The following is a 65,817-nucleotide window of genomic DNA, read 5'->3' as shown; positions in this document are numbered from 1 at the left end:
GAGGCTCAATTTCAGGCGTAACAGCCGGATCAGCAGGAGCAACAGGACAAGATAAAGGTACAGCCGCTTCTATGGAAGCTGTGACAGATGCTCTGCTCAAGATAAACCAAACTCTGGAGTCTTTGACAAAACAGACTTCAGAGAACACACAAAAATTAACAGAAATATCAGTAAGATTAAACCAGAATACAGAATCTATAAATAAATTGGTGGAGGAAAACGCCACCACGCGCCAAATTGCTGAAGAAGCCAAAGTTACTGCTGGAGAGACACAGGAGAAATTAGAGCCGATTGCCAAGAAGGTTTATGAACACGATGCAACTTTGGCCTTGTGGGAGTTACAGAGAAAAGAGAGGAATTTAAAATTAAGACTGATCCCGGAGGATGAAAGAGACAACCTTGTGGAATATCTGACACGGGAGTTTGTGGACTGTTGGGAACTTGAGGAAGACGAAGTTAAAATTACGACAGCTTTTAGACTGGGTAAAAAGCAAGACAGAAAGACTCCGAGAGACTGCTTGATCACACTCAGATCCAAGGAGGAAAGAGACAAAATACTAGGACTACACTTTGAAAAGGCCCTGCAGATCGGAAACTCAGCTGTACAGATCTTTAAAGACATCCCAAAATATATTCTGGATTTAAGAAATTTCTACAAGGATTTGGTTCTTTTGCTAAAGAAAAATTCTATCCGCTTCAGGTGGGAGTTTCCACAAGGACTGTCATTTGACTACAAGGCAAAGAAGGTGAAAATAAAGACAATTCAAGACAAGGACAAATTTTTGGCAAGAAATCAGGAGGACCTCCAGAAGGGGACTGTGGACCCACTTGCAGAACAGAGGAGAGCACTAGAGATTCTGAATCTCTCGACTGGACAAAAACTACCACCATCAGAGGAAGAGCAACAACTCGGAGCTGTGGGAGGAGTTTAGAAAAATAACAAGATGGCTTTGCAATTCCTTAGTTGGAATTGTAATGGGCTCAATGGGCCTTTGAAGAGAAGACAGGTATTTCATATATTGAACAGACAACAATTAGATCTGATATGTCTGCAAGAAACTCATATAACCAGAGCCCACAGGAGACTACTTATAAATAAAAGGTTAGGACAAGAATTTATTTCATCAGATAAAGTCAAGAAAAGAGGAGTTGTAATATACGTGAAAGAGAAATGGGCCCCAAAAATGATATTTAAGGACGAACAAGGGAGATACTTGGCAGTGGAGATACAAATACAAGGAGAAAAATTCTTAGTGGTCGGAATTTATGCACCAAATGAAGGCAAATCTGACTTCTTTAAGAGACTCCATGAAACCCTCACCGACTATTTGGATTACAATATGATAATCATGGGAGACATGAATGGCGTGGTCTCCACTAATATGGACAAGGCACAAAGATTAACAGTTAGCAAGGAAGGGAGACTCCCTAAGACTTTTTTCGAAATGACAGAAAATATGGACTTGATAGACATATGGAGAACAAGGAACCCTCTGGAGAGAGAGGGAACTTTCTTCTCCCAAGCAATGATGACCTGGACCCGAATCGATCAAATTTGGATTACTAGTGGAATGGCCCCAAAGATCAAGAAAGTGGAAATCTGCCCAAAAACTTGCTCCGACCATAACGCCGTGAAGATGGAGACGAAACTCACAAAAACTGGTCAATTTAGATGGAGAATGAATGACACCCTCTTCCGAGATAAGGAGATTCTCACGAAGGCCCAAAAGACCCTAAAAGACTATTTTGAAATAAACTTGAGGACCAACGTGGAGAAAAGAGTGATCTGGGATGCAAGTAAGGCGGTGATGAGAGGATTTTTGATTCAACAAAATTCAATAAAGAGGAAAAAACAAAATGAGAAAAAAGAAAAGATTCTGGAAAAGATAAAGGAAGGAGAGAGAAAATTAAGAACAAAACCAAAGTCTCAGGACATTTTAAGAGAGATTAAGTTATACCAAACACAATATATGGAATTGATGAACCAAGAGATTGAATGGAAGATAAAGCAAATGAAGCAAAAGACTTTTGAATCAGCAAATAAATGTGGCAAACTTTTGGCTTGGCAATTGAAGAAAAGGCAGAAATTAAATACAGTCACAAGCCTAGAAGTCGACGGAAAGAATATATCTAAACCCAATGAAATTAGAAACTGCTTTTTAAGTTATTTCAAAAAACTCTACACTCAAGGCCCGCAAAATGAAGAGGATATAGACAAATTCCTTGGAAAATATGGATTACAAAACATCTCTCATCAAAGTAAGATGGATTTGAACCAGAGAATCTCAGAACAAGAGATAGAGGCTGCCATTCAGAATATGCAACTGGGCAAATCTCCGGGACCAGATGGACTGACTTCCAGATACTACAAATCGCTGAAGGAATGGTTGACTCAACCATTAAGAGAAGTTTGTAATGAGATACTTGAGGGAAAAAGGGCACCCGAATCGTGGAAAGAGGCATATATTTCACTCATACCAAAGTCAGAGGCTGAAAAGACCCAACTTAAGAACTACCGCCCAATATCATTGCTCAATGTGGATTACAAAATTTTTGCAGACATTTTGGCAAAAAGATTTAAAAGAGTGTTGATGGAGAAGATTCATAGGGACCAAGCAGGCTTTCTCCCTAAAAGACACCTGGCAGATAATGTAAGGAATGTAATAGACATTCTAGAAAAGCTAGAGGTGAATATAAACACTAAAGCAGTATTGATCTTTGTGGACGCGGAGAAAGCCTTTGATAATATTTCTTGGAGTTTTATGAGGAAGAATCTTCATGGGATGGGGGTAGGCCAGGGTTTTGAGAATGGTATGGCTGCAATATATTCTGAACAAAAAGCTAAACTGATTGTAAACAATGTTGTGACTGAGGAACTTAAGATAGAAAAAGGAACACGACAGGGGTGCCCGATCTCCCCATTACTTTTTATCTCAGTTCTGGAGGTGTTGCTGAACATGATAAGAAATGACCAGCAGGTCCAAGGTGTGCAGGTCGGAGCTAAACATTATAAGTTAAGAGCGTTTGCAGATGACTTAGTATTGACTTTGCAAGAGCCAAACACTAGTACGAAAAAGGTTTTAGAAATAATACAACAGTTTGGCCAGGTAGCTGGATTTAAGTTGAACAAGCAAAAAACTAAAGTTTTAGGGAAGAACTTAACAGATATGGAAAAGGAGAAATTTCAAGAGGAGACAGGTTTGACTGTGGTCAAGAAGGTGAAATACCTAGGGGTTTACTTAACATCTAAGAATGTGAATTTGTACAAGGATAATTATGAAAAATGTTGGTCAGAAATCAAAAAAGATCTAGAAATATGGTCAAAGTTGAAATTGTCAATGTTAGGCCGAATTGCAGTGATTAAAATGAATGTATTGCCTAGAATGTTATTTCTGTTTCAGACCTTGCAGATTCTTGACAAGATGGAATGTTTTAAGAGGTGGCACAAAGACATCTCGAAATTTGTCTGGCAGGGCAAAAAGCCCAGAATTAAATTTAAGATACTGACAGATGCTAAACAAAGAGGGGGTTTTGCCCTGCCGGACTTAAAATTGTACTATGAGGCAGCAGCTTTTTGCTGGCTGAAAGAATGGATGCTCCTCGAGAACACGGACATCTTGGATCTGGAAGGTTTCAATAACGCTTTTGGTTGGCATGCATATCTTTGGTATGATAAAGTCAATAGTGCCTTTAAAAATCACATTGTCAGAAAAGCATTGATTAATGTTTGGATAAGATACAAAGATCTATTGGAAAATAAAACCCCTAGATGGGTGTCACCAGTGGAGGCCAAAGCAGTGAAGAAACTCAATATGGAGGTCGGATGGCCGAAGTATTGGGAAATTTTAGAACAGGATGGAGATAAGTTTAAACTACAAAGTCAGGAGAAATTGAAATACAAAGTAGAAAATTGGTTTCAATATCGCCAAATAATGGAATTTTTTAAACAGGACAGGAAAATCGGTTTCCAAGTGGAAAAATCAAAATTAGAAACCGAACTGCTAGAACCCAATACTAAGAATTTATCTAGAATGTATAACTTGTTGTTGAGGTGGAATACACAGGATGAAACAGTTAAATCGGCTATGATTAAGTGGGCACAGGATGTTGGACATAACATTATGCCAGCTGACTGGGAATGGTTATGGAACACCGGTATTAAATTTACGGCATGTAATGCCTTAAAGGAAAACATCATGAAAATGGTTTATAGGTGGTACATGACCCCAGTCAAGCTGGCAAAAATCTATCATTTGCCCGACAACAAATGTTGGAAGTGTAAGGAGACTGAAGGTACCTTCTACCACCTTTGGTGGACATGCCCGAAGATTAAGGCCTTCTGGGAAATGATCTATAATGAAATGAAAAAGGTACTTAAATGTACCTTCTCTAAAAAGCCAGAGGCCTTTCTTTTGGGCATTGTCGGCCAATTGGTGACAAAGAAGGATAGAACTTTTTTCATGTACGCTACAACAGCAGCAAGAATACTAATCGCAAAGTATTGGAAGACACAAGACTTACCCACTCTGGAAGAATGGCAGATGAAAGTGATGGACTATATGACATTGGCCGAGATGACAGGCAGAATCCGTGACCAACGAAAAGAGACGGTGGAAGAAGAATGGAGAAAATTTAAAAGTTATCTTAAGGACTACTACAAACTTAAGGAATGTTAAAATGTTGTGGTTTACAGAAACAAAGGGGTACAGGGATATAAGGTTAGAATATAAAAGAGGTTTAAGAGGACAGAGATTTGAAAGCAATAATTGGGAGTTGCTAGTTGAAGTATGGACATTGGGATGCAGAGAGGGGGGGTATGGGGAAGTCCGAGAAAAGAGGTTTATGAAAATATGTTTGAAACTATACGTGTATGTTTGTCATTTTTAGTGTTTGTTTGTCTTTTTAAAAATTTTTGTAAAACTAATAAAAATTTTACAAATAATTACCGCCCAGTCAGTCTGACATCAATACCAGGGAAGATTCTGGAGCAGATCATTAAGCAAACAGTCTGTGCGCACCCTGAAAGGAATGCTGTGATCACCAATAGTCAGCATGGATTTCTGAAAAATAAGTCATGTCAGACTAACCTGATCTCGTTTTTTGACAGAATTACAAGCCTGGTAGATGAAGGGAACGCAGTGGATGTAGCCTACCTTGATTTCAGCAAGGCATTTGACAAGGTGCCCCATGATATTCTTGTAAAGAAGCTGGTAAAATGCTGTCTTGACTATGCTACCACTCAGTGGATTTGTAACTGGCTGACTGACCGAACCCAAAGGGTGCTCATCAATGGTTCCTCTTCAGCCTGGAGAAGAGTGACTAGTGGCGTGCCACAGGGTTCTGTCTTGGGCCCGGTCTTATTCAACATCTTTATCAACGACTTGGATGATGGACTCAAGGGCATCCTGATCAAATTTGCAGATGACACCAAACTGGGAGGGGTGGCTAACACCCCAGAGGACAGGATCACACTTCAAAACGACCTTGACAGATTAGAGAACTGGGCAAAAACAAACAAGATGAATTTTAACAGGGAGAAATGTAAAGTATTGCACTTGGGCAAAAAAAATGAGAGGCACAAATACAAGATGGGGGACACCTGGCTTGAGAGCAGTACATGTGAAAAGGATCTAGGAGTCTTGGTTGACCACAAACTTGACATGAGCCAACAGTGTGACGCGGCAGCTAAAAAAGCCAATGCAATTCTGGGCTGTATCAATAGGAGTATAGCATCTAGATCAAGGGAAGTAATAGTGCCACTGTATTCTGCTCTGGTCAGATCTCACCTGGAGTACTGTGTCCAGTTCTGGGCACCACAATTCAAGAAGGACACTGACAAACTGGAACGTGTCCAGAGGAGGGCAACCAAAATGGTCAAAGGCCTGGAAACGATGCCTTATGAGGAACGGCTAAGGGAGCTGGGCATGTTTAGCCTGGAGAAGAGGAGGTTAAGGGGTGATATGATAGCCATGTTCAAATATATAAAAGGATGTCACATAGAGGAGGGAGAAAGGTTGTTTTCTGCTGCTCCAGAGAAGCGGACACGGAGCAATGGATCCAAACTACAAGAAAGAAGATTCCACCTAAACATTAGGAAGAACTTCCTGACAGTAAGAGCTGTTCGACAGTGGAATTTGCTGCCAAGGAGTGTGGTGGAGTCTCCTACTTTGGAGGTCTTTAAGCAGAGGCTTGACAACCATATGTCAGGAGTGCTCTGATGGTGTTTCCTGCTTGGCAGGGGGTTGGACTTGATGGCCCTTGTGGTCTCTTCCAACTCTATGATTCTATGATTCTATGATGATGATGGAAAAAAATCTATCATTGTTTCCCTTCCCCTGCCCTCCCATCATTATCATCACTATTTTTTACTTCTTACTTCACCTTACTGTTATTGTTATTGCTATTGCTAGTGTTATTTTTCTTTTCTTTTTTGCTTTTTTAAAGGAAAATACACACAGAGAGAGACTCTTAATGGCCCTACTTTTTTCACCCCATCTTCCTCCTTCTTCTCTTTTTCTTTTTTCTCCTCCCCACAAAACAAAGAAATAAACATTTCATACCTACATACATAGATCACTTCATCCACTTTCAATTGTGAATACCCCCTTTTATTTTCCTTTTCTTTTGATGGTCTTTTATCTCACACTATAATTTGAATCCCCATGGGACGTGGGTGGCTCTGTGGTCTAAACCAAAGAGCCTAGGACTTGCCGATCAGAAGGTCGGCAGTTCAAATCCCCGTGACGGGGTGAGCTCCCGTTGTTCGGTCCCAGCTCCTGCCAACCTAGCAGTTCGAAAGCACGTCAAAGTGCAAGTAGATAAATAGGTACCACTCCAGCGGGAAGGTAAACGGCGTTTCCGTGCGCTGCTCTGGTTTGCCATAAGCGGCTTAATCATGCTGGCCACATGACCCGGAAGCTGTACGCCGGCTCCCTCGGCCAATAAAGCGAGATAAGCGCTGCAACCCCAGAGTCGGCCACGACTGGACCTAATAGTCAGGGGTCCCTTTACCTTTTTATAACTTGAATCACCACCATCATTATTACTACTACTTTTTTCCCTTTACAAAAAAAATCTATTTTTTAATTTCTATACTTTTTCCCCCCATCTTTTTTCTTGTTTGTTTTTTAACTATAACATCCAACCGTCACAAATACAGAGCAAGTATTTGCAAATACATCCATGCCAAAAGTAACCAAAGAGAATTTACAACTCCTTCAAGAGCAAGCAAAAGATACCATCACCAAATTTGAAAAAGGATGGATTTATGGCTCCATGTTTTAAACTCTGCAACCACAACACCACAATTATGCCACAGGGATAAACGCTCACTGCAACTGAAATGCCTCCTGGCTACGTGGTCAGACGTCAGCCTAACAGTCATTCTAAACCCAAATAACAATCCATCTATAATGCATTCTTACGAATTTCAGAATTAAATCAGAAGAGTTTTACATCTGTTCTTGCTAAAAGGTAAGATACAAGCATTCCAATATGCATACACCAAGACCAAAAAATAAAAATCCATCGACTTCAAACAGATCTTTTTAAAAATAAAAACGAAAACAGCAGATTGCCTAGAAACGAGTAAAAACAAACCAATTCAACAAGCCAGCCATTTGTCTTGCTCTGAAACTGGAGAAAGCTTTTCCCTGAGTACATTCCCTGAGTTTGCTCAGAAAGGCCATTCAAGAACTAAAACGTGGATTGGGCTTCTTTGTAAAGTCCTGAAGTCTTAAATCTATCCATCCAGTCCAGGCTGGCCCATCAAGGTACATAATACATTTTATTTTTGTAAGTGTCCGAACCCAAAGAGTACTCATTAATGGTTTCTCGCCATCCTGGAAAAAGTGAGAAGCTGCAGGGTTCTGTCCTGGGCCCGTTGTTGTTTAAACGTCTTTATAAATGACTTGGATGAAGGAATTGAGGAGATGCTCATCCAATTTGCAGATGACAACAAACTGGGAGGGGTAGCTAATGCTGCAGAAGACAGAATCAGAATTCAATATTGCCTTAACAGATTGGAGAACTGGGTGCAAGCGAACAGAATGCATTTCAACAGACAGAAATGTCAGGTTCTGCACTTAGGCAGGAAGAACCAGATGCACAAAGATAGGATGGGGGACACCTTGCTTACTAGCAGTACTTGTGAAAAGGATCCAGGGGTCTTGGTGGACTACAAGCTGAACATGAGTCCAGATCATGGGAAGAAGTCATAGTCCTGCTCTATTCTGCCTTGGTCAGACCACACCTGGAATACTGTGACTAGTTCTGGACACCACAATTTAAGAAGGATGTTGACAAGCTGGAATGGGTACAGAGGAGGCCAACCAAGACAATCACTGGTCTGGAAACCAAGCGTGATAAGGAATGGTTGAAGGAGCTGGGTTTGTTTAGTTTGAAAAAGAGGAGACTGAGAGGAGATATGATGGCCATCTTCAAATATCTTAAAGGCTGTTCACATGGAAGATGGAGGAAGCTTCTTTTCTCCTGCTCCAGGAGGAAACTTTCTCCAGAAGAACTTTCTGACAGTAAGAGCTGTTTGACAGTGGAACAGACTCCCTCTGTGGTGGACTCTCCTTTGTTTGCAATTTTTAAGCAGAGGCCGAATGGTCATCTGTCATGGATGCCTAAAGTGAGGTTCTTGCATGGATGACCCTTGCATAGATGACCCTTGGACCACGTCCAACTCTACCATTCCATGGTTCTGTGATTCTATAAGGGCTGCTTACTGGTTCCTGTTGCTGGACCAATGGCTACCAGGCACCACATTTATGCTTTGTCTCCACAGTTAGAGGCAGCAACGTTTCAGAAACCAGGGGCTGGAAAACACAGCAGGGGAGGGTATTGCTCTTCTGCCCAGATCCTGGTTGGACACTGTGAGAAGAGGACGTTGGACCAGATGACCATTGGCTAGATCCAGCAGGTGCCTCTTGTGTTATTTTTGAATGATTATCACGGGGAAATTATCTGGACCAGGAGCCAGCTGGACCCACACACTCAAATCCGCTTGGCTTCTGTCCCAGCCCAACCCAGGAGAGGCGGGGGAGAGCGGGGAGGGAGGAGGATATATGGCTGCCGATCTGAGCCTTGAGCACCATTCAGAGCTGCCTTCCAGCGTGAGGTCCACCAGGTTCTCCTTCTTCTTTGCAATGGGTCCCTCGCTCATCCTCTGGGCTCTGCTGCCATCCATACTATGTAAGTTTGGGGATTGCTTGGAGGGGCAAGGACTCAGGAAGGCATGGAGTCGGGGGGAGTCAGTTTAGGGTATTTATGCCCTGCCTTCTTCATGGACGGGATTCTAAGTAGACACGCCTGCCCTGAGCTGCTGCTGTGCAGCTGGCTCCAGCTGGTGGACCTCAGGGCTCCAGCGAAAACCAAACTAGCCCCTGCAAATCTCAACCCATCTCTGAGCAAAGGAAGGTGGAGGGTGCTGCAGTTGGTGGTGGAAGGACCTCTGAAGGAAGCTTTTAATGACTGATGTTTTAATGTATTATTAATCTCCTGTTGGAAGGCGCCCAGAGTGGCTGAGGAAACCCAGCCAGATGGGCAGGGTATAAGTAACAAATGATTGTGATTATGTTTGTGATTATGATTATGATTTGATGCTGATGGTAGTGAAGACATCAGCACCAAGCAGTTGGGCACCATCATGAGGGTGCTGGGCTAGGTGCCCATCAAAGAGGAGCTGGATGCCATCATAGAGGTGTGGAGCATATGGGCATGGCCAGGATTTCGGGGGGGCAGGACTTTTGTTAGGGGGGCAGAACTGAGCTACCTGCGACTTCTTTGGTCAGTTTGCTGAGTATTTTTATTTATTCACTTGATTTGTGGCTACGCCCCGTGGAGAAGGAAGGGAGGCGTGGGCAGGGGGCTGGAGAGCGCGACCCTCACCCTGGACTGGACTGGATTCCTCCTTGCAGGCAATGGAGCCAACGGCTTTGCAGGACGCTTGCAGCAGGGGATACGGCGGCAGATTCGACAAGCCAATGAGGAGGCGAAGGTGGAGGAAGCTGGCTCTGTAAAGGACAGGTGAGGCTAGGACACGTCCACCACATATGGAGGAAATTCCCCTCCTTCTCCTTACACTTCCAACAATTTTTATCTTGTGGGGCTGGACTATCTTTTGAAGAAAACCACCAACTCTCCCCTCCCTTCTCCACAGCACCGGACGAGCCCCGTGGCTGCTTACCTGTGCCTTGCGAGCGGCAGGGGCGGGTGGTGGTGGTGGTGGAGGGACGATGAGTGGCGCAAAAGGGCTGGCTCCAGAGAAGGGCTGCGTCAAATGGCACTCAGCCATCCACAGCTCAACAAAGCCCAGCCCCCTTCCTCCTCTAGGCAGGGCAGGGAGAAGCCAGGAGGAGGGAGGGAGGAGCCGCCGCCGTGGCAGTGTGGATGGGGGGAAATGACGAAGCCCGAATGATCAGAATCCCCACGCCGATCACCACAGCGATTCCTGGGCAGTCCGCGGGCTGGATCCATAAGGCAATTGGGCCAGATCCGGCCCCCCGGCCTTAGCTTGCCGACCCACGTTCTATGCCGATAGCCTTGACAGGACCCTCTTTGCAAGCTTCTTAGGACAGCTGGGCTCTGTCTGGGGCTCTCAAGGAGCGTGCATTAGACCTAGAGAGTTCACAAACCAGAAAGCGGGGGTCGTCTTTTGCAGTCCCTTCCTGCAATGATACAAAGCAGAACTTTGGCTTCCCCCAAGCATCCAGGCTGGGGCACCTTAGAGGAGAGGTCGGCAAGGTTTGCCTCACCTGGGTTGTTCACTCCAGCGGAGATCTCTCTGTGGGCCAGATTGTCAGCGAGTGTGAGCACGCGCATGCATGATTTCCGGTGTCTGCGCATGCATAGGCACAATTTTCGGCACCACAGGAGTGAGTCCCCACACCGTGCTGCGCTGGTTTATTACAGTGCGCGGGGACTCGCCAAACAAGCAGCTCAGTTCGGGGGTGGCTCGGGGGCCGGTTAAACGACCCTCGTAGACCACAGGTTGCTGACCCCTTCCTTAGAGCCGAGATTCCCCCTCCCATCCGCTCCCCACACATCAGCCCATCTCAGAGGCAGCCCTCCTACCCAGAGCCCCAAACAGAGGATGATCTGTTGTTGCCCCGCAAGCCGCCTCTGCTGCACTTACCTGGTTCCTCTCCATCCCCTCTCTCACCTGGGTTTCTGTTGTTGCTGCTGCTGGAGGTTTCCTTTGGAGCTGCGTTTGTCTCCATGTCTGCGCTTTATTCTTTACCTTTCAGACTGTTGCCTGAGGGGCAGACCAGAAACACTTCCAGTAAGCAAACAGGCAATTCTGGGGAGGAACTGGCCCATGAGGAACATTGCAAGGGGGAGGGTTGAAAATCCCCAAGCTTGAATGTGGAGGTCAGAAAACGCACAGCGCGCCTTGTTGGGGGAGCCAGGGCCTTGTCACAGAAACCATGTCCCCGCAGCCAGAGCTTTCTCTGAGACGGTGCAGGCCGGTGCGCCTTACCACCACCTCGCTTGCCTGACCCCTGCTCCCTCCCTCACCCCCCATCCCCGCACCTTTGCCGCTTCCTCCGCTGCCGGGCTGAAGGCACTGCTTTGGCTGCCTGTCACCGGGCAACTTCCAGGAAGGAGCTTTGTTGTTGTTGAGTCGTTAAGTTGTGTCTGCCTCTTCATGACCCCCTGGACCAGAGCACTCCTGTCTTCCACTGCCTTCCACTCCCTTCTCCTTGTGCCCTCCATCTTTCCCAACACCAGGGTCTTTTCCAGGGAGTCTTCTCTTCTCCGGAGGTGGCCAAACTCTTAGAGCCTCAGCTTCAGGATCTGTCCTTCCAGTGAGCACTCAGGGCTGATTTCCTTCAGAATGGAGAGGTTTGATCTTCTTGCAGCCCATGCGACTCTCAAGAGCCTCCTCCAGCACCAGAATTCAAAAGCATCCATTCTTCGGTGATCAGCCTTCTTGATGGTCCAGCTCTCACTTGGCGATGGTCAAAGGGTCGCGTCAAAGCACCTCCGCGAGGCTGTCCCTGCAGCCGTGGGAAGTGGCAGCGGTGGGGGCAGTTGCAAAGTGGGAGGGGTGGAAGGGACGGAGAGGGTGGGATGGCGGGCAAGCAGCTGGGGTGGACATGGTGCCTACGGGCACCAAATTTTACTTGGGAAAAACCACAGCTGCTCCCAGTGAGGTGACTTGGCTTTGATCAGGCAACAGTGATGGGTTTAAGCTGGGAGGAGCTGAGTGCTGCCCACCTCAACACTTTCCTCCCCCCACTCCGAAACAGGAATCATTATGTCTACGTGGGCCTCCAGACTGTGCCTTGGAAGGGTTCATACGTCTTACAAATACTTATTCTTGAAAGTCCTGACGGTGAGTGGCTCAGCCCTGCATCGCCTTCTTGGGAGCCGGAGGGAGGGGCGCGAAGGCAGCTCTGTGTCCCTCCCACCACCAGCCCCTCAAAGCCCAGCGGGCTCCCTGCGCACTGAACGGGGAGCCTGAGACTTGTCGCCCCCTCACTCTCAGTTGGCCCCTGAGCGCAGTGTTGCCTCCCAGCCCTGCTCCCGAGAAACTTGAACCCTGTTAAACTATGGAACTCACTCCAGCAAGAGGCAGAGGTGGCCACCAAGCAAGACAGCTTGAACATGATAAAATCAGGGAGGAAAAGAAGGCGATCAACAGCAGGCAGCTGCAATGGCTGTTCTCCGCCTGTTCTAATGGAGGCAGCCCTGCTTCTCAGTACCACTTGCTATGAACCAAAGGAGGTGGGGAGAGTTGTTTTCATGCTCGGATCAGGGCCTTGCAGGTTTCCCTTTGGAGCAGCTGGTTGGCCACTGTGGGAGCAAGAAGTTGGAGCAGAGAGGTTGATAGCTTGATCATAGCTGTCCGCTTTTCCCTTTTCTTGCGAGGAATCCTATTCGGAGTAAGGGAGTTTCCCTTAAAAAGGGGGGAACGTTGACAGCTATGAGCTTGATCCAGCAGGCTCTCCTGATGTTCAACATCCTAGGAATCCCAGCTTCCCTCTCACAGGCAGGCATGAATAATTTTATTTGTATGACACCTTTCCAAAGTTCAAACTGTGTGAGCCAGTGTGGTGTAGTGGTTAAGAGCGGTAGTCTCGTGATCTGGGGAACCGGGTTCGCGTCTCCGCTCCTCCACCTGCAGCTGCTGGGTGACCTTGGGCCAGTCACACTTCTCTGAAGTCTCTCAGCCCCACTCACCTCACAGAGTGTTTGTTGTGGGGGAGGAAGGGAGAGGAGAATGTTAGCCGATTTGAGACTCCTGAAGGGGAGTGAAAGGCGGGATATCAAATCCAAACTCTTCTTCTTCTTCTTCAAACTCTGCTCAAGGCAGCTTACAACACGGAAGAAACAACATGGCAGCAACATAACAAAATTAGCCACAAACAATCAATGAAACATCCAAAAATGCACACCCAAATGGAACAATTCCCACAATTCTGCAGGGGAGAAGGAGCGGGAGGCCAAGACTAGTTACGAGGCTGGAGAGGAAAACTCTAACTCTTGGTCTGATGTCTTGCCTGTAGAGCCCTTGCAGCCAGAAAAACGCCAGGTTGATGATGACTCCTTCGGTGATGATGACGCCCATGATGAATTATTTCTGAAACTAACCCACGATCTCCCGCCGCCAACCTTTCCCTTTCTTCTCGACGCCTCGACACGCCAGGATGAGGATGACTCCTTCAATGAGGGCTCCTCTAAGGAATTCAATCCGGAAGAGTAGCTTCGGGCAGCCATTGCCAGCAACGGAACCCGCCATCTCCTGCCTCTGCTCCCGCTGCCAACCTTTGCCTCGCCTCACCTCGACGGCCCCAAATCTGTGAAGTTTTATTTTCTTTTAAAAGTAAATAGAAGGCACAAATTGCAGAAAAATAAAAGCAGCAAAACGCATAATGGAAGCCCAGTTTCGTGATTTGCTGGGCGTTTTGAGTATCTGAAGTTGATACATAAGAAAGGAAATCTCTCCAAGCAGCATAGAAATGGGTTGAGAAATGATAGCTCTCCTAGAGAGCTGAGAGACCTTGCGCTGCCAAACCCAGTTCTGGAGACGTGGGCCCTGCAGGGTTCAAGGTGCCTCCTCTAAACCACAGCCCAGATCACTGCAAAGCGGGGCAGAAGGGAACCTCACTCCTCCAGAGCCCCGAGGGGCCAAGGGCTCCGCCCTCCGCTCTGCTGGGCTTTGCTCAGTGAATCAGGGCCTTTGTCAAGAGTGATGGTGACACAGAAGCCACAGACACCTCCCTAGTCCTCCTTGGCCCCAAAGGTGCTCCTTAGGAGGAAAGGGAGGAGCTGGAAAGGGGATTCCCCAGAGCCACCTCAGAGCAAGCAGGCGGAGGCTTCTTCCCAAAGTCAACAGCGGAGGGATTAAGATGCTGTTGGTCCTGAGCTCAAGGGGAGGGGTCCCCAGTTGCATATTCCTGCATTGCAAGGGGGGTTGGACTTGGTGACCCCCAGGGTCCCTTCCAACTCTACACTTCTGTTATTCTATGACCCTCTTTCACCTCCGTTATGCCGCTAGGCAGGAGCTCTGGGCCGTGAGGAAAGAAGGCAGCAGGGAAGGCAGCCCCCACAGGCCTCTGTCGCTGGACCCTGGGACTTTGCCCAGGCCAGGCCACGGTGGCTGCGTCCTCCCTCAATGGGCGGAGGTTGTAGGGCTCGTGTCCCACAAGGGATGGAGGAGCAATAGAGGAATCTAGAGGGGCCTTTGAAACACCTCCCCCTTGCAGCTTCTCTCCCACATAAGCCCACTTCTGGTCTTTAGGAGGGGGGCAAGGTTGGGGGTCAAGGCATGGAGCTGTACAAACATATGCTTAAGAGAGGCATTGTCCTTGCCACATCTCCAACGCTCACCTCGGGGAAAGCCACATAGCTGTAATAAACGAAAAATCTGCCCTTATTCCTTTCTGGGGGACACAAGAGCCCTTATAGAGTCCTTTGTAGGTTCTCCATCGGTCAGAGGTAAAACAGAGGCCAACCAGAGAATATTGAGAAGCAAAGCAGCTCGTAAGCCTGATCTTGATTGAACTGTTGCAACAGGGTGCTCCCCTCACATGCAGGAGAAGGAGGAGGACCCAGAACCAAGGTGTGCCCATCCTTATATAGACATTTTAAATTGCCCACCTTGGAGTCCAAGACCACCCCCAGAAACATCATACCTACATCACAGAAGGGGTGTAGCTCAAGACCACCACCCCAGATACATCATACCTACATCACAAAAAGGGTGGTCTACAACAGAAATCTGAGTGCGTTGTTTACCTCCTGTCTGGCAGGTTACCTGTTAATGGTCACTTGATTGGATGCCCTGGGGAGCCTGGCCAGTCTTTTGTAATGATAAATACATAGTTCCTGAGCCAAGTCACAGGCTCACCCTGTTCACACACGGACATACCCTTAAGACAGGATTTGTGAAGGAAAAGACAATGGGGAGGCTCCTCCATTTGACCCTGCAGAGAAAACACCTGGTCAGCCTGGGAGTCAAAATGGTTCCATGGCTGCTCTCCTGTGCAGCTTCAGACATGTGGCCTATATATCTATGTACGTGTTTGCTTGGTACATTTATGAACCTTTATTATATACATAAGACTTTAATTTATTTATTTCATAGCCAGGCAGACATTTCTCCAGATTACACAAGGACCTTCGTGAAGGGAAAGCTGGAGAGTCCTGTGCCGCCCTAAAGACGACAATAGTTGTTATGGCAGGAATGGTTGCGGTCAAAAGCCAGATGCCTAGCCTCTGGAAACAGACAAAATAGTCGGGTGGGTAGAAAAAACCTCACTGGGTAAACTGGTGTCTCCCTGATGGGTCATGGAATCATGTACTGTTGGAAGGGACCACAAGGAACATCTAGTGCAACCTCTTTGCAAGGCAGGAATCTTTTGCCCAAAGTGGGGTTCAAACTCACAACCTTGAGATTAAGAGCCTCACGCTCTACCGGCTGAGCTATTCCAGGGATCTTGAAGTTACTCAAGTGCTTTTAGCAAGCAAGTGGTGTCTTCAATGCGGGTCCCCCCTGCTCTCTGGGACAAAGGGTGCTGTTCAAAACCGCCGTTCTGGGTGCCTCCCCCAGCCCTGCAGGCTGACCTTCCCGTTGACTCCAGCGAATGCCACACAACTTGCGTCATGCAAGAGAATGTGAGGTCCATGGTTACAGCCCCAGGACCCTAGGTCCAAATTCTGTTGTTGCTGCTGAGCAATAGCTCCCAATGGCTTGTGGATGACCCACTCTTGGCCCGTGAGGCCCCCAGGGGAAAGAGCTGGCTGGTAGCAACTCTGGCGCAAGAGGAAGTTTGCTGCAAGCAGAGAGGTGGTTGGGATTCTGTCAGGTGAAGGAAACATTTGACACCAGAGGTGATTTTCCAAACAGTTCCTGGCAAGAGGAGTGGAACACGGCTCCCTGGCGAACTCTCCTTCTCGGAAGGTTTCCAAGGACAGGTTGGATGGCCATCTGCCAGGGATGCTTTAGCTGCGATTCCTGCCCTTTAGGGGGTGGACTAGATGTCCCCTGGGGGTCTCCTCCAACTCCACAACTCTAAGATTCTATGAGCGCTGAGCTAAAAGAAACAGAGGCTGTGTGTGACCCAGGAACCAGTGGTCTTTTCCATGAATTTGTCTTTCAAAGCCGTCTAGGGATGGTCCCTGTTCCCTGTAGCAGTGAGTTCCATAGTTTAACTCTGTGCTGCCTGAAGAAGCGAGCAAGGAAGGATGGAGCCTGCTCCTTATGCCCTGCTGGGGGCTGATCTTCCCCCAGACAGACAGTGGCCATGAGGTGGGGGTCAGGGAGAGAAGGCAAGGAGGACCCCTTGCTGACAGGACAGTAGCTGCCCCACCCTACCCAACCTCCAGAGAATCCGAGGAGACCTCCTGCTCAAGCGTTTTTCAAGCAGGCAGGATTCCATCGTTCCACTTCAGAGAGAAATTATACTTTTTTTAGAAACACACGTATTCGAAATCATGTTTTGACTTGCAATGTTTATTTTGAAGAGAGAGAAAATATCCATCTGGAACTTGCTCCATGTCGGAGCCCCACGTCAGCTTCCTATGAAATAGACGAACACAAACAAACAAAATTTTGCTTACTGGTTCCTGGAAATTACCGTGTCACTGGAAAAAAACGATCTGGACCAGGGGCCAGCAGCAGTGACTGGCTGTGATCCGCCCTGCTTCTGTCCCAGCCCAACCCAGGGGGGGGGGAGGGAGGAGGGAGGAGGGAAGACTATATCTGGCTGCTGATCATAGCCCTGAGCACCATTCAGAGCTGCCTCCCAGCAGGAGCACCATGAAGTCCACCAGCTTCTCCTTCTTCTCTGTGATGGGTCCCATCCTCATCCTCTGGGCTCAGCTGCCGTCGGTGCCCGCCCCATGTGAGTTTGGGTATCACTTGGAGGGGTGAAGAATTGGGGAGGTCTGGGGGTCGGGGAGCATGCTTGGTGAGCTGTGGTTCCTGCACCACAGGGGGTTGAGCCAGGTGTCCCTTGGGGCTCCTTCTATGAGGGGCATGGCCTTAACTGGTGATAGCATGCCAGGGTGGGGTGGAGCCCAACTGCCAGGGCTAAGCCTCACCTGAATCTGAGGGATTCCACCTCCCTCCCCAATCATAGCCCTTTGCCCAACACCCCCAAGAAGCCTGGACATGAAGGTGACTCTCACGATCCACAGCACCCTCACATGCTCAGAGAACCTCTCACACACCCTGTTGAGACGCACAGGCCCAGACGTTTTGCTGGGACTCTGCAGGTTGGGTGGACAAGTCCTGAATTTGAAGATCTACCTGCCTGAATGTTTCAGGTTGGTCAGTGATGGGCAGCAGCTGGTCAGTGAGCTGCCTCCTTTGGGCCAAACAAGCCAGAAGGCTTTTGATTTACACCCTAGAAATTCACCTCTGTGCATTGACCATACAAAACTGTGCGATGGGGTTTGGGATTTGGGCAGGGTAAGGTTCAAATTTGGGAGCTTTGATTGTAGTCCTCAAATGAAAAAGCCCAACCCCAAATTCTGGTCAGAGTGGAGGAGAATCTGGCTCAGGAGAGAGATGAGGCAGATATATGGCTGACTAGACAGGCAATGGCAAAAGTTTATGATGTCCTTTCTCTCTTTAAATAAGGGTGGGGACAGCAAAGGCTCTTTCGCCACCTTCACCCTCTACGCTGCTGAAAGGAAGGGCTTGTCCACACTTCCAAAAGTCGTGCCTAGAAAGCTCAGCTCTTTAGCACTGAATCAAACCAAACGGCAACTCATGAGAAACCCCATTGCCATTCATCCTGATTCGGTGCTAAACCACAGGTTTTCCTAGAGGAACAGTGGGGCAAGCAGAGGTGAGCCCCAAGAGAGGTTTGGGGGCTCATCCAGAAGTGGGGTTTTGTGTAGGAGGGCTGTAGGCAGATTCTTGGACTGTGCATTTAACAAGAATCATAGAACTGTTGGACTGGACCCTCCAGGGTCTGTTAGTCCATCTCCCTGCATTGGAGAAATTACATTGAAAGCATCTATAGCAGACGGCCACCCAACCTCTGCTTTCAAACCCTCACCAGCTCTTACCGCTAGAAAGTTCTTCCCTAAGGGTGCCACCCAGCTGCTGCTGTGCTTCTGGCTTCCATCAGTGGACCTTGAGGCTCTAGCAAAAACAAAGCAACCTGAGGTTTTCCCATGCCAGATACAGCCCATCTCTGAGCAGAGGAAGGTGGAGGCGCTGGAGATGATGGTGGGACCTCCTGGCAAGCTCTGAAGAGAGAAGCCGACTCCAGCAGCCTCTGACTTCCAAAGCAGCCTGTGCCTGAGTGTCTGCAAGTTGGGTCTTGTGGGGGAAAGGGAAGGTTCAGGAAGCCAAGCAATGAATCACACGGCCTTTGATACTCTGGGGCCTGGGCTAGGGGGTGGTTAGGTGTTGAAATCCTATGCGTCTCCCAAGGTCCCAGCCCATGTTAGGATGTAACAGATGATGTCAGCCTCCTTGGAGCAAAGGACAAATGACTCACGGGTGCCCGGAGCCTGCCCTTTCAGAAGGGTGATGATGATGCCTAGAAAAACTTCCGGCGGGCAGGGAGACTTCCACACTGGGGCAACACATTCTGGAAGAGTGTTGTGTTTCCACCACCTGAATCAGCTCTGGGTGGCGGGAGGTGTCTACTTTTGCATTCTTACAACTGGTTCGCCTGCATTCCTGTGGGCTGTGTGGAGTGTGTGGAAAATCCTTGCTTGTCTAATGGTGCCATGAGGCTGCCCTTCAGGTTGGCACAGACATGTCGAGTTTCCTATTGTTCTCACCTGTGGCCCCCTCCCATTTTTCCATGCCTCTGGGGCCAAAAAACCCAAGTTTCTCTCTCTCTCTCTCTTTCTCTCTCTCTCTCTCTCTCATTAGTCAGACAGCCTGATCATGCAACGCCCCACCTTAAAGCCTTCTCCTGCCTTCCTGCCCTAGCCCAGACCCAGTCCCAACTCTTCTCTCTTCACTTCAGAGTCCTCCTCCCTCTCTGGGTCTCTCTGCTCTTCTCCCCTGAGAGATCCAGTCAGGGGTGTAGGAAGGGGGGCGGGGGGGTGGACTGCCCTGGCTGCCCTCGCCTGAGGGGATGACATTCAGCATGCCATCCGCCCATGACTCCCACGCCTACCCCAACCCGTCAGGGTAAGGGGCAGAGCTGCACCGTTTTGCCAGTGGCATTCCCCGCTTCCCCCTTTGTTTTGACCGCTTGGAGGGGCTTGGGGGTCGTGGGCGGGTGGCGCTGAATGTCCTCCACAGGCAGCTCGCTCCAGCCCTGGCTGCAGGGCGTGAGCGCTGCTTGGGCACCCAGTTGGCTATCCCGCGCCTGGGAGGGCACCCTCCATGCCACACACCCCTCGGGAGCACGCACGCCCTGGGCAGCATGGGCATATGCTCTGCCCCTGTTGCCAGTCACCTCCAGTTCCTCCATCATTGGGTTCCTGAAGGTCTCTCCCTGGAGACATGGCATGGGAAGAACAATGGCCTTTGAGCATCTCTTAGCAACAGAGGAAGCGGAAACAGAGGAGTCAGCTACTGGTCCATCTAACTCAATATTGTCTACACTGACTGGCAGTAGCATTCCATGTTTTCAGGCAAGGGAATTATTCCTAGCCCTACCCAGAAATGCCACTGGAGGCGGGACCAGCGTTTTCTTCGCCCTAGCTAGATTTCTTGTCTTCCTTGTAAGCTGCAGTCAAGCACTGTACGAATTCTGTTGACTCAAGAGAGATCAATAATACAGTTTCAGACGTGTGCAGCACCTTTCCAAAGGACTCTGACCGGTGCGGCGACCCCAAACCGCGCTTCTTCTACAACTCCACCTCCAAGGCCTGCGAGCCCTTCACCTACAGAGGCTGCTCATGGTTCCGCAACCGCTTTTACACCATCGAAGAATGCCAGCGCCACTGCGGAGGGACTGGTGAGTGGGGGTGAGAAGGGGGGTGGGCCCAGCTGTGGGAAAGGACCCCAACCCTCTTGACTGACAGACAAGGCACCTCGAAGCACAGGGGGCCCTTGGGACCTGGGTGGGGGGAACAGGTGTCCCAAACTTCTTCACCTGCTCTGCCCCTGTGCCATGTAGATGTGGGCAGGCATAGATGTGGCTCAAAGGGTTGCCCCACTCATCCCAGCATCCCAGAGTCGAGGGGCAGGCCTGACGGGGACCCATCACTCAGCATCTTCCTAGAAGCCCTTCCTTATGGAGGGGGGTGGAAAAGAGGCGAGGGAACACACTAGGTGTGCATGAAACTCTGCAGGGTGTGAGAAAGTGGACAGAGATTGTCTTCTTCTTCTTCTCCAGAACTTCATGGAGTCAATGGTGAGAGATTCAGGGCAGACAAAGGGAAGGGTTTTTTTGCACACAGCAAATAGCTGAAATATAGAATTTGTTCCTGCAAAAGGAATTGACAGCCACTAACTTGGAGGGCTTTAAGGACTGAGCAAATTCATGGGGAGGATGAAGCTACTGGCCACAAGGTCCATGCACGACCTCCCCTGTTGATGGAGAGAGTCAGTGTTGCTTTTATGTCCTTCATGCAAGCTTCTCCATTGGGGCATGTGGTTGGCCTCTGTAAGAACAGGAGGCTGGACTAGATGGGCAACCAGGATCCTTGAGAGATCTTAGGAGGGCTTTTCTCCATCGTTGATGAAACCTCCCCACCTCCTTCCCACCTCCTTGCACCCACCATTCTGCCCCTTTTGGGAATGCTCCTTGAAGTTGAAGACTCATGATCAGGGGTTGCAGAACAGTGGCCTAAGGTCCCCTCCACACCACGCCCAACAACAACCCTTGTTTCGCTCTCTGTGTTGCAGAAAAGCCTGGCTCCTGCCTCCCCAGTCCTCAAAACATCACCCTGGAGTGCTTGGCCAGCTGCCTTCATGACGGAAACTGCCCGGGGGACCAGAAGTGCTGCTCTTATGGGTGCGCCTTGCGCTGCTCTGAGCCCATCAAAGGTGAGACCCAGAGGTTGCTGGGGGAGGTGGGGGGCTACTGGTACCCTTCAGAGAAGTGGCCTCTGTCAGGGATGATTTAGCTGCTACTCATGGGCTCTCAATAATGCTGGGCAGCTGTGAGAGCAGAGTGGTGCTTCTGCGGCTGGAGCAAGCACTAGAAGGTCTGCTTTCCATGGAGTGTGAGACTAATTCCGAGGGCTGTGGGTTCAAGTCCCACACTGGGCAAAAGATTCCTGCATTGCAGGGGGCTGGACTAGATGACCCTCGTTTCCCAGGCTAAACAGACTCAGTTCCCTCAATCTGCCCTGAATCTTCCACCAGTTTGACTGGATGACCCCATCAGGTTCTAGGATTCTGAGAGATGGAGAAACCCACCTGTTTTCTCCCCACATTCTGTCATGAGTTTCCCCAGCCACCCTGGGCGGCTCCCAATCAAGTATTAAAAACAATACAGCGTTAAATATTAAAAACTTCCCTGAACAGGGCTGCCTTCAGATATCTTTTAAAGATAGGATAGCTACTTATTTCCTTCACATCTGAAGGGAGGGCGTTCCACAGGGTGGGTGCCACTACCGAGAAGGCCCTCTGCCTGGTTCCCTGTAATTTGGCTTCTTGCAGCGAGGGAACCGCCAGAAGGCCCTCAGAGCTGGACCTCAGTGTCTGGGCTGAATTATGGGGGTGGAGACACTCCTTCAGGTATACAGGGCCGAGGCTGAATAAATTTCCATACAATCTGGATAGTCCTAGTTACAGATAGGTAGCCGTGTTGGTCTGCCATAGTCAAAATAAAAAAATTCCTTCTAGTAGCACCTTAAAGACCAACTAAGTTAGTTCTTGGTATGAGCTTTCGTGTGCATGCACACTTCTTCAGATACACTGAAACAGAAGTTGCCAGATCCTTCTATATAGTGAGGAGGTGGGGAGGGGTATTACTCAGAAGGGTGGTGGGAATGGGAGATTGGCAGATAGCTGAGATGAGCCTGTTGACGACTCTTAACGACTGCAATAGGTCTTACAGGAAAAGGCAAGGGGTGAGAAGGTGAGAAATGGCTTAGTCATGTATAATGAGATAAGAATCCAATGTCTTTGTTCAGACCAAGTCTCTCCATGGTTTTAAGTTTGGTAATGAGTTGCAATTCAGCAGCTTCTCTTTCCAGTCTATTTCTGAAATTCCTTTGTAGTAAAACAGCTACTTTGAGATCTTGTATAGAATGTCCTGGGAGACTGAAGTGTTCTCCTACTGATTGAAGTGTTCTCCTACATTGTGTATGCCATCAAATGCCAACAGTGTCCTTCAGCTCTCTATATTGGACAAACAGGCCAAACCTTACACCAAAGAATAAACGGACATAAATCTGACATCAAGAATCACAAAACAGAGAAACCAGTAGGAGAACACTTCAATCTCCCAGGACATTCTATACAAGATCTCAAAGTAGCTGTTTTACTACAAAGGAATTTCAGAAATAGACTGGAAAGAGAAGCTGCTGAATTGCAACTCATTACCAAACTTAAAACCATGGAGAGACCTGGTCTGAATAGAGACATTGGATTCTTATCTCACTATACATGACTAAACCATTTCTCACCTTCTCACCCCTTGCCTTTTCCTGTAAGACCTATTACAGTCGTTAAGAGTCGTCAACAGGCTCATCCCAGCTATCTGCCAATCTCCCATTCCCACCACCCTTCTGAGTAATACCCCTCCCCACCTTCTCACTATATAGAAGGATCTGGCAACTTCTGTTTCAGTGTATCTGAAGAAGTGTGCATGCACACGAAAGCTCATACCAAGAACTAACTTAGTTGGTCTTTAAGGTGCTACAGGAAGGAATTTTTTTATTTTGGATAGTCCTGCCGCTATAACTCCCACAAGGAATTATAGCCCCAGATGTTTCGACCTTTCTTCACAGGGGAGTTGCTCCACCCCTGTCCTCCTTCTGAATCTTCGCAGAGAACGTAGTTAAAGTCTGTTTCTCTCTCACTCTTCCTTCCTCTCCCTTTGCCATCCCAGATATTTGCAAGCTGCCTCCGGATTATGGTCCCTGCCATGGCAAGTTCCGGAGCTGGTATTACGACGAGCGTGACCAAAACTGCAAGAGGTTCATCTACAGCGGCTGCCTCGGCAACGAGAACAAATTCAAGAAGCGCAAGGAGTGCCTGGCCAGGTGCAAGCCAGCAGGTGAGCAGGCTGGAGACCCAGCGGGGAAGGGGGCTATCGATGGCTACTAGCCAGGGTGACTAGGCTTGACTAGGTTAAAAGAGGGGAAATGGCCAGCGGAAATAAGAGAACAAAATGAAGAAAAGTGTACGGAAGAATGGAAATTCTTTTCGGCCTCTTTTAAAAAGGATTATAGCAAATGAATTTGCAAGCAGGGTCTTGCAGCGTAAGCAATGGAAGGCTAGCAAGAATGAACTAAATGAAGAAATGTGTAAGTTTTGCATTTCAGGAATAAACATCAAGAATGCAAGGATGGGAAGTCGAAATGCTAAGAAATGTGGATAAATTGATTTGGCACAAAGTTTATAAAACCGATAAAAAATAAAAAAATAAGCAGAAACTACAAGCAGGAAGCTTTGAGTTAACGTACGGATGCAGGACTGATTCTGAGTATGTTACAGAATGAGTATGTTACAGAAAGTTATTGGCAGTGACTGGAAGGGAATGATCCATTTCCAGTTGACTGCAGAGAAGCCATTTCTCAAAGGCACAAAAGTGTAGAAGGAGTCCCCGCCGATGGCACAGTGTTCTGACAATGCTTTCCTCTTTTTCCAGGGTCTTCCTAAGTCTTCCTCACTCACCCACTGCCTGGCCCAAGGCCCTTGACCTGGCCAGCTTGCGATGGCCTCGTGCCAGAACAGACGGCCCCTCCACATGCATTGCACAGACAATCTGGTTGTGTGAATGAATCAATGTTTCTGTGAAGTGATGACAAACGTCTCCGCTGCTGTGAGAAACTTCCTGGTGGTTGACGTGTGCTTCTCCCAAGGGGGTGTGGCATTGCTCCCGGTGGGGTGCAAAGGACTGTCTGCATTCTCCAAGAGCTTGCACCCTTCTTTGTATGAATGTCCATGCTGGCATGTGGCAAATGAAACCAGGCAGCCAATGGCGCTTGCAGAAACTCTGGTATGAACTCTCGGAGGAGGAGGAAAGAGAGGTCTGGCTTCCTTGCTGCCACCTCACCTGAGTGCTTCCTGGGTGCTTCTTCCCACCTGCCACCACTAGCCTCTTCTTCCACAAAAGAACTCTCAACTGGAGGGCACATAGAATCATAGAATGGTAGAGTTGGAAGGAACCCAGGCGTCATCTAGCCCAACGCCATGAAATGTAGGAATCACAGCTCAAGCATCCCTGAGAGATGGGCACCCAACCTCTGCTTAAAAACATCCAGTGAAGGAGTCCACCACCTTCCAAGGGAGTCCATTCCACTCTCCAGCAGCTCTTGCCATCAGAAAGTTCTTCCTGATGTTTAGACGGACTCTCCTTTCCTGTAACTTGGATCCATTGGTTCAGGTCCTATCCTCCGGAGAAAGAGAAAACGAACCTAGTCCCTCTTCCATGGGACAGCCTTTCAGCTATTGGAAGATGGCTCTCATCTCACCTCTCCATCTTCTCTTCTCCAGGCTAAACATCCCCAACTCCCTCAACCGTTTCTCACAAGACTTTGCTTCCCCTCCCTTGACCCTCTTGGCCACCCTCCTCTGCCCACCTTCCACCTGGTTGGGGTCTTTCTGGAGTGTTTTTGCAAATGTTAATGAAGAGCAACTGCTGTGGCCAGCGTTCAAGGAGAAGGTGTAGCAGCCCATGCAGGGCTTCCCTTTCATGGAACAAAAAGCTGTAGTGTTCCCAAAGCAAGGAAGGTTTAGACTCTGATTCATAGAATACGCATGAGGCTTGACAAGAAAGACTCCGGGAGGAAGTGCCAATAAATAATAATTCCTCTCCACCCCTCGGCCCAGGTCGTTTTATTCACAAAAGAACTTTTTACACAGTGTTCGTAAGAACCAGTCAAATTTCCTCTGAGCATTTCAAACAACCCCATGTGGGGACAAAGTTAAAAGTTAAAAGTACAAAGAGCTAATTTGAGCATGCATAGTAGTCCAGGGTAAATAAAATAGGAAACAAGGAATGCATTCAGCAACCCTGGAGGTCATAAACAAGCGGTAAACAGGAGAGGAAGGATAGCAAGGAAAGATTAGGCATGTTTATCACCTCCATGTGAAACTATTTCCTGGCCCAAAGATTAACAAAACCAAGGAAAGGGACATCAAAGCCATCTACTATCTTTATGGCCCAGGATGCAACTGGTGAAGCAACTGGCCTGTGTATTTAGAAAGCTTATACGTGCCTGTCAGGCGTAGAGAAAGCAAATGGCATAGATGCAGAGGCTTCTGGGATTCGATCAGAAACGAATGTCAATGAATCAAACCCAGTCAAGCAATGCTTTCATCGCAGACACCATGGCTTGCTTCATTTTTCATAATTCCTCATAGCAATCCCACCTGACCCCCACACTCCGGATATCTGCACCCCTACAAAAAGCCACAAGGGTGAGGGGTGGAGAAGAGGGGTCCGGTTGTGCTGGCAGGCAAGCAAGGCTTGGATCAAGACCTTGGTAGGGGATGCTGAGGTAGCAAAGAGGACACGAGAAGGCAGAGAGGAACAGAGTGACAGCGTCCCCTCCAGCCCCCTTTCCCCTGCCCTGGAGCTGAGGAACCTTTTGAGGGCCACATTCCACCTGGGGTAATCTCTTGGGAGCCACATACCAGGGATGGGAGGAGAAGAGACTGAAGTTAAATATGGTCTCTCCCTTCTCCTCATTCCTTCCTTCCTTCCTTCCTTCCTTCCTTCCTTCTCTCTCTCTCTCTGCAAGGGGAGGGGGGATTTTTGCCAAGGTCCCAGTCCATGGAGAGAGGGGGGTTCACCCCAACCCTCCCCAGCTGCCTCTCCAGTGGAAATCCCCCACCCCATGCATGGGAGGGCAAGGGGGGAGGCAGAGCTGAAGGGGAGGGGCATAGACAGCACCCTAAGCTGGTGGCAAGGGGGCCCTGGTCTCTCAGCTCTGGCTGGCAGCTTCCTTCGAGGGCCTCTGGCAGAGAGCTGTCCTTTCCCATTTCCTGACATTCATTTTTATTTTTTATTTTTTAAGATATTTATATACCATTCACCAAGTGAACTTTGCAAAGCAGTTTACATAGGGATATTAAAGCAATGAGCCTCAATAAAGCACCTTTATGTTATTTAATAAAACAGCCAAGGCAAGCAACAAACAGTATTTTCATTTATTTATTCTTGGAAGCTCAGCTGTCTCCCCGCAGCCCCGGGGAGTAGCTTGCTGGGAAGGAGAAGCTGCCTCACATGGAATACTGGGAGCCGCCGGCTCTTGTGGGATCACAGAACTGCAGAGTCAGAAGGGACCCCCAGGTTCATCTAGTCCAACCCCCAGCAATGCAGGAGTCGCAACTAAACAATCTATGCTTTTAAAACATCCTGGGGGTGTTCCTGGGACTTTCTGCATGCTGAGCCTGTACTCTGTGGGTGGCAAGTAGTCCTTCTCCAAGACTTAAATGGCAGAGTGGGCTTCATACACTCACAGATCAACTGTGGTCCTATCTGAGTCCAGGGATTTCATGTTCTGGGGCAGATCAAGGGGGGCTGGGGAAGGGGGGAGGCACTTCATTCTGGGTGCTCCCTGGGTGGCTCCATCCCTCAGTCTGGAGCCCCTCACACACCTCAAGGGGTTCCTGGGGGGGGGGGCTCTGCCCCAGTTGCTCTCCTTGTCCCTCCTTCTCCTGCTTAACCTTATTGGAATCTCTGTTCAGAATTGTTTCGCTTAACAGTGTGATTTTATCATATCATTGTAACATTGTCTTTGGGGGGATTGGAGAATTGTATTTTTGAAGGGGGGTTTCTACACTCAAGCTTTATAAAAAATAAATTATGAAATAAATATGGTGCTTTTATATTGTTGGTATTGTAATGGGGTGTGTGTGTGTGAGAGAGAGAGAGAGAGAGAGAGAGAGAGAGAGAGAGAGAGAGAGAGAGCTGCCTTGGGTGATGTGTACCTATCTTAAATAAAACCAATCAGATTCTCCCACTTTTCCATGGCTGCAGGGATTAAACTCCTTATATGTAGTGGAAGAGCCAGTCGTGCTTCTCTGGAGGTCTTTTCATGGAGGAGAGGCTAATATGGAGGAGAGGGACCCACGGCTGCTGGAATGACCACGGTATGGCTGCTGGTGTGTCAGACCCAGGGATGCCACGCAGGTGTGGTTTCAGTTTTGCTCTTAATGTAAATCCTATTTGGATGAATGGCAAAACTCAGTCAGCAGGAGCCGTGAGAAGCAAAGGCCTGCTTTGGCCAATACATCATCAACTGAAGAGAAAGGCGGTTGAGGTGGCCAGACAGATTGATCAGATCCTGCAGCACCAAAGCAAAGGGTCTGGTACCTGCCAGGCAAGCTGAGAGCTGAGAGGTGTTTGAAGTGTGGGGTCCCTGCTCCACCAGGTATAGATTTAGGACACTTACTGTATTTTTCCATCTATAAGTTGCCCCCATGTATAAGACACCCCCTATTTTGGAGGACTCAGATTTAATGGGGGGAGATGGCCCAGAGTATAAGACGCCCCCTAATTTTTGACATTATTTTTAGGGGGAGACCTAGTCTTATACACAGAAAAATACGGTAACAGCAACTGATGGGTTTAGAAGAATGCAAGCAGGCTGTTTTTGAAATGGCCACTAAAGACAGTGTCAGGAAAGGCTACTTTGGTCATTGGCAAAAGGGGGAAAAAGAAAGCAAGTCGTCATCATCATCATCATCATCATCATCTAATATTATTTATACCCTGCCCATCTGGCTGGGTTTCCCCAGCCACTCAGGGCGGCTCCCCAAAGATTAAAAACAGAATAAAACATCACACATTAAAAACCTCCCTAAACAGGGCTGCCTTCAGATGTCTTCTAAAAGTCAGGCAGTTGTTTTTCTCTTTGACATCTGGCGGGAGGGCGTTCCACAGGGCAGGTGCCACCACCGAGAAGGCCCTCTGCCTGGTTCCCTGTAACTTGGCTTCTCGCAGTGAGGGAACCACCAGAAGGCCCTTGGCGCTGGACCTCAGTGTCCGGGCAGAATGATGGGGGTGGAGACGCTCCTTCAGATATACTGGACTGAGGCCATTTAGGGCTTTAAAGGTCAGCACCAACACTTTGAATTGTGCTCGGAAACGTACCGGGAGCCAGTGAGGGAACCGCCAGAAGGCCCTCGGAGATGGACCTCAGTGTCTGGGTAGAATGATGGGGGTGGAGACGCTTCTTCAGGTATACTGGACCGAGGCCGTTTAGGGCTTTAAAGGTCAGCACCAACACTTTGAATTGTGCTTGGAAATGTACTGGGAGCCAATGAAGGTCTTTCAGAAGAGTAGCTTTACAGTGCTGCCCCCTGGTGGTTACCTGCTGCACAATGCTCCAAAGGGTTGGCTGAGTCAGGATGATGATCCAGAAGATGCCTCCAGAGGGATGGAGGAATCTCTGGTGGGGTTGGGCAGGCCACTGGAGAGGAATCTGGAAGCAGGGGGTGGCGAGGGCTTCCTTAAGCTGCTTTCCCATCTCCTCTGCCCCCCACGACAGGAGCCGGGAATTCCGCCTCCCTCTCTGTCCACAGCTCCTTCTCTGGGAGATGGCTTCAGATACAGGGAGGAGCACTTGCCCCATTAACTATGTCCAGCAGGAGTCGGAAAAGAAGGGAGCAGGAGGCTCCATCTGGGACCAAGTGGGATGAGGTGCCCAAGAGCTTTTTCCACCTGCTTTTCTGCTCAACTGCAACACAACACACAGTATCTTCATATAGGCTGTTATGTACTGAGTTGAAAAGGATCCAAAATGCAGCAGTCTGATTGGTCCTAGAACAATGAAGAGGTATGATTGGTCCACAGGAGTCACCCAATCCAGCTCCAGGTGGAAGGGAATCAGCAACCTCATTGGCTTATAGGTGAATCCCAGAATTAGCCAATCACGTGGGGCCCATTGTGTAACTAATGTATATAAAGCAGATATTTTGGGGAAACTTCCATTCCTCCTCACCACTATGAGCAGAATAAAGAGCATGAAATCCACTCTTGACTCCGAGTATATTTCATAGGCCATTAATCAAAAATAATAATCTTTTATCTATACTAGATGTATTCAATTTGGCCCAGAGTCTTACTTGTGAAATTGAATCAAAGGTGGCCTTCAAATCAATGAAGGCTGCATATAAGACCCCACGGGTTTTCTTGGCGTATTTATCGATAAGATGTGCTAAGACAAAACAGTGATCTGTGGAAGATCTGTCTTGCCTAAATCCAGCTTGCTCCTCTGCCAAGATAGCCTCAGTGTCCATCCAACTGGTTAATTTGATATAGAGGTGTTTTGCATATAATTTGCTAAGTATAGGTAAAAGACTAATAGGTCTTTTATTCGCCGGGTCTGATGTGGGGCCCTTTTTATAAATTGGGATGATTATCGCCTTGGCCCACCCTTCGGGAAATAGGCCTGTTGAATCAATGTGGGAGAATATTGTCGCTAGCAGGGGGGCCCAACAACCAATGTTGTTCTTCAAAATTTCTGTGGGAATATAATCTATTCCAGGGGCCTTGTTGTTCTTCAGCTGTGTGAACAAATTCTCTACCTCCTCTGCTGTTACAGGTGGCCAGGGAGGTGAAACCTCTGGCTGAACGCTTGGCTTGTTAAACTGAGCTTCCTTATCATAAAACACCCAGCATTGCTGGCAGTGGGCCTTACCCTCCAGTATTAGCATGATCATCAATTAAATTTCTATACCACTGCAGCCCCAGAAGCAGCTGGGCATGTTTAGCCTGGAAAAGAAGAGGCTGAAAGGAGATAGAATAGCCATCTTCACATACCTGAAAGGCTGTCGCATGGAAAATGGAGCAGGCTTGCTTTCTGCTGCTCCAGAGGGCAAAACCCAAACCAATGTGTTAAAATCACAAAAAAGGAGACTGTGATTAAACATGACTACTGCAATGTGCTCTATGCGGGGCTACCTTTGAAGGTGACCCGGAAACTGCAGTTAATCCAGAACGCGGCAGCTAGACTGGTAACTGGGAGCGGCCGCCGAGACCACATAACACCAGTCTTGAAAGACCTACATTGGCTCCCAGTACGTTTCTGAGCACAATTCAAAGTGTTGGTGCTGACCTTTAAAGCCCTAAACAGTCTCGGTCCAGTATACCTGAAGGAGCGTCTCCACCCCCATCGTTCTGCCCAGACACTGAGGTCCAGCTCCGAGGGCCTTCTGGCAGTTCCCTCGCTGCAAGAAGCCAAGTTACAGGGAATCAGGCAGAGGGCCTTCTCGGTGGTGGCGCCCGCCCTGTGGAACACCCTCCCATCAGATGTCAAAGAGATAAACAACTACCAGACTTTTAGAAGACATCTGAGGGCAGCCCTGTTTAGGGAAACTTTTAATGTTTGATGCATTACTGTATTTTAATATTTTGTTGGAAGCCGCCCAGTGTGGCTGGGGAAACCCAGCCAGATGGGCAGGGTATAAATTATTATTATTATTATTATTATTATTATTATTATTATTATTATTATTAAAAACTTTATGACAGTAAGGGCCGTTTGACAGTGGAACTGTCTCCCTTGTTATTGGGTGGAAGTTTCTAAGCAGAGGTTGGATGGCCATCGGTCATGGATGCTTCAGTTGAGATTCCTACATTGGTTCCTTCCGACTGTACAATACTATGATTCTATGGTCCCAATTCAGTGCCCCAGCACTCCACCTACATCTTTGGGGTTTGCTCGGTGTGTAAATGCAGCCTGCACTCTCTCCAACTTCCTCCCTAATGTCACAAGAGGGGGGAACCAGGCAGAAGGTCCAAACAGAATGACAGCTGAGCCTTGGGGCTGCACAAGGGAGCTATTCCTAGCAAATTCACTACACTCGCTGTTCAGGTTTACTCGCAAAGAATCAGCAGGGCTGGTCAGTTTCCCAGAAGATCCTGCCTTGGAATCCCTGGTGCTGCAACTAGATCCCCTGCTGTTGGGCAGAAAACAAAGCTGCAGCTCAGCTTTCTTAAAGGCTCTTTCTGGTCTTGGATCTCACATCCTTTAAGGACCCCCTTTGCATAGGAAGAGGTTTAGTGGGAAGAAGATAAGGGGCAACTGGCGCCTGGTTCTCAAAGGGTGTGGCAGGAGAGGATGGGAAGAGCGGCAGAGAGATTCAATGACAATCAAAGAAGCATTTCAACATCACAGGGTAGTATAGTATCAAAATTATTCTTTTTATTTGTGGAATATACATAGATACCTTTTCAAAAGGTATGAGACCAAGACCATTGGCTATTCTTCTACTGTTCTCAGCGACATATTGTTGTGGAAAGAGATTTTCAACTCTCACAAATATGAAAGATCAGAAAAGAGCAAGGCTTCTTTGTGTTGATGAGGAGCCGATAGTTTGCTTGTCTCAAATTAGACCTCACCTAAATGAGATTACCCGGCAAAAGCAATCTCACACATCTCAGAGAGTTTGTAACAGCCTCGTTTGTAATTATATTTTGGGAAGGATTCCTGTCCTGATGTAGCTCTGCAGGAACATTAAACTTTCTGGCTGTCCCACGATCACATTATGAAGGAGTTGTGTTCTGTGTTACAAATCAAGCCCTGCGAGGAGCTGTTTGCTTTTGTTTTCCAATGTCTTTCATGGGCTTGTCTCCCCAGGCATCAAAGGCAGGCTTCCCATTATTGAAATCCCACCCAAACTCATGAGGCCAACTCGCCTCCTCCGCCTCCAAGCCAATGTCTGGGTCCTCAGCATCCTCGTCGCTCCACATGTCATGGTAGGCGTACGCGTTGTCGGCAGGCCTGTCTAACCCGTAATCCAGTTCCTTGTCAAAGGCATCTCCGTCACTGCCATTGTCCGCATCGCTGGCATCAGAATTGCCACCCTCATTCCCTTCATCTTCAAAAATGTTGTCTTCGTCATCGTTGTCATCCTTGTCATCAACTTTCTCTGGTTTGTCCTCAGGCTTGGGCTTACTCTCAGGTGCAGGTTTCACACTGGACCCTGGCTTTTCATGGGATGCTGGTTTGTCACCAGATGTGGGCTTGGCGTGGTCCACATGCCCAGAAGGATGCTCTCCAGATGTGGGCTTGGCGTGGTCCACATGCCCAGAAGGATGCTCTCCAGATGTGGGCTTGGCGTGGTCCACATGCCCAGAAGGATGCTCTCCAGATGTGGGCTTGGTGTGGTCCACATGCCCAGAAGGATGCTCTCCAGATGTGGGCTTGGCGTGGTCCACATGCCCAGAAGGATGCTCTCCAGATGTGGGCTTGGCATGGTCCACATGCCCAGAAGGATGCTCTCCAGATGTGGGCTTGGCGTGGTCCACATGCCCAGAAGGATGCTCTCCAGATGTGGGCTTGGCGTGGTCCACATGCCCAGAAGGATGCTCTCCAGATGTGGGCTTGGCGTGGGCCACATGCCCAGAAGGATGCTCTCCAGATGTGGGCTTGGCATGGTCCACATGCCCAGAAGGATGCTCTCCAGATGTGGGCTTGGCGTGGTCCACATGCCCAGAAGGATGCTCTCCAGATGTGGGCTTGGCGTGGTCCACATGCCCAGAAGGATGCTCTCCAGATGTGGGCTTGACATGGGCCACCTGTCCAGATGGATGCTCTCCAGATGTGGGCTTGACATGGGCCACCTGTCCAGATGGATGCTCTCCAGATGTGGGTTTAGCATGGTCCACATGCCCAGAAGGATGCTCTCCAGATGTGGGTTTAGCATGGTCCACCTGCCCAGATGGATGCTCTTCAGATGTGGGTTTAGCATGGTCCACATGCCCAGAATGATGCTCTCCAGATGTGGGTTTGGCATGGTCCACATGCCCAGATGGATGCGCTCCAGATGTGGGCTTGGTGTGGTTCACCTGCCCAGATGGATGCTCTTCAGATGTGGGCTTGGCATGGGCCACCTGCCCAGATGGATGCTCTCCAGATGTGGGCTTGACATGGGCCATGGACCCAACAGGAGGAGCTGGCTTCTTGTCCGTTACTGGCTTTTCCCTGGGGCGGGGTCTGCAGTGGGTCTTGTTCCTCGCACCCGGAGCTGGCTTTCCTATCACCACCGGCTGGCCAGCAGACGTGGGTTTGCCATGCTGAATATTAGAATCTGGCTTGGCACTGGAGGCTGGTTTCTCTCCAGAGGTAACGCCAAAGACCCCCTCCTGTCCCACTGGGGTCTTTCCAGCGGAAGGAAAGACGGCTTCTGTTCTGTTCTCAGCCTGGGGTCTCTTCTTCTTACAGAGAATGGGAGGTCCTGGCTCCTTCAGGAGATGGGTGCCGCCTTCCTTGGAGATGGGTGCCTCTGGAGAGGAGACCTTTCCTTTGCCCACAGAGGTGCCCTCCTGGCTCTCTGGCCGCTTCTTGGGCAAGCAGTTGCTGAGAGACACCTCTGCATCCTTGATCAGCAGACACAGAAGCTGATGACCAGAGGCTTTTTTCCCCTGAGAAGGGGCTCCCCCCTGGCGCCGCATGACTGCATCATCACCACCACGGGAAAGAGATGCTGCTGCTGCAGAGGTCTCTGGACCTAGAAAGGAGGATACAAGGCACAGACAGTCATGGAATCGAAGAATCATAGAACTGTAGGGACCCCCAAGGGCCATCTAGTCCAACCCCCTGCAAAACAGGAAGCACAGCTAATGAATCCCTGACAGGTGGCCACCCAAGCTCTGCATAAAAACCTCCATGACCTTCTGAGGTCGCGGTTATTATTATTATTATTATTATTATTATTATTATTCATTGATATTCCACTTTTTCCCCAGAGCAGGGCTCAAGGCGGCTTACACTAATTAAAACAAGGCAGATGAGATGCAAAGCATCTACTTATGTTATGGAAAATGTGAAGTATATAAAGGTTTCAAAAATCAGGGGGGAAATTATACCAAGTGTGGGGAAACTATAAAAACTTGCCGGAAAGGAAAACACTGTGATGGCTTTCAGCTATTGAAGCCATACCAGTGAGAAAAAGAAGCATGAGATAAGAATGGGAAACAGAGAGAGAGATCTGTTAACAGAGGTTGGTGGTGAGATTAGATTAAGGAAGTAGGAAGAAGTAACAGAAAAAGACAAGGATTTGGTTACAGTATCACCAACTTAATGAATTATTTAAGTTGGGGAGAAAGAATGATTTTGTAAATCAAATTATTCAGTTAGAAAAAGGCCTGCTGAATAGTAATCCATAATGTATAAAATGCTATTAGAATTGGAAACCTCCCATTATGTGGGCATTAGGTGTGGGTTTTGCCTCGACAGCTGCCAAGGGCCCAAGAGCCACCATATTTTCCTTTCCTGCATCTCCCCACCCCACCCCCCCGGCCTAACGCAACAACGTCCCATTGCCAGCCAGTGGTGGCAGAGTGCAGAGAGGGTTGGACTGGGACACTGGGGCTCCAATCCCCCCTCAGCCAGGAAGTCCACCGGGTGTGACCTGGCGCCAGGCACTGTCTCCTCTTGGCCAAATCTCCCTCGCAGGGTTGTGGTGGGAATTCCATCAGGAGAGGGAGAAAACCATGTGTGCCACATCCGAGCTCCTTGGTGGAAAAGGCCGGATATAGCAATGCAACGAACAAGTCCCTCACCAAGGGGGAACGTGTATAACATTTTTTTCATTTGGAAACGTGCTAAGAGGAAGGCACACTTGGCAAATCCACACCATGATCAACTCCCACCGGAAGCCTATGTCTCCACTGTGGAAGGACGTGTGGATCCAGAATTGGCCTCCACAGTCACATATGGACTCACTGTTAAGACCGCGTAAATGGAAGACAATCTTACTCGGCTATGAGGGATCGCCGAAGAAGAAGAAGAAGAAGAAGAAGAAGAAGAAGAAGAAGAAGAAGAAGAAGAAGAAGAAGAAGCATAACAATTGGCTGGAGCTTGATTGTACCCAACAAGTCAACGGATGTTTGCTGAAATGTTGGTCCTTTGGCTGATATGTAAATTTAGCAACACCAGGGAATTGTTAATGGCAGTCTTAAAGGTAAAAGGACCCCTGACCATTAGGTCCAGTCATGGCCGACTCTGGCGTTGCGGCACTCATCTCGCTTTATTGGCTGAGGGAGCCGGCGTACAGCTTCTGGGTCATGTGTCCAGGATGACTAAGCCGCTTCTGGCGAACCAGAGCAGCGCACGGAAACGCCGTTTACCTTCCCGCCAGAGCGTTACCTATTGATCTACTTGCACTTTGACGTGCTTTCGAACTGCTAGGTGGGCAGGAGCAGGGACCGAGAAACAGGAGCCCACCCCATCATGGGGATTCAAACCGCCGACCTTCTGATCGGCAAGTCTAGGCTCTGTGGTTTAACCCACAGCACCACCCGCATCCCCAATGGCAGTCTTACATCTATACATTTATAATAAAAATTCAAAAGAGGGGAGAGGAAGAATGAGCCACCTATTAATTCATGGAAATAAACTGGGGGAGTGGGAGAAGAACCAGGCATGATCCATAGCAGCTCAGCTGGCTCCGTCTTCCTGTCCAGGCAGTGCCAGGCAGCCCAACCACAGAAGCCACCAAATTGCAGGGGCTGCCGGCCAGAGCTATTTCTGATTTTACGGGGCTGCCAAGTCCAGAAAGGGAGTTTCAACAGGCAGAGTGAGAATCCGCTTCTGGTGACCAAGCAGCTGGGGCAATTATCCCAGGCGTTTCAAGAACTGGAAGTAATGATGGGTTTGTCGTGTCACAATGACCCAGTTAGCCGAAAAGGTCGTGGGTTGCTTAACATTATGAGACGGCAAAAAATAAGGCCGCCCTGGTTGCAACATGCCTCTGCCTACATATTCTGTTCCAGGAGGCCCCTGGTCTGAGCCAGGGTTCTCCCCCCAATCTCTTTCTTTTATATCAATGTGAGTTTGGTGGGTGAGCCTGGAGGATGCCTGAGTCCCTTCCGATTCTGGGTGGCCCTGTACCCACTAAGGGTATCAGCTGATGGAAGACTCCATTGCTAAACTGGGCGGTTGTTAAGATAATAGGCGAAGCTTTCCATTTAAGGATCAACGTTCGCTTTGTGCCAGAGGGCAAAGGCGTGGGGCATCCCTCTTCCTCACCTGGCAGGTAGACAAAGAACAACAGGTGTGAGGCAGCGGGATGAGAATCTGGGACCCAGTTGCTGCGGCTGGCATCCCACTCAAGTTTGATTCAGGCTGGGATCCAAGGCTGGGATTGAGGGAGAAGCAAGATCTGTTGGGGTGTTAATGCTCAGGTGGGATATAGGTAGAACACAGAGTTGTAGAGCTGGAAGGGATCCCAAGGGTCATCTAGTCCAGCCCCCTGAAATATGGGGAGCTCAGCAAAAGCATCCCTGCCAGGTGGCCACCCAACCTCGACTTAAAAGTCTCCCAGGAAGGAGGGGCCACCACCTTCCCAGGGAGTCCGAATTTGCTTCCTTGTACCAAACTCCTGCAATTCAGGCGGGGTGACATTCTGCGAATCATTCCTAAAGCCAAAATTGCATATAGTCAAAGGCCTTTGGGTTCTATGGTGGGGGATTTCCAAAGTCATTTCCCCCAGAACCCAGTCCCTTCTCTAGAAGGAAGTTTTTAATGTTCGATGTTCTGTTATGGTTTTATAATTTGTTGGAAGCTGCCCAGAGTGGCAGACGAAACCCAGTCAGATGTGTGGGGTATATAATAATAATAATAATAATAATAATAATAATAATAATAATAATAATAATAAAAAATTTTATTTATACCCCGCCCTCCCCGGCCAGAGCCGGGCTCAGGGTGGCTAACATCAGTAAAATTACAGTAAAAAACATAATGGGGGGGCCAATTTAAAATACAGGTTAAAATGCAATTTTAAAAAGCATCCTCATTTTAAAAGTAGCCCATAAATCAAAATCAAGACCATAAGGGGAGGGAAACATAAGGGTCAGACCGAGTCCAAACCAAAGGCCAGGTGGAACAGCTCCGTCTTGCAGGCCCTGCAGAAAGATGTCAAGTCCCACAGGGCCCTGGTCTCTTGTAACAGAGCGGTCCACCACGTCGGGGCCAGTACTGAAAAGGCCCTGGCCCTAGTTGAGACCAATCTAACTACCTTGGGACCCCCAAGGTGTTGTCATTTGTGGACCTTAAGGGGCATACCAGGAGAGGTGGTCCCATAGGTACGTGGGTCCTAGGCTGCATAGGGCTTTAAAGGTCAAAACCAGCACCTTCAACCTGACCCTGTACTCCACCAGGTAGTAGTAGTATCATCATCAACAACATTAATTCTGCACTTTTATTTTTTAAATTGCCACATGCGTGAACCTAAATGCTCACAAAGTCCTGCCTGGCTTAAGTCCAAGCCACCTGAAAGACCTTATTCTCCCCTGTGAACCTGCCAGGGATCTAAGGTCTTCAGGAGAGACCCTTCTCTCAGTCCCCCTTGGTGGGGGTGCAGGAGGGCACCTTCTCAGTAGTAGCTGCTCCCAGATTCTGGGACTCCCTCCCTGGAGAAGCCAGGCTGCCTCTCTCCTCACCATCCTTCCACCGGCAGGTAAAGGAGACCTTCTCATTCCAACAGGCTTTTGGGAACGGACTGCTTTTTTGGAAAAGGGCTGGTGCCAGGCTGTTTCATTGTAGACATTGCACACACTTTTGTAAATCAACAAAATCTTTAAATAATAATAATAATAATAATAATAATAATAATAATAATAATACTGTTTCATTGTAATTATGTGCATGCTTTAAAGAGATTGTGTGTGTGTGTGTACACACAGTTTTAACTCTATCATTGTTTAACTGTTTTTTTAATTATTGTTTTCCTCCCGCCTGGGGTCCCTGTCCAGAAAAGGCAGGATATAAACATATAGGCCTGTTCATCAAAAATGCTTCCTGCCCTCACCCATCCCAACTTCCTGAGCTCCTCTCCCAGGCTCACGTGGGCTGCTGTGTGGAGCAGAGGAAGTGCCTGTGAGCAAGACTCCGTGTCATTTCCAATTTGCAATTATGCTAATTAATTGAGCAACTAGCACCTGAACTTGATAGACATCAGAGTTGAATCAAGCCTGGGAGGAAGAGGCGGAGGAACGTGAGGAGCCCTTGGCAGCAGAAGGCCTGCTGGCAGCATGCCATCCTGCAATAACTGGCACACAAGTGCCCAGCAGAGCCATGGAATCAGAGAACTGGAGAGCTGAGGGGGACTCCACCTTCATTGTTCAGCCCGGACACCGGGGTCCATCTCCGCGGCTCTTCCAGCGGTTCCCTCCCTATGAGGTTACAAGGAACTAGGCAGAGGGCCTTCTCGGTGGTGGCGCCCGCCCTGTGGAATGCCCTCCCATCAGAAGTCAAGGAAATAAACAACTATCTGACTTTTAGAAGACACCTGAAAACAGCCCTGTATCAGGAGGTTTTTAATGTTTAATGTTTTGTGTTTTTAATATTCTGTTGGGAGCCATCCAGAGTGGCTGGGAAACCCAGCCAGATGGGCAGAGTATAATGTTTATTATTATTATTATTATTATTATTATTATTATTATTATTATTATTATATGGCCTCGGTCCAGTATCTGAAGGAGCGTCTCCACCCCCATCGTTCTGAGGTCCAGCGCTGAGGACCTTCTGGCAGTTCCCTCCCTGCAAGAAGCCAAGTTACAGGGAACCAGGCAGAGGGCCTTCTCGGTAGTGGCGCCCTCCCTGTGGAACGCCCTCCCACCAGATGTCAAAGAGAACAACAACTATCAGACTTTTAGAAGACATCTGAAGGCAGCCCTGTTTAGGGAAGCTTTTAATGTTTAATAGGTTATTGTATTTTAGTGTTCTGTTGGAAGTTGCCCAGAGTGGCTGGGGAAACCCAGCCAGATGGGCGGGGCATAAATATATTATTATTATTATTATTATTATTATTATTATTATTATTATTATTATTATTATTATTATTAGCATCATCATCATCTAGTCCCCCCCCCCAGAGCAGGCACTGCCTGCAAGGAGAGCCACGGACAAGGAGCTTCTCAGGCTCCCCCAGGGCCTGTACAAGCTGTTCGGTGCAACCCCAAACCTCTTGCACCCGCAGGGCCCTGTGCTATTCTGGGCAAAAGTCAAGAGCTGCCACTTGGCAAAGAGACCCTGTGCTCAGATGGTGCAGAGCAGCCATGGGGGGGGGGGGCAGGACAAAAGGTCTTGAGCCAGTCCTGCCTGCCAGGTAGAATAAGTAAAGGTTAAGAGACCCCTGACCATTAGGTCCAGTCGTGGCCGACTCTGGGGTTGTGGCGCTCATCTCGCTTTACTGGCTGAGGGAGCCAGCTTCCAGGTCATGTGGCCAGCAGGACTAAGCCGCTTCTGGCGAACCAGAGCAGCGCACGGAAACGCCATTTACCTTCCTGCCGGAGCGGGACCTATTGATCTACTTGCACTTTGATGTGCTTTCGAACTGCTAGGTTGGCAGGAGCAGGGACCGAGCAACGGGAGCTCACCCCGTTGTGGGGATTCAAACCGCCGACCTTTTGATCGGCAAGTCCTAGGCTCTGTGGTTTAACGCACAGCCCCACCCGCGTCCGCCAGGTAGAATAGCCAGGGCTTTTTTTTCAGCCGGAACTCAGTTCCAGTAACTCTCAGGTGGGCGCCATTACCATTATAAGAGAACAAGGGAGGTGTCCATTGTGAGTTCCAGCACTTCTTTTTTTCTAGAAAAAGAGAACTGAGAATAGTCAGACCCACTTACAGGTTACACACCAGTCAGGCGTGGGGTGCTGCTAGCACCCTAAGGAGGTTTCCCCTCATCCTCCTCGCCAGGCCTCCCTGTCCCATGAATAGGCCAAATTCCCTTGGAAAGTGCCAAGCCTCTGCCTGGCGGTGGTTGGATCCTGTGCTAAAGTTCTGTTCCTGAAGGTGATTCCGTCCTCAGTTCCCATCTTTTCAATCTTGATTTTGTTCCACCCACCCACTTCTTACGATACGATAATCTTTACAGTGGTACCTCGGGTTAAGTACTTAATTCGTTCCGGAGGTCCGTACTTAACCTGAAACTGTTCTTAATCTGAAGCACCGCTTTAGCTAATGGGGCCATGCAATTTCTGTTCTCATCCTGAAGCAAAGTTCTTAACCTGAAGCACTATTTCTAGGTTAGCAGAGTCTGTAACCTGAAGTGTATGTAACCAGAAGCGTATGTAACCCGAGGTACCACTGTATTGTTATTGTCCCATACAGAACAACGAAACTGAAAAAATCTACATCCGACATTCAAAAACCGACAAGCCTGCTTTCCCAGCTATCCCAGCCTGGTTGACCTCCTAAAAACTCTGATACCCCATTTTTAAATACAATATACTCCTATAGAGACTCATTATACTGCATTTAAAACCAGAATTGCATTTGGATAGAAACTGTTTCTCAGGCAGCTAGTCCTAGTCTTTATAACCCTGCACCTTCTTCCAGAAGGCAGAAGCTGAAAAAGATCATTTCCGGGGTGCGCACTAACCTGCGCTATCTCTGCAGCTTTCTTATGGCACCTGGAAGCGTAGATTTGATCCAAGGTGGGAAGAGTGCGCCCAATTTTTCTCTCCGCAGTCTTTACAACCCTGGACAGCATTGTTTTTTCCCTGGCTGTGCTGCTCCCAAATCACACACACAGACCATAAGTTAATACACTCTCCACAATACAATGGTAAAATGCCATCAACAGGTCCTTTGAGAGATTGTTTTTCCGGAGGATTCTCAGAAAATATGACCTCTGCTGTGCTCTTTTCATCAGGTCTTTGCAGTTTTCTCCCCAGGTCATCTCTCAACTCCATTACCAAAAATTGAAACACCAAGACCTGTTCCACATACTTCCCCTCAATAATGAGTGGCTGAATATTCAGTTTACATTTCCTAAAGTCCACAATAATCTCTTTTCTTTTCTTTAAGTTAAGGAGTAAGTTGTTTTTCCTACACCACTCCCCCAACTGCTCAACTTCCTTCCTATAGGCCACCTCCCCCTCTCCAGCCGTGATTAAACCAACCACCGTTGTATCATATGCAGACTTAATGATCTTATTACTGGGGTAATCGGGGGCACAGTTAGCTGTATAGAGCGTATATAAAAGTGGGCTCAACACGCACCCCTGTGTCAGTTTGCAAATTTTGTGTTTCTTTTCTTTTTTTTGTTAGAGCGTTTATTAATTTTCCAATAAAAACATCCATTTAACATATCAAATCACAATCCAAATTTTGTGTTTCAAGCTTGTGTTCAACTAACTTTTATTCAGAGTAGACCCACTGAAATGAACCTAAGTGAGTCGTGGATGCTAATTTCAATGGGTCTACTCTGAGTGAACATCAGTCGCGTAAAGATCTGCATTAAAAAATTGTCCCCCTTTTTAAAAATGCTTTTCTCCCCATGTAAACCTTTTGTGTGCAATTGTGCAGTCCTAAAGAGAGGCGTATCGGGGGGCCCTGTGCTCTGGGCAAGGAGCCATATCAGCATCCTTCCCCCATGGGAAAAAAAAACCACTTTACAACAATAGCTAAATTAGAAATTACTACCTTTTACGCATCCCAAGTACTTGAAGTGTCTGGAGTGAGGGCGAGATGAAGAAAAAGGGCAAAAGAATTGCACACCTTTGTGTTATCATGCAAGAGGATGAAAAACTTCTCCCACATTAGATCTCACCATATACAGCACACACTCCATAGTCTCCAGCCATCTGTTGTTGTTGTTGTTAAACTGTGTATGCCACCTTATACCCACAAGTCTCAGGGCAGTCTACCTTTCTCCTGCCTTGCCTCTTCTCCTACTATTCAGCTCCCAGCTCTCATCTAAACTCACAGCCTTACACAGATAAGCGAAGACAGATTTCTGGGGTGATCATTGCCAGGGTCCCTCAGGCCTGTCCCCCCAACAGGGACCGATTTCGCCAGCCCCCAGGTATGCCTCTGGTCCTAATCTCCACAAGCAATTTCCCTCTGGTGGTGCACGTTTCTATATTTTTTTTTCACCAATATGGGCATTTTCGCACAAATTCCTTGGCAGGAGATTTGATTGCGTTTTGAGGGACGGCTGCATTTCAGCTTGTGAAAAAGAGAAATGTGAAAAATGAATGTCTCCATTGCTCCCTCACCACTGCCCCCCTTTTTCAGGAAAAAAGCAACTTGATGGCGTGCAGGAGTTCTGCAGGTGAAGTTTTTCCCCCTCTGCATGCTAGGAGAGCATTCCCTGTTGGATTTGTGCCTGCCAAAGTAAAGGCACATCTCGGAGAGCGGGGGGAGTAGTGGCAAGTCAGCCTTTTCCATGCAAGGACCAGAATTGCACGTCTAGTCCTTTTCGTCATTGCAAAACCATTCCTTGATTTCCCCCAGGAAAATAGAACCACTCCTTCCCTCACCTGGCAGGTGCCTTGCCTTTGCATCCCAGCACCTGCCAGGACAGCAGCTGCCTCTACTCACCTGTGTGCGGTGCAGCCAGCAGGGCAGTCCAGAGGACCGAGGACCCCAGAAGGAGCAAGAGGCCACCTGGCTTCATGGTGGTGGTGCTGAGAAACAGCTCTAAGTGCCCGGGATTTAGCCATACCGGGATATAAGCAATTGCTTGGGCGGGGCAGTTTGGCGAGTGACGTAACCAGCTTGCAAGGTGACTTGCAAGGGCCTCCCGTTAGACAGACCCATTCCATTCTCTAATAAGCTGCTTGGGACTGCCTGCGCCACCTACGCAGCCAGCAGGAGCACGAGAAGCGCAAGGTGCCAACGGGAAGAGCAGAAATCAGCCAGCGCCCCAGGGCATCATAGCTGCGTCCCACGGCTCCGCCTGAATATCAACAGCTGATCCTGCCAAATTCTGGAGGAAGGCAGCTCTGTTTTGCTCTGGGGCCTCCAGAAATCATGCTACTTCTGCATCCAGGCCACCAGTGTGATTCCTGATTTGTAGGGGAATTCTTTGGAGTCCCTTCCATCTCACCAATGCTATGATTCCATGAAAAAGAGGGTTTCTGCCTCCTTTCCCCTTGCCAGCAAACATGGAGGCTGCCTTCAGTTATCTGTATACAGGTAGGTAGCCGTGTTGGTCCGCCGTAGTCAAAACAAAATTAAAAATTTCCTTCCAGTAGCACCTTAGAGACCAACTAAGTTTGTTATTGGTATGAGCTTTCATATCTGAAGAAGTGTGCATGCACACGAAAGCTCATACCAATAACAAACTTAGCTGGTCTCTAAGGTGCTACTGGAAGGAATTTTTTTATTTTGTTTCAGTTATCTGCCTTGAGTCACCAGTCCCAGAACACAAGAGCGTAAGATCAGGCCAGGGGCCCATCTAGCCTGGGATCCTGTTCTCACAGTGGTCAGACAAAAGCCCCAAAGGGAAACCAATAAGCAGAATCCGAGCCCAGGAGCAACTTTCCCCTTCTGTGGTTTCCAGCACCTGGGATTCAGAAGCCTTGCTGACCCCAGCTGTGAAGACAGAACAGAGTTGGTGGTCATCCCTGCCTCCTGGGGGAAAGTCCACCAGGATCAGCGAGTCCAAACCCCTGAAATTTAGGAATCTTTTGCCCAGCCTGGAGCTTGAACCGTCAAGCCCTGAGGTTAAGAGTCTCATGCCCTTGCTCTGCATTCCTACATTCCTGGATTCAACCGCATCCTGCACCACCGAGGCGCACTGGCTGGTAACATGTGCTGCGGATATCTTTGCTCTTGTGATGCAAGCTGAGTCACCCACACTCGGAGTGCAAACTCATCTATCTCCAGAATTATATGTTTCTTGATAATGTTGCAGGACTGGTCAGTGCAGTGCTAGAAGCCAGGTTGCATTTCTGCATTGTTACTTTTCAGGTAGTACACCTGAGCATCTTCAGAGAGACGTCTTAATAGCAAGAGCAGGTCAACTCATTTCCTGGGGGTAGGCTCACTCTCCTTCCTCCCTCCCTTCCTGGAGGGAGACATTTGAGGACCATCTGGTCTTTTTCGGATCTCCTAGTTGTGTTGTTGTCGTTCAGTCATGTCCGCCTCTTCGTGACCCCCTGGACCAGAGCACGCCAGGCACTCCTGTCTTCCACTGCCTCCCCCAGTTTGGTCCTAGTTGTACTTCTCTCCAATTTAGCAAACTTGGATCCCGTTTATTAGGATTATACCCTGTTTGATTTATTTCTGTTGTGTTTTTAGATCTTGTCCTTGGCATCCATCTGTCTTGGAGGGCAATGGAGAACTGGGCCTTGGGGCTGTAGAGACCAACATGCATTGTTGCATCTGGGGCAGATGAAGGAGTCAGGTTGCGTTGCTCTTTCTAGCTATTGTGATGAAAACTGCCGTGTAATTACTTTGAAGGATGGCGTATACATTGTGTAAGTAAATATCCTCCGTTGAGCCAGAGCCTGCCCTAGGTGGCCTACAAGGCCTTAACCATCTGCACAATTCTATAATCCTTTAATTATTGACTTGATCTATTACAGTCTAATCCCCCTTTTCCTCAAGAAAGCTGTGGTTCTTCCTGCTCCAGCTGCACAGTAGACATGTTTGCATGCATTTTTGCTGGCCTGGCCATGCCATAACAACAACAATAACAACAATAGTTTGTTTATTATTTATACCCTGCCCATCTAGCTGGGTTTCCCCAGACACTCTGGGCGGCTCCCAACAGAATATTAAAAACATGATAAAATATCATACGTGATCCATGGTCTTCTTCTTTGGTGACCCCTCGTAGCCAAGTAAGATTGTCTTCCATGAACACGGTCTTAACAGTGAGTCCGTAAGTGACTGTGGAGGCCAATTCTGGATCCACACATCCTTCCACAGTGGGGACGTAAGTTTCTGGGTGGGAGTTGATCATGGTGATGGTTTGCCAAGCGTGCCCTCCTCTCAGCACGTTTCTCCCTTGCGTCCTGAGTTTGAGTGTCTTCAAAGCCCACCACACCTTTGGTAAAAGCTGTTCTCCAATTAGAGCACTCGCAGGCCAGTGTTTCCTAATTGTTGGTGTTTATACTACATTTTTAAAAATTTGCCTTGAGACAGTCTTTAAACCTATTTTGTTGACCACCAGCATTACGCTTTCCATTTTTAAGTTCGGGATAGAGTAGTTGCTTTGAAAAATGATCATCAGGCATCCGCACAACATGACCAGTCCAACGAAGTTGATGTTGAAGAATCATTGCTTCCACACTGGTGATCTTTGCTTCTTCCAGTACATTGCTATTAGTTCGCCTGTCTTCCCAAGTGATGTGTAAAAATTTTCAGAGACATGTTGATGGAATCTTTCGAGGAGTTGGAGATGGCGTTTATAAGTGGTCCATGTTTCACAAGTACACAGTGAGGCTGGTAGTACAACAGCTTTGTAAACAAGCATTTTGTTTGCAGGTTTCCCTGCAAATGTCCTGGTCCTCAAACACTCTGCCCTTCAGTTGGGAGAAAGCCTCATTCGCCAATTTTCAGAAGGACAGTCCACAGGGCATTATGATTTACAGTGCTGAAAGCCTTAGGCAGGTCGATAAACCCCATATACAGGGGTTGGTTTTGCTCTCTGCATTTTTCCTGAAGCTGTCGAGCGGTGAAAATCATGTCCACTACCCCCCCTAGAAGGCTGAAAATTATTTTGGGATTCAGGAAGGGTCACCTCAGATATTGTTAGGAGACGGTTTGCTAAGATCCTTGCAAGAATTTTGCCAGCTGCAGCTAATAGAGAGATGCCTCAATAGTTTCCGCAATCAGTTGTGTCACCTTTTTTAAAGAGATTGATAGTTTTGGCATCCCTAAAGTCTGCTGGGATCTCCTCTCTCTCCCAGATTTTTTCGATGAGTTTGTGAAGTTGTTGTGTAAGTTCAATTCCACCCACTTTGAAGTTTTCAGCAGGTATCCCATCAGGTCCGCTGGCTTTGTTGTTTTTCAGTTAGTTAATAGGTGTACACAACTCTCCCAGATTTGGAGATACTGCAAGGTCATCTCTAATTTGTTTTTGTGGAATTTGTGAGAGGACCGCAGCAGCTATAAGGGAGTTGCGGTTAAGGAGATGCTGGTAATGTTCTTTCCAGCGCAGTGCAATAGCTTCTTTATCTTTTAGAAGTGTGGTACCATCTGATGAGCATAGGGGGCATGTGCCATGATTTACTGGCCCATAGATGGTCTTTGTGGATCAGCTAAGTGCAGGATCTCTTGAGCTTTTTTTTTATCCACCAGATGTTGTTTAGTTCTCTGGTTGTTCTTTGAACCTCAGCTTTAGCGTTGGCATAGGTTTTTTTCCTTAGTAGCACAGTTTCTATCTCTTTGCCAGATCTGAAAGGCCTTCCTTTTCTCATCAATCATGCATTCAATCTCACTGTCATCCTCGTCAAACCAGTCCTGTTGTTTTCTTGGTTTGGTATCACAGGCTGCAATAATGGATGTTTTTAGCTTGGTCCAGTGTTTCTCAATGCTATCAGGGAATTCTGAAAGCAGATGGTCCTTAAGAGTCGTTTGGAAGCAATCCCACTTAATGGGATCTTGAAGGGCTTGAGTGTTCATTTTGCGCCTTGGCTTCCTTCCTTGAAGCCTGCGTTGAGGTATAATCTTGATAGCCATCGTGGAGCGTGATCTGTCCAGCAGTTGTCAGTGCTCGTCAGAGCTCTGGCAAGGAGCACATCATGTTGATCTTCAGCTTAGACAATTACATGATCCATGATCTAAGAGGTGTCAGTGGTTTGTCCGAGGGTGCCACAAAGATGTTTTAATTATTTTATTTTTGTCAAATGAGTGTGTTGGTAATAACAAGGTTGTGCGCTGCACATATCAACAAAAGTAAAATTCCGTTCTGGTTGCCATTACCAGTTCCTTCTTTCCCAATAGTCCCAGGCCACAGATCGAAATCTCAGCCAACTCTTGCATTAAAATCACCCAGGAGGATAATTTTATCTTCCTTAGGCGTCTCTAATAGGACAATATCTAGCTGAGAGTAAAATTTTACTTTAATGTCTTCATCAGCATCCAGTGTTGGTGAATAAGCGCTTATAATAGTAGCCTGTTGGTTTTTGGTGAGTTTTATTCGAAGGGTTGAGAGTTGCTCATTAACGCCTGTAGGGACTTCCGACAGGAGCTTCACAAGATCGTTTTTGATAGTGAAGCCTACCCCATGTATTCAATGTTCTTGTTCAGATAGAGCTTTCCAGAAGAATGTGTAGCCTCGTTTTCTTCCTTCAGTTGTCCCTCACCTGCTCTTCGAGTCTCTTGAAGCGCTGCAATATTGATGTTAAAAGGTCACAGCTCTCTTGCAATGATGGCAGTTTTGCGTTCAGGATGTTCACTGTCTGTGTTATCTGACAAAGTCTGTATATTCCATGTTCCAAAGTTCAATTGTCCTTTACGACCGCTGGGTGGTGACCCCACTGGGCGCGGTAATCCAGTTAGGGGAAAAGGGAGGCAGACTATGTTTAGGGCACCTTTTCTAGCGCCTTCCCCTTTTTGGGATGAGCAGAGTGGATCCTAAAAAGGGCTGCTCAGTCAGGGATACAGCTGCCGAGCTGCTCAACTGTCTCTTTGCTTGAGTCAGAACGACTGAATCTGTATCCACCGCTACCTGCCGGTTCATGACTAGGGGCTTCCAGATTTCACCATCCTGGCTGTTACCATTTGCTGATCGCCATGGGACTTTGGGGGTTTGGGTTGGGTTTTTGGAAGATGCCTGTATGTGAATTTGTTTTATGTGTGTAGATCAGTGCACTCTGACCAATGCACAGTAAGGCTCTATTCCGATGGCGCGAGGATCACGACGACCTCTGCTGCAGCCATTGTAACATACCGCTTGTCATCCTCCGCCTGTTCTGCCGCTGAGGACTTCATGGATCATTCTGGTCAGGAGTTTCATTCTCTCCCGTGCGGCAGAGTGTGTGTGACATTCCATTCTTTGGAAGCGTGGGAAGGGAAGGAACTTCCCTCTTCTTTGTTCTTGGTTCTGTTCTGTTGTTGTTCTCTCTGGGAGAAGAATAGACATGCCATGACTGTTCTGTTCTTTATTTCGATCCTGTAAATAAATCACTAAACCCAGACGCAACATATCCTCAGTCTCAGCTTCTGCTAAGCTCTGCTGCTTGCCTGAAAGTCCGCAGGAGTGAACGCTGTGCTATGCTGTGCTTTGCGTTCCGGACCAGTGCCGGGAAAGGGCCGTCTCTCACTGAGAAGCACCAACAATTCTGTTATGTACTAGTTGAATAGGATCCAAAATGCAGCAGTCTGATTGGTCCTAGAATAATAGGATCCAGAATGCAGCAGTCTGATTGGTCCTAGAACAATAGGATCCAGAATGCAGCAGTCTGATTGGTCCACAGGAGCCACCCAATCCAGCTCCAGGTGGAAGTGAATTCGCAGCCTGATTGGCCTACAGGGGAATACCAGAATTAGCCAATCACGTGGGGCCCATTGTGTAAATAATGCATATGAAGCAGACATTCTGGGGGAACTTCCATTCCTCCTCACCACTATGAGCTGAATAAAGAACATGAAATCCACTCTCGACTCCAAGTATATTTCAAATTCTTTGTCTAGCTCCTTCCCTTTGACCTTATTGGGTGACCCTGCTGGGAGTACGAGATTCCCGACGGCTTCGCTCACAAGGGTCGTAGGAGCGTGCAAGCCCACTCACCATGACAAGGTGATGATCCAGCATGCAAGGATCCATGGTCTACTAACCTCCCAGCCACCAGTTGGATTACTGGAATGCATTCTATGTGGGGCAGCCCTGGAAGATGGCCCTGAGGCCGCAGTTAGGGCAGAACTCAGCTCCTGGCATTTTGGTGAGTACAGCCAAAGTTTTTCATCTTCTGCCTTCCTTGGAAGATCGACATTCACTGCCTGTTCTCTTCTGAGCCTGACAGCAAATGGTGAGCAGCCGTCTCTTGGTTCTGAGCATCCTGAATCCGACAGTTGGCCGGTGTCGGAAGGTTATTTGGCAACAGGTGAAGACTCTTTGCCCAGGTTTGGTTTGCTCAATTCTTCCTCTTAGTTTTAGGGGCTTAAATTTGCCTTTCCTCTTCTTGTGTTTGTTGCCTCAAATGGTGTCCATATGTTTTGTGTGAATTAGTTTTTATTCACACTTTTGTACACTTCTGCTGAAAGGTGGAAGTTTACTGGTTTGTTTTGTTCTTGTTTTTATTATGCATTTTGTGTTCCTTATCTTGTATTTTTATGCTGTGAGCCACCCAGAGTCCTCTGGATGAAGAGTGGTATACAGTGGTACCTCGGGTTAAGTACTAAATTCGTTCCGGAGGTCCGTTCTTAACCTGAAACTGTTCTTAACCTGAAGCACCACTTTAGCTAATGGGGCCTCCCGCTGCCGCTGCACCGCCAGAGCACGATTTCTGTTCTCATCCTGCAGCAAAGTTCATAACCCAAGGTACTATTTCTGGGTTAGCGGAGTCTGTAACCTGAAGCATATGTAACCTGAAGCGAATGTAACCCGAGGTACCACTGTACAAATTTTAATAATAATATTGAGATGTTTTTAATGTTTGACAGATAGATAGATAGATAGATAGATAGATAGATAGATAGATAGATTCTGGAAGCTGCCCAGAGTGGCTGGAGAAACTCAGCCAGATGGGCAGGGAATAAATAATAAAATTAGGAGGAGGAGCAGCAGCAGTAATAAACAAATAAATGAACTTGCTGTCCTTCAATTTCACTGATCTCCTCTCATCCCATTCCAACTGGTCTGTATCCAGCATCAAGTGCGGAGCCCAGAACTGCAAATGACATCGGCCTGGTTTAGAATAAAGTGGAACTATTATTTTTACAACTTGGAAAATCTGGTTCTGCAGCATAAAATCATGTTAGCCTTTCCTGCAGCTGCATCACACAGCTGACTCATGCTCAGTTTATGGTTGATGACAATCCTGAGATACTTTCCGCATTTACTTCTGACAATTCAGGAATCTTCCTCCTACAAATTGTTTATCTATTTATGCCTGCGCGTGGAAATTTGCTTTTGTCTTGTAGAATTTCATTTTGCAAGGGTTTCTTTGCTTTGTTTTCCATTCGAAGAACATCATTTTGAATATTTTCTCCTGAGATCCCTCCAAGTTCGGTGTCAAATGCAAAATTGATAAGGATTCCCTGCATCCCTTCTTCTTAAGTCACCACTGACAAAAGTCTTGAGGAGTGGCAGGCCTTGCACAAAGCTCTGAAAACCTGAGTGAGGAACGGCTGATGAATGCCGAGTACAGTTGTCGCAGGAAACCCCCCCCCCCCATCATTCAGTTTGTACAAACTCCACACACACACGACATACACTACGCTTCTGTTACAAATTCATAGAAAATCAACCATACATCGAATCTGCACCGGTCCACTTTTATTTTACTCCATGAAGGAAGGACTATCAAAGGGAGATGGTTTGATACAGGGCAGCCATAATCCCTTGAGCATCCCAGCACATCCACAGGAGCCCTGCCCAGTTGCTATGCCAACCCTGATGGTCCTAGACAGAAGACCATCAAGATCACAAAGAACTTGCATATGGGAGTGGATTCAGCATGGACTGGAACAAAGGACAATGATCAGATCTTCCCTCTGGGGGCAGGAAACTGCAAACTCCCCTCTGTCACCTGGAAAGTATTCATGGGGAGGGGGAAAGGAGGAACCGGACAGGTGACAAGACACTCAGGGTACCACCACAACTCCTCCCTCAACCCCTCCTTTCTGTGATGTGTCAATGATGTAGTTCTAGGGGTGCAGCTTGGGGGATTAGTAACTAATAAAAGTTGGGGTCTTCTTTTGTTCTGGGCTTCCATTTTGTTTCACCTGGTGGCAGGTGGGAGTCCTGTCACGACAGTCTTCAATAAAGACCAAGCCTCCTGGCTGCTGTTTTGCTCTGGTATTCCTGGCTGTTGTCCTTGTTTTTTGTCCAAGGGATACCTCGGATTTCTCCGTTAACACAGTTTTCCAACCACCTGGAAAGAAAGACAGCGGAAATATGTCCCCATTCATTCTCCTAGCTTTCTAGTTCCTCTCTTTCTTGGATTCCCATACAGTGGTACCTCGGGTTAAGTACTTAATTCGTTCCAGAAGTCTGTACTTAACCTGAAACTGTTCTTCACCTGAAGCACCACTTTAGCTAATGGGGCCTCTTGCTGCTGCCACACCACTGGAGCACGATTTCTCTTCTCATCCTGAAGCAAAGTTCTTAACCTGAAGCACTATTTCTGGGTTAGCGGAGCCTGTAACCTGAAGCATATGTAACCCGAGGTACCACTGTATTCTTAACCAGTAATTTAATTTTTCCACTGTTAGGTTTGATCCACAGGACCCATTCCTTATTCAGCATGAATTGCAGTCATGCTTCTTAATTTAAATTATTTTTATTGGAATTTTATTTACAACATAACATAAACCCCCCACCCCCCAATACGCAACCCACCCTCATTAAACGTGAACATAACATACAGTGAGCATAACATACAACAATACAAACAACGAATTAAAATACTTCCTTTATCCTGTATCTAGCCTCCTTATTTACTTATAAACTGTTTCCTTTATGAATAATTATTTTTATACCGCAATATGAATTTGGATATCTCTTTTTGCCATAATCTAAGACTTCCCATTCCTCCAATTGTCGGTATCATTTGGAATAGATACATCAGTTTCGGCAACACGTTCATTTTAACCACCTGCCATTCTGCCAACAAGTTTTTATGTACAGTAATTATCTTTAAATAGATTACTATTATTATTGATGAGCCAAATTCCTAAATACTTGGTATCTCATTAGGGAAAAGGGAATATAAGATCAAAGCATTTGCGGATGACCTGATTCTGACTGTTGAAAACCCCAAAGAAAGCATACTGCAGATAACTGAAAGAATATTAGAATTTGGGGAAGTATCCGGCTTCAAGTTAAACAAGAATAAAACCAACATGACAGTCAAAAATATGACCAAGCAATAATAGGAAGAACTACAGGAGATATCAGGATTAATAATAGTAAAGAAGACCAAGCAGTCATGCTTCTTATGCAAAACTTCTGCATCCACTTCTCCCTTGAGGAGCTGAGCTGCCCCACCCGGGACCATGGTCACCCCCACCCCCATCCTCTGCCTTGCCAGCCTCCACGCCAGGGGTCAGCAACCTAAGGCCCAAGGGCCACAGCTGGTCCACGGCATCATTTAACCGGCCCATGAGCCACCCACCAACCGAGCCGCCCGCTTGGCGAGTCCCCGAGCGCTGCGCTAAACCGGTGCAGCGCAGCACGGGGACTCGCTTTCGCGGTGTTGGAAATCACATCTGTGTAGACATAGATGCCAGAAATCACAGGCGGGCACTCTCACGTGCGCCCGTGATCCGGCCCATGGAGGGGGCTCCACAGCAGTGAACCGGCCCAGGCAAGGTAGGTGTTATGTACTGAGTTGAATAGGATCCAAAATGCAGCAGTCTGATTGGTCCTAGAACAATAGGATTCAGAATGCAGCAGTCTGATTGGCCTAGAACAATAGGGTCCAGAATGCAGCAGTCTGATTGGTCCTAGAACAATAGGGTCCAGAATGCAGCAGTCTGATTGGTCCTAGAACAATAGGGTCCAGAATGCAGCAGTCTGATTGGTCCTAGAATAATAGGGTCCAGAATGCAGCAGTCTGGTTGGTCCTGGAACAATAGGATTCAGAATGCAGCAGTCTGATTGGTCCTAGAACAATAGGGTCCAGAATGCAGCAGTCTGATTGGTCCTAGAATAATAGGGTCCAGAATGCAGCAGTCTGGTTGGTCCTAGAACAATAGGATTCAGAATGCAGCAGTCTGATTGGTCCTAGAACAATAGGGTCCAGAATGCAGCAGTCTGGTTGGTCCTGGAACAATAGGATTCAGAATGCAGCAGTCTGATTGGTCCTAGAACAATAGGGTCCCGAATGCAGCAGTCTGATTGGTCCGCAGGAGCCACCCAATCCAGCTCCAGGCGGAAGTGAATCCGCAACCTGATTGGCCTACAGGAGAATCCCGGAATTAGCCAATCATGTGGGGCCCATTGTGTAAATAATGTATATAAAGCAGACATTCTGGGGGAACTTCCATTCCTCCTCGCCACTATGAGCTGAATAAAGAGCATGAAATCCACTTTCGACTCCGAGTATATTTCAGAAAGCCTCACCAACCCCTGCTCCATGCCCTCTCTGACCCTTTTGCTTCCCTGACATGATCCCAACAGCTGTAGGCTACTCACCTGTGCTCATCTTTCATCTCTTTCCTCCCTTCCCTTTCTTCCTTTGTCAACTGAGCTCCTCATCAGTTCCCAAAGCTTTTTGTAGAGCCAGGCTTCCCTGGTGGCTAACCCTGGCAAGCCCAGGCCAGCTGATTTCCTTGTTCCTTCCTTGGCCTCCCAAATTAAGAAGCTGTTTGCAAGGCACAGAGGCTGGGGCAGAGGAAGCCCCCCCCCCCCCCGGGCGACTCATCCGTGCTTCCCTGAAACTTTCAAGAAAGCACCACCCACAGCCCAGCTCCGACCACACTCTGGTTTTCATTTCCTTCTCTGTTTCTTTTTCACCCGAAACCTACCAAATCCACACTTTCCAAAGCAATGCAAGAGCTGGAACATAGCCATCCTTTGAAATACTCACTTCTCTGAATTTTGCAATGCAGTTTTCCGGCCAAGTCATGTATACAAATATGCAAATAACAGGATAAAGTGTGCGTCAAAATGCCTTGTTGTTGTCGTCGTCATTGTTGTTATCGTTATCGTTATCTTCTTTACTGCCCTTCATTCGAGGATCACAAGGCAAGGCGATTTACAATATAAACATCACAAGAAAACATAATTTAGTAACAAACAATAACCCCTATAACATGCAAAAATACATTAAATTAGGGGGGGTGGTTTTGCAAAAAAATGCACATTAGGCTAAACAGCATGCACATTTGTATAGGGGGAGGTGAAATGCTGGTTATAAGGATTTATTTCTCAGATTGCTGTAGGAAATGTGGAGAACTGAAGATGGGGAAAATGAGAACCAAAACTTCTCCCTCTCCTCCTATTCAAGGATCAAAGGGCAGTTTACAATATAAAAACACAAAATGCATAAAATAGTAACAAACAAAAACAATACCCTGCCCCCAGTTTAAAAGGCCATCGATTGTTTAATCCGCCAAAGGCCTGAGAGAAGAGGAATGTTTTTTCCTGGCACCTAAAGAGATGTAATGAAGGCACCAGGAAGGAGTCCCTGGGGAGAGCATTGCACAAGCAGGGAGCCACCACAGAAAAGGCCCTTTCTTGTTCTGCCACCCTCTGGACGTCTCATGGAGGAGGCACATGGAGAACGGCCTTAGGTTGTGATCACAGGGTCCAGGTCAGTTCACACGGGGAGAGGCGGTCCTTGAGGTCCAAACCAGCCACTCTGGTTGGCTTCCAACAAAACACTAAAATGAATATAGAATAAGAGCGCAAGAAGAACATAAGTTTAAAGCAGATTGGAAAATGTTTGTTGAATACATGGGGGGAAATGGTGTGCACTTGAAAACATTGGCAGCATTAAGATAAATTCAACAGTGTAAACAAGTTTTGATGGATGGAATAATGGGATACTGAACAGTTTGGTTTTTGTAAAATATGCAGGGATTTGTGGTATGCAAAATGAGAAAAAGGGAAGTCGTTGATATTGTTAGGATGTTTAAACAAGTATTTAAAATTGAAAAACAGAAAACTTAATAACAATTATATATATATACAGTATGTGTGTGTGTGTGTGTGTGTGTGTGTGTGTGTCCGTTTGTGTCTGTCTGTCTGTCTGTGCACGCACGCACACGCCAACTCAATTGCTCATGGAGGAATCCTGTGACTCCGCTGCTGAAAGAATCCCGCCGGCTGCCAATAAGTTGCGGGGCTGAATTGCAGGTGGATCCTACTCCACAGCGCTCTCTGTAGCCTGGGACCAGGATAACTAAGAGGTAGCCTCCCCCATTATAAGCCCAGGCAATCACTGGGGGAAATGTGGGGCAGGGCATGAGAACAGCAGCATAAATTTGCTCTCCAGTTTTTTTCTGACTTTGGGGAGGGGAGGCTAAATAAACGTGTGGTCCACTATTCCTGCCTCCATCTTGCAATGGGGAGAGGCAAAGGGAGCGTTGCTGCAGAAGGAAGCTGAGACAAGGAGTCGCTTGCGACAACCTTGCAGTGCAGTCCAGTGTTCTCATCTTCGCACTGCAGGTTCTGCTGGGAGGTTCTGCTGGGTTGAGAATGAGTAACTTGCAGCCACCTCGCAAGGCAGTCCACGGCCATCGTACGGAGTTACGACAGCTCTATTCTACGGTTGCAACATTTCAGACGCTGGTTCCGTAGTCTGACAGAGAGTGGCTTTCAAAAGATCCCCAATTATAAGGATTTGCCGCCTACACAATCTTTACTGATGATTGGCAGCTCAGAGTGACAGGTGTCCTCTTTGCTCCCGTATTGCATTATCAATGTATGTTATCTGGATGCAGACAATAGAAACATTATATAACAGCTATTATGCACGGCTATTACAAGTGAGCGCTTTGCAGGAGATTTTCAGCTGACATCATCGCAATCATGCAGAAAACAGAGAGAAGAGCAGAAGAGGTGAGAAGGCAGAACAACTTCTGATTCATCAGAAATAAATCTGCAGGGAACTGGGGGAGAGGGTGGAGCCCTGAGGCACCCCTGACAGGCCAGATGTGATGAAGTGAAGGGCCGTGAGGGCCAACCAAAGTTGTTGACTTTTTTTAGGACTTAATTGTTGGGCTTTTTTATGATTTTACCCCAGAGTTGTTGAACTTTTTTTAGGATTGAAGTTGTGTTTTTTTATGATTTGTGGATTAAACCACAGGGCCTAGGACTTGCCGATCAGAAGGTTGGCGGTTTGAATCCCCAAAAGCCCATATAGAGTCCTTTTGTAGGTTCTCTATCAGTAGGAGAAAATAACAGAGGCCAACCAGAGAATCTTGAGAAGCAAAGTAGCTAGTAAGCCTGATCTTTATTGAACTGTTGGGCCCGGTCTTATTCAACATCTTTATCAATGACTTATGGTGCTTAGATACTTGCCAGGCGGTATTTACAGGGAGGTGTAAGCCCCTACAGTCCAAAGACAATTGGAAAGTGTTATGTACTGAGTTGAATAGGATCCAAACTGCAGCAGTCTGATTGGTTCTAGAACAATGCAGCAGTATGATTGGTTGGCAGGAACCACCCAATCATGCTCCAGATATAAGTGAATCCACAACCTGATTGGCTTACAGTAGAAATTCAGAATTAGCCAATCATGTGCAGCCCATTGTGTAAATAATGTATATAAAGCAGATACTTTGAAGGGACTTTCATTCATTCCTCCTCACCACTATGAGCTGAATAAAGAGCATGAAATCACTTTGCGACTCTGAGTATATTTCAGAAAGCTTTCCCCATTTCCTTCCTCCTTGCAGAGAAATATTTGAGGTCAATTTGGGAGAGTCAAAATGGCTTCAGGATTGTTCTCCTGTACTATTTCAGACACGTGGTTTGTATACTTGTGTATGTGTTTGCATTGTACATTTATGAACATTTATTATATATATATATAGACCTCAAAATTCCTATAACATGCCCCACAGAGCCAGAATTGGGGTCATAGGAGCCATGGCATACAGGATTCCAAAAGAAGGATGCTGAAGACATCAGATTGATCTTTTCTAATGCTTTATTGAAGACCTGGGACAGCCTCCGCAGCAAGGAGACGGCTTATCTGCGCCCGTGCAAACTTGCAAATATTCTTCACAGAACAGAGCAACATTCATCCGCCACCTGACCAAGAGTTTGCACATGACAAATACCCAAACAACGTGCAGCTTGCAGACTTAACTTATACTGTAGAATAAGAGAACATGAAGAACATACGTCTCTTAGAGAAGACTGGAAAACGTTTATTGAATACATGGGTGGAAATTGTGTGCACTTGAAAACGGTGGCAGCATTAAGATAAATTCAACAGTGTAAATAAGTTTTGATGGATGTAATAAGGGAATACTGAACGCTTTAGTTTTTGTAAAATATGCAGGGATTTAGGATACGCAAAATGAACCATGGAAAGAGAGGAAGGGAAGTTATTGATATTTCAAGGATGTTTAAATGAGTATTTAAACTCATTTAAATGAGTATTAAACAGAAAATTATATAGAGAGGGAAAGTATCTGCAATGTTTGGGTGTTATATACAGTACTTTCCCTCTCTGGGCTCTGAGCCCCGTATCCCAGGGCCATAGAAAAGGGCACCATCAAAGCCAGACAATTAGCTTATATCAAAGCAAGTGAATATAAACATAATTAATTGTGGGGTCCCTTCCAACCCCACGGAGCTTTGCTTCTATGCTTCATTGGCGGTTTTTAAGCAGAGGTTGGCTGACCAGCAGTCAGGGTTTCTTGAGCGGTATTTCCTGCCTTGCAGGGGTTGGACTCATGGCCCCTGGAGGCCCCTTCCAGCTGTACCATTCCATGATTATATTATGCCAAGCAGGTGTTTTTTAAAAGGTATGTGTAGTTTTACTGAATCTCAAAACTCAGTTGGCAGGAACTTTGAAGGGCCAAAATCCACTTCATCCAGCTCATCATCATCTGAACAGGAAGACAGTCAAGGCCTTCGGGAAGGTGGATTAGATCAACCTTTGCCGCACCAAAGCAAGGGAGCTGGCATTGCCTTGCAAACAGGTGTCGTTTTAAGAACAGCTGGAATGTTTGCTTCTGAGTTTTGCAAAAGGCCTGCCAGTGCTGCCCTCTGGTGGCCATGTGCTGCACAACAGGCCAGCAAGGCTTGCTGGTTCATAAAACCCACACGTGGAGCCTCTGAGTCCTCCCCCGCCAGCGGGTGGGAGGCATAGATGTCAACCGTCCCTTATTTGGCGGGAAACTCCCTTATCCCAGCGCCGTGTCCCACTGCTCTCCCTTATTGATGATGTCCCTTAAATTTCCCGGGTTTCATGCTCGCCCGGATCGGGAGGGAAGCAGCGGCTCAGGGTCCTCCGCCGCGAGAGAGAGAGCGTGCTGGCGCCATTGTCCTGGCGCTAGGAGTTCCAACGGCCCTTCCCTGCCCAAGGGGGGGAGAAAGACTCTCGCCTAGTCTGCCCACGAGCCTGGAGGCGGCAGCAGTGGTGGCAGCTGAGGAGGCGGCCTGAGGGAGGAGGAGGGAATGGGGAGGGACGCAGAAGGGTGGCGCTTCAGCGGCTGCCGCCGCACCGCAACTGCCTAATGCTGAATTGACAGCATCTGTCAATCCTACCAATGTATGTAACTCTTTACAATAGCAAAATCCCTTATTCTGGCTGCTGATCACTTATTTTCGAGGCTGCTGGTCCCTTATTTTCAAATCTGAAAGTTGACAGCTATGGGGAGGGTGTCCCTTTGGATTTCAAGAGGCAGCTATGTGGGACCTCCAGCATGAAGCAAGGTTCAGAGCAAACACTGGAACACTCCCCCCCCCCCCAGGATTGTAGAATTGTAGAGTTGGAGGGGACCCCGAGGGTCCACTAATCCACCCCCACCCCCCTGCAACACAGGCACCACGGCTGAAGTTCTCCAGCACGATCCCTGCTGAGATGAATGTGAGCAGAGAGTTTCCCAAGGGATGAGGCTGTGGCCTTTTCTGCTGAGCAGAGAAATTGAAGAATTTCTACTGACTACAGGCCAGGATCAGAGCTCCAAGACTTTGGCCACCTCATGAGAAGAGAAGACTCCCTGGAAAAGATCCTGATGTTGGGAAAGATGGAGGGGACAAGGAGAAGGGGACGACAGAGGCCTGCCTGCCTGGCTGTGGGGTTTCCCTTGAGGGCATCTGGTGGGGGGGTACAATCTATAGGAACAGGAGGCTGGGCTAGCTAGGCCTTGCGTCTGCTCCTCTTAGCTATCTGTCTGTCTATCTATCTATCTATCTATCTATCTATCTATCCATCATCTTCCAGAGAGGCCAAGGTCTATGATGCAGCAAGAAAGATGCCCCAGCATGTGACCCAGGGACAAAGCAAGTTCCCTCTCTGCACTCTGCCCATGCAGCTGCCCATGCACTACTTTGATGAGCTTTATCTTTCCCTGTCTCACGCACTGGGGCAAGGCGCTCTGCCTGTGCTGCTTCCTTCAGGCTGGCCAGGAACCCCAAGGATACAGGCCGGGGTCAATCGCCATCACCACCATCGTCGTCGTCATCATCATCATCGTCATCATCATCATCATCATCGTCATCATCATCGTCGTCGTCATCATCATCGTCATCATCGTCATCACCGTCATCGTCTTCATCGTCATCGTCGTCATCATCTTTGTCATCATCATCGTCGTCATCACGGTCGTCCAGTTCCTCAAGGGGAGGTTGCCTTCCAAGCTTTGCTGGCGTTTCCCCACTGGGGAGTCTGCCCAGTTCAACACCAGCATCTGCCCCTTCTCCGTTTCCTGGCTGCCCCCCAGAGGCAGCCGGCCCATCATTGGCGACACGTCCCGCTTTGGACGGTGGCTTCCCAGTGGTTTCTCCTCTCGCTGACTTTTCATCAGAGACGGGTTTCATCAGGGCAGCGTCTTGCTGCTCCTCAGCCACAAGGCTATTCTGGGCCAGCTCCGCATCCTTTCTCACCTTGGCATTCTTCCCGGAGGCTTCTTTGCACTCGGGTGTGGCTTCCGTCTGGGCGCAGCGAGGGGCAGGAGATGCCCTTCCTGGTGTCTCTGAAGACAGAAAATATGAAGGGCATGCAGTTAGTTAACCTCCTCTCAGCTCCCACAGCGGCTGTTCCCAGTCCCCTGATGAAATATACTCGGAGTCGAGAGTGGATTTCATGCTCTTTATTCAGCTCATCGTGATGAAGAGGAATGGAAGTTCCCCCAGAATGTCTGCTTTATATACATTATTTACACAATGGGCCCCACATGATTGGCTAATTCCGGGATTCTCCTGTGGGCCAATCAGGTTGCGGATTCACTTCCACCTGGAGCTGGTTTGGGTGGCTCCTGTGGACCAATCAGACTGCTGCATTCTGAATCCTATTCAACTCAGTACATAACACCTGACATCCCCATAATGTGCGCATGTGTCAGGGGAGTTTGGGCATGGGAAATGCAAGGGGCCCTCGTTCTTGGAAGGGGCTGAGCTGTTGCCCAGGTGCAAATACATCTTTCACAGACAAAGGCCTCTTGACTCAGAAGAGCCAAGGAGAGATGGGTAAAACATGAGCAGCCAAGATGCCCCATTTTGCAGGGGCAGCCCCACATAGACCAAATTATTATTATTATTATTATTATTATTATTATTATTATTATTATTATTATTACTATTATTATTATTATTTATTAATTACATACCCCACCCATCTGACTGGGTTGCCTCAGCCACTCTTGGCAGCTTCCAGCATACCAGAAACACAGTGAGACATCAAACATTACAAATTTCCCAATACAGGGCTGCCTTAAGATATCTTCAGAAAGTCATGTAGTTGTTTATTTCATGTAGTTGTTTATCTGATGGGAGGGTGTTCCACAGGGAGGTTGCCACCACCAAGAAGGCCCTCTGGTTCCCTGCAACTTCACTTCCCACCAGAAGGCCCTTGGAGATGGACCTCAGTGTCTGGGTTGGATGATGGGGTTGAAGACACTCCTTCAATAATCCAACCTGGAGATTACCAGCACACAGACCATAGTGGTCAGGTTCTCCTGGTCCAGAAATGGCCAACGCTGGGCAAAGGCACTCCTGGCCACTGAGGTCACCTGCGCCTCTAGAGATGGATTTGATGAAACATGGAGCCTGTTCCTCTAGGGGAATACAACCCCGTCCGAAGGAGGCAGCTGACTAACTGCACCCCCCAGCACCTCCGTCTTGCCAGGATTCAGGGTCCCTTTGTTGACCTTCATGCAGCCCACTGCTGAGTTCAGAGACCAGTCCTAGAACAAAGGAACTTAAGAAGAGCATCTGCTGGATCAGGCCAGTGGCCCATCTCACCAGCATCCTCTTCTCACAGTGGCCAACCCACAAGCAGGATCCAAGCATCAGAGCAGCTCCTTCCTCCTGCGGTTTCCAGCCACTGGAGAAGCATTGCTGTCTCCAACCGCGGAGGCAGAGCAGATCCATCTTCCATAGCCCTCTCCTCCTCCCTGAATTTGTCCAGTCCTCTTCTAAAGCCACCTGGCTTGGTGCCCACCACTGCTTCCTGTGGGAGGGAGTTCCACAGTCTGAGCCGTGTGAAGGAGGACTTCCTTCCATCTGCCCCGAATCTTCCAACCTTCAGCTTCACCTCTGATCTGCAGGACGTGCAGCAGTTTGGGCGAGGTGAGGGAGGCAACACCCTCCGCCCTCCTGCCACAGGTGTGGCTCCCGTTTGTGACAACAAGGTGTGTGAGGCGAGGGAGGTGTACAGCTTTGGAGCTGTTGCTCCATGTGGGATGGGGCTGGTGCTCAGTGAGGAAGGGAGGCTGCAGAGGGGTTTGGTGTGGCCAGAGCCCCTTGACCATGCTGCAGAGTGGCTCGTGATGCACCAGACACCAAGGTCCAGGCAGGTGAGCATGAAGCTTCTTCCTTCTCTGTATCTTGGCCCCGGGCATCGCTGGGCATGAAGCAATCCCAGGAGCTGTGGCAGCAATTAGCTCCCCAGCCATCTCTGTTTAGCTTGGATGGGCTCCAGCCACTGCATTCCTCCTCCTGTCTAGCCACAGAGAGTAACAGAATCTCTCCCACTGGGTAAAACTCTGCCAGGTTCTGCTCACTGATGGGAAGCAACAGGGCGAGAGAGAGCCAGACAGGGGCATCAAAGTATCTCCCTAGCCAAGTGCAGAATCGTAGCGTTGGAAGGGTCCTCAAGGTCCCCTACTTCAACTCCCAGCAATGCAGGGATCCTAGCTAAAGAATCAAAGAATCCTAGAGCTGGAAGGGACCCCAAGGGCCATCTAGTCCAGCCCCCTGCAGTGCAGAATTTCAGCTAAAGAATCCCTGACAGAAGGCCACCCGACCTCTCTTTGGAAAGCTCCAATGGAAGGAGAGTCCACAACCTCCCAAAGGAGTCTCTTCCACTGTCAAACAGCTCTTACTGCCAGAATATTTCCCAATATTTAGTTGGAATCTCCTTCAGATATTTGAAAACGGGTCTCATATCACCTCTCAGTCTTTTATTCTCCAACTCCCTCCACTGTTCCTCTTATTGCATCTCATGTTCACCTGCTTGTATTGATTTGTACTAGAGCAGCCTTTCTCGACCTGTGGGTCCCCAGATGTTGCTGGACTACAATTCCCATCACCCCTAGCTAGCAAGGCCAGAGCTCAGGGATGATGGGAGTTGTAGTCCAACAACATCTGGGGACCCACAGGTGGAGAACCACTGTACTAGAGGATCCCACTCCCCCCCCCAAAAAAATCATGCACCTCAGCACAAAATCTCAGGCTTGCACCCCGGGTGGCCATCCAGCCCAAGTCCATTTGCTCTGTAGTTCTTTGCGGCTTGTGGCCCCTGGAGAATGTGCCAGTTCCGGCCCACCTCAGCCCCTGGGTCCCCTTTGCTCCTCTCTCCTCAGCCTCCATGCAACAACCAGGCTCCCATTTTGCTCTGTGAAGCCACTTCTGCCCTCAGAGCCCCAGGGAGGGGATGCTCAGCATCTGTCCAATTCAGCTTCTCGTTTTTCAGTCGTGACTTCGTCTCTCTCTCTCACACACACACACATTTCTGCATCGGTCTGCAAGTTTTGTTTCAGAAATTCTGCACAAAACTGAATGTCCGTATTTCAAGCACATTTCTTGTAAGATACAGATTTTTCTGCAAGCAATTTCCCCTAACATTATGCCCTTTGTACATTCATGTTCAGAGGATTGGACTAGACAATCTTCTGAGTACCTTCCGACTCGACATTTCTATGATTTTATAAATTTTTGGGTTGGGGTACTGCATCTACCAAATTCAGAGATGTGTGACTTTTGAAGGACAGGGGCGTTTCAGTTCACAGAATGGTTTCGGGAAATGTGAGCTATGCAATCCTGTAGATTCACTTTCCTGCTGCAGAAGCTGAGCAGCTCATTCTGAGCCCTGCAGTTCCCTCTGGCTACTCTTCCTTCCCATCCCAAAATTCCCACCCACCCACTGCCCAATTCCAAATTTGAAACCTCCCTTTGACATGCAAGTCCCAGAACTGCATGTCTACTCTTCCTCATTGCAAAACCATTCCCTGATTTCCTTCACCAGGGAAAAGAAACCCCACATCCTTTCCTCGCCTGGATGGTCCCAGCCCCTGAGGCCCCTGGCTTTGCATCCCAACAGCTGCCTCTCCTTACCTGTGTGCGGTGCAGCCAGCAGGGCAGTCCAGAGGACCAAGGACCCCACAAGGAGCAAGAGGCCACCCGACTTCATGGTGGCGCTGAGAGGCAGCTCCTTTGGACCAGGACTGAACTATCCTAGTTTATATACCCTCTCTGGGTGGAGCTGGAAATACTTTGCATGGTGACTTATGAGAACATCTCGTTGACAGCCAAATTCCATTTCCTAATATGCCACCGTGCCAACTACAGGGAACCTGCGCTTTACCTGTAACACAATCACATCTATCAATCTTCTGACCTTGATTGCAAGGTTGGAACATTTCTATTTGCAGAGAGGTTGGAATTCCTTGTGGATAAATTTGTAAGGCAAAGCCAGGTTTCTAACACATTAACAACACAAGCTGGATAGCTGAAAAGTACCCAGTATGACATATTTGGCACAGAATGAAGGAACTGGGGCCTTCCTGCCTTCTGTTGATGGTGAGAAGTCTTTTGACAGGATAGGGTGGCCACTTACAAAGAAAGCTGCAAAAGGCTTGCTGTCTCAGACCAATTATTTTAACCCGGCTACATATAAGATCTTTAGTAAATGGACAGCTATCAAGACAGGTGGATTTTAAAAGAGGAGCAAAACAAGGATGTTCTCTTTCTCCAGGAGAATACTCTTTCAGGTTTATTGGATTTTATTGTGCTAGCCAAAGGCCATGGCAACATCCAAAGAAGGAAAAGAAAGAAAAGAAAAGAAAAGAAAAGAAAAGAAAAGAAAAGAAAAGAAAAGAAAAGAAAAGAAAAGAAAAGAAAAGAAAAGAAAAGAAAAGAAAAGAACACACACACACAGCAGTTGCTGCATATGCAGTAAAACCACGGTCAAATCCACCAAAATTTCTTATTACACAGAATAAAAAGTAATTCTCAAATAAAATATGCAAATTAGATCTCAGAGTCCCCTTTGCTACTGACCACTAGCCCATCCTGTTCTTTCTTCCTAATCTTCCTAGCTGCCAAAGCACAGAGAGCCACTTTATAAGTCCAGAGTCATAAGTAACAGCAGCCATTTCACCTTCTCCATCCTGGTTAGATTTCTTGGGTCTGTATATAGTAGACATTGTAGTAGGTAAGAATACTCTTAAATAGGTATTGGAAGATGTTTGCTATTGCAGTAACGTTGGGTTGTACCTTCCATGGTGCTATAGAAGTAAACAATGAACAAAGGATACAAAAGATAAGTTCCCCATTTATACTGAAGATGTTCTGTTTTCCAATGATGATGATGATGATGATGATGCCCATCTGATGAGGTTGCCCCAGCCACTATTGGTGGCTTCCAACAAATTAAAACAGGACATCATTAAGCAGGAAAAATTAACCAAAAGATTAAAAGAATTAGCAGGGTTAGGAGATATAAAATTAACAAAAGAAAACCAGAGCTGCTCAGTATTGATATAGACTAGAACACTAAAGAAGAAAATAAGATGAGTGAGGAAAGTCAGAAGTACGATAAATATAGAAGTATTAGATAATTTTGGTAATCTCTCTAAGGGTGCTAAACATATCTTTTATTGCTGGTCTTATTGCTGCCTTCATTTTTTAAAATCTTGTGCCTGATCTTAATTTATTTTATTCTTTCTTCATAGCCACCCTGAAAAGCCTTGGCTGTAAGATGGCCTGAAAACGTTCAAATGAAATGAAATAATACAATGTCATCTGATCCAGTCTATTGTTATGTTTGGAAGTATAAAGTGTCAGGGCCCTCCGCTGAGCACAGAATCAGAGGACAAGGATGAAGTGGCTGAGCTCAAAGCTAAGAACCTGGGCGAACCCTCACCCTGAGTCCCATGAAGAAGAGCTTTCTGAACCTGCCTGAGTCTGCCTGAGTCTGCCAAACCACAGCCAGGACCCACCACAAGCCCCCAGGTGTCAGAAGGCCCTGCGAGATCAACTCTTCCCTCTTGTCCTTCCCAACAGTGGAGGCAGAACATAGCCAATGAATTTGGCTTTCCCTCTTTGCAAACTATCCAAACTGACGGCATCACCACACCTTGGCGAACCAAATTCCATTGCTTAACTATGTGATGCGTCCCTTCGAAAACCTCCTCCTAACAACAAAGGGACATGGCAAAGGATTTGTAGCTACAATATACAAAATACTACTCCAAAATCCCACAAACTCCCTAGACGTAATCAAAAAACAATGGGAAGACAACATAGGCTATGAGATTAACCCACTCAGT

The 65,817-nt window shown here is 47.7% G+C and overlaps 3 protein-coding genes across 5 annotated transcripts; 1 reads left to right on the top strand and 2 right to left on the bottom strand.

The window, feature by feature from the left end:
- Nucleotides 1–17,205: 17,205 nt before the first annotated feature.
- LOC310709872 (BPTI/Kunitz domain-containing protein-like) lies at nucleotides 17,206–25,371 on the top strand. The gene is made up of 5 exons (XM_083509919.1): nucleotides 17,206–17,357; nucleotides 20,214–20,390; nucleotides 21,284–21,424; nucleotides 23,439–23,606; nucleotides 24,201–25,371. The coding sequence occupies exons 1-5, from the start codon at nucleotides 17,273–17,275 to the stop codon at nucleotides 24,209–24,211; spliced, it is 582 nt and encodes a 193-aa protein (XP_083366045.1). The 5' UTR covers nucleotides 17,206–17,272; the 3' UTR covers nucleotides 24,212–25,371.
- Nucleotides 25,372–31,688: 6,317 nt separating this feature from the next.
- LOC310710417 (uncharacterized protein) lies at nucleotides 31,689–42,929 on the bottom strand. Of its 3 annotated transcripts, XM_083511290.1 has the most exons (3): nucleotides 42,844–42,929; nucleotides 33,357–34,018; nucleotides 31,689–33,221 (listed from the first exon to the last, which is right to left on the bottom strand). In XM_083511290.1, exons 1-3 carry the CDS (start codon nucleotides 42,917–42,919, stop codon nucleotides 32,082–32,084), a joined length of 1,878 nt encoding a protein of 625 aa, XP_083367416.1. In that variant the 5' UTR covers nucleotides 42,920–42,929; the 3' UTR covers nucleotides 31,689–32,081. The 3 variants fall into 3 exon arrangements, with proteins under 3 accessions (XP_083367416.1, XP_083367414.1, XP_083367415.1); XM_083511288.1 differs by having other exon boundaries at nucleotides 31,689–34,018; XM_083511289.1 differs by lacking the exon at nucleotides 42,844–42,929 and adding an exon at nucleotides 35,888–36,100 and having other exon boundaries at nucleotides 31,689–34,018.
- A 16,423-nt stretch (nucleotides 42,930–59,352) lies between these two features.
- LOC310709831 (uncharacterized protein) lies at nucleotides 59,353–63,729 on the bottom strand. The gene is made up of 2 exons (XM_083509874.1): nucleotides 63,602–63,729; nucleotides 59,353–60,021 (listed from the first exon to the last, which is right to left on the bottom strand). The coding sequence occupies exons 1-2, from the start codon at nucleotides 63,675–63,677 to the stop codon at nucleotides 59,480–59,482; spliced, it is 618 nt and encodes a 205-aa protein (XP_083366000.1). The 5' UTR covers nucleotides 63,678–63,729; the 3' UTR covers nucleotides 59,353–59,479.
- Nucleotides 63,730–65,817: the final 2,088 nt, after the last annotated feature.

Source organism: Podarcis liolepis, assembly GCF_965112155.1.
Source record: "Podarcis liolepis genome assembly, chromosome: 6".
Classification (NCBI taxonomy): Eukaryota; Metazoa; Chordata; class Lepidosauria; order Squamata; family Lacertidae; genus Podarcis; species Podarcis liolepis.
This window is presented reverse-complemented; position numbering and strand designations above follow the sequence as displayed.

Bases quoted from the DNA above. Each gene is read 5' to 3' on its own strand.
- LOC310709872 (XM_083509919.1), top strand. From the start codon at position 17,273: ATGAAGTCCACCAGCTTCTCCTTCTTCTCTGTGATGGGTCCCATCCTC. The intron at 17,358-20,213 runs GTGAGTTTGGGT...TCAATAATACAG, and splicing joins GCCGTCGGTGCCCGCCCCAT to TTTCAGACGTGTGCAGCACC. The intron at 20,391-21,283 runs GTGAGTGGGGGT...TCTGTGTTGCAG, and splicing joins GCGCCACTGCGGAGGGACTG to AAAAGCCTGGCTCCTGCCTC.
- LOC310710417 (XM_083511288.1), bottom strand. From the start codon at position 42,919: ATGAAGCCAGGTGGCCTCTTGCTCCTTCTGGGGTCCTCGGTCCTCTGG. The intron at 34,019-42,843 runs GTGAGTAGAGGC...CCTCCTTTCTAG, and splicing joins GCTGGCTGCACCGCACACAG to GTCCAGAGACCTCTGCAGCA.
- LOC310709831 (XM_083509874.1), bottom strand. From the start codon at position 63,677: ATGAAGTCGGGTGGCCTCTTGCTCCTTGTGGGGTCCTTGGTCCTCTGG. The intron at 60,022-63,601 runs GTAAGGAGAGGC...TTCTGTCTTCAG, and splicing joins GCTGGCTGCACCGCACACAG to AGACACCAGGAAGGGCATCT.